We start from the raw sequence: 72,089 nt of genomic DNA, 5'->3' as shown, positions 1-72,089 counted from the left end.
CTAATAGTCGTTCAACTCCCTTTTTGTCCTCTGGTGGGGGCATCTTAGTGATGGCTTCTATCTTCCTGGGATCTGGTTTGACACCTTCACATGATAAAATGTGTCCAATGTATGTGACTTCAGAACTTCGAAATACACATTTGTCTTTGTTAAGAGTCAAATTTATCTCTTTACACTTTTCTAGCACTGTTCTTAATCTCTGGTCGTGTTCTTCTCTAGAAGTTCCCCAGACCAAAATATCATCTATGTCCACTTCCACTCCAGGAATGTGGCTGAAATGTTGTGAGATGCGCTTCTGGAAAAGTTCTTGAGCACTTTTTATTCCAAATGGCATCCTTCGGAAACAATAACGACCAAAAGGTGTGTTAAATGTTGTTAGTTTTTGGCTTTCCGAATCAAGTGGTATCTGGCAATAACCGCTGTTGGCGTCCAGTTTGCTGAAAACTTTGGCACCTGCAAGACGAGTAGTGATCTCCTCAATCGTGGGTAGTTGATAGTACTCTCGCTTGATTGCCTTATTTAAATCCCGTGGGTCCAGACATATCCTCAGTTTACCATTGGATTTTTCTGCACAAACGATGGAACTAACCCATTCCGTTGGCTCGTCCACTTTTCCAATGACGCCCTGGGACTCCATTCCATCTAGTGAGGCTTTCAAATCATCTCTAAGTGCTGCTGGAAATGTTCTAGGTGGGTGTACAACCGGTTTCATTGTTGAATCAATCTGTATGTGGTACGGTTCCTGCAAACACCCTAATCCTTGGAAAACTGATGAGAACTCATCGTATAGTTCCGCGTCCTCTTCCTTTTTCTGAGTCGCCATTGTGAGCTTTACCAGTCCTAGATCTACACAACATTTGAGTCCAAGCAATGGTATAGTGTCTGTTTTAGTCACATAGAACTCTAAGTTGTGATTCTTGTGTCTAAGAAAACACTTTCCGATAATAGGTATGTGGTTGCCAGTATAACTCGTCAACTTCACAGAGGTTTTTGTGATCTGTTTTTTCACTGGTAGTTTACTCAACAATTCTCTAGATATAATGTTCACTTGTGAGCCTGTGTCAATCTTCAGTTTGACAGTCATTTTGTTGAACTCGAGATTCACATATGCTTCATCCTTAACAACAGTACTTGGGGTCTTGCTCACTGCATCTATAAAGAATTCTTCATCTGTCGGTACTTCATCATGCTCAACAGTATTCACATTTTTAGTTCTGCACATTTTCGCAAAATGATTCGGCTTGTTGCACTTTAGGCAGCTTTTCCCGTACGCTGGACATTTTCTAACATCATGACTAGTCCCACACTTTCCACATGTTTTCCCTTTACTTTTTTGTTCATGTGTGCTTACCGGTCTTGTGCTTTGTTTCTTTCTGTTGTTTCTGTTAGCTGACTGCCTGTGATGGTCTCGGTCCTTTGATTTCTTGAACACTGCGGCTGCTGTAGCTTCCTCGCTGTGTAGGTCTTTAAGGTGAATAGCAGACTCCTCATTTGCTCTGCAAACACTTAGTGCGCTCTCTAATGTCAGTTTGTTGTCACGAAGTAGCCTCTCTTTCACTTTCTCAGAGTTTACGCCACAAACAATACGATCGCGCAACATATCCTCCTCTAATGCTCCAAATTTACAGTTTTAGCTATCACACGCAAATCTGTAACATACTGATCGATTGTCTCTGTTTTACCTTGTTGCCGTGTGTGGAATCTGTGTCTCCATACCGTTATGTTTTCCCGGGGTGCACAGTACTCCTTGAACTTCTTAAACAAGGGCTCTATCTTATCCTTGTCGTCATCCGGAATTGTCATCGTGTTGAAAATTTCACGCCCATCTTGCCCGATTATGTAGAGGAATGCACTGCAAAGATCCTTTTCGTCCCGCCCGTGCATGGCTATATTTAGATATAACAGCATGGTTTGTTCCCATTTCCTCCATCGTTCGGGGAGATTTCCATCTGAAGAGGAAAAATCCAATTCCGGTAGTGGTCTTATGTGCTCCATCTGACACCATGTAATGTTATGCGTGATAGGGGAGAGAGGATGGCTTGGATATGTCAAGCACAAAAACACAATACATGTGCAGCCACCATTTATTATCTAGTTCCCTAAACTGGTTACAAAACGAAAGTTGATAGTAAAAGTAAACTTGGTACAGTAAATAAAATAAATCCGGAATAAAGTTATGAATATTACAACTGTAGTCTACTTGTGTGCCAAGTTATATTGAAATCAGACCAAAACTGTAGGAGGTGTACTATTTCAAAAGTATATTACACAAATTTCTATTTTTAGTAACCATGGCAACATCGTTCATCGAAATTATAAACTTATACAAAGAATTATATATCTTAGTGTAGTCTATTTGTGTGTGAAGTTATTTTGAAATCAGACCAACACATGCATTTTGGGTCAAAAAAGGTGGGGAATAAAGATTGTTCTATCGCTTGTAGCTGTGTCGGATGTATTGAATGACATTCAATCCAATCCCGATGCTCGAGGTATTTGATAAATCCTTTCCGTGAATAATTTTTAAACAATTAAATTAAAAAAAAAAACCTTAAACCACTTTATAGATAGTATATTTTTTCGAGGAAACGATATGGCTGTACACAGCATTGCATATTTTGAATTTGAAAAATGACCATATTCTATATTTCCCATTGAATTGGTCTCTCTCTCTTTCCCTCTCTCTCTCTCTCTCTGTTAATACCACCCCACACTCTTTTTCCAAACATAACCTTTTACTGCTGAAAATGTTAACCGAAAGATAAGAAATAAAATTCTTATGAAGTGGAAAACACAAGTCCAGAATTATGTATCTTAGTATAGTCACCTAGTGTGCCAAATTTTATTTAAATCGGACCAAAAAGTTTTTAGAGGAGTATCGTTTTAAAAGAATTACACAAAAATTTATATTTTAAGTCACCATCGAAATCAAAAACAGATGCAGTAGTTTATATATCTTAGTGAACTTTTGTGCCAAGTTATATTAAAATCAGACCATATTTGTAGGAGAAGCAAGAGAATTTCACAGAAATTTCTATTCTTAGTAACCATGACAATATCGTTCAGCAAAATCAAGAACTGATGCACTAGTTTATGTATCTTACGGTAGTCTACTTGTTTGCTAAGATGTATTAAAATCTGACCAAAACTGTAGGAGGAGAAGCATTTTAAAGGAATTTCACAGAAATTTCTATTTTAAGTAACAATGGCAACACCGTTTATCAAATCAAAAACAGATGCACTAGCTTAATATGTATCTTAGTGTAGTTTTATTGTGTACCAAGTTATATTGAAATCAGACCAGAACTGTAGGAGGAGTAGCGTTTTAAAGGGATTTCTCAAAAAAATCTATTTTTAGTAATCTTGGCAACACCGTTCATTATAGTGCATTAGGTATCCATATTATGCCCCCCCATCCCCCTCAACCAAGACGCTGTGCATTTTTTAAAAAAATGATCAACAACAACACTTCACTAATAATTTTGTCAAAAGTAAGGGAGTAGATCCTAATGTTGCGGGTTTGAATCCCTTTGTGAGACTAGGAGACTGGTCATTCAAAAGAGACCGTGTAAACTAAGGGGCCATGTCCCAATAGATGCTGGCACAAAAAGATCCCTCACTTTTCAATGGTTGTCAGTTCCTATTATAGGAATTAATGTGGTGCTTTACGCCGGCAAGCTTACATATTAACAAAAAATTCCTGAGATGGACATCAAACAAAATGCATTCTACTATCAATCTTTAACATGTTTATTGTCCCTTGAGAAAATTGATCTCTTATGAGATATTGCCACTACCACTGAAGTTCCTCTCGCGAGGGGATGCTCCGCTAAGCGGTGCCCTTGTTTACATGGAGACAAGATAAAGCTCCACTGTGAATTCTACATTTTCTTGCGTCAGCTCCCCCTCGACAGAAACTACAGGCTCCAGGAACCCCCGAGAATTGACTAGTACCTGTTCAACAGGGAATTCCCAGTCGACCGTCTCGGGAAATCCCGTGATGCCGGATTACTCCCGACCATCAACAAGCTCTTTGGGGAATCCCCGGCCATCGACCTCGTCTTCAAGGAATCGTCCTGAATGCAATTTGAATGATGAGGGCACAGAAGAGGACACGGATGAACAAGATGAAGACATACGGCTCAAATGGGCTTGCGAAGATGCAGTGATCGAAATGTGAGAGAGTTAGAAAACGAAAGAGGTCAAAACAGAAGAAATCTTGTTCTACCAAGGAATTAATCTGAGAAAACGAAAAGCTGAAAAACAAACTTTTAACTTGTTTATGTAAGAATAAGAACAAGCTCGAAGGTGTGAATTCTGAATCATCCTAATCTTCAGAATCTGATTAGACTACACTGTGACTTGCTTCTATGTAGGACATCCTGAATTAAAGTCTACTTAATTAAACGTGTTTTATTTGGAAAAAAGGGTGGGGGCATTTTAGAAAGAAAATTATTAGTTAACAGAGTTTTGATTTCAACGCAGTAATAGTTTTCACAGGTAAGAGTGATCTGCCCTTTGATGTAGAATATTTAATAATTGACAAAATTTTCAATAAAATAAGGCAAGCAATAAAACATAAAATAAACAATGATGTGGCTTTGTTTCTTGATGCTTCATTTTTAACTGAGCATTTAACATGAAGCATGGAAAGTATTTAATCTTGAAAGTGAATGAGATAAGCTCGAATAATCCGACTTAACTCATTATGAGTTAAGTCATGTTATTAAGAGGAAAACTACATCACCTTATGCAAGACCAGGAACCAGGTCCGCCAGGACATATCAATCACAGGACCCTCCCCCTACGACCTCATCAACGGGACATGCCTCCTCTACAGAATCCAGCCACGCTGCCACTGCTAGTCTTGGCTCCATTGCTCCACCGTCAACAGCTACGCAGGCAGCTCAGCTGCTCTTCCTACAGCGGCATCAACATCTAGTACTTCAGGTGCTGTATTTAGCGTTCCTACATGCATACCAGTTCCCTCATACAATAGCCCAAAACCTCTAATTAGTGTCTCTGATGTGTTGGGGCTACATGTCCCAATCATTGAAGGAAAAAATTTGGGGGAAAGAATACATATAGTTAGCTAAAGTCTTAGAGTCTGAGTCAGATTCGGAAAAGGCCCAAAAGTTCTCAATAGTTGGAGGCCAGTTAGTTATGCAACCGAAGTCTGTTACTAAAAAAATTACATCTATTGAGTCCTGGACTGATGCGTTCTTAGTGTTTTCTAGTATTTATTTGGCTAGACACTCAGCAGACATGCATGGCATTTTAAAGTACATGCAGACCATTCGTCTAGGAGCTAGTCGAAACCCATCTGCTTCGTGGTTGGAATATGACAAACAGTTCAGGCTTAAAATGTCTAAGCACACTAGTATATCTTGGGGGTCGGTCGATGCAGAATTGTGGTTATTGTACATGGCAAATCAGACACTCCCACAACCAACTCAGTCAACACTCAAATATTATGATTATAATTATAAAGGTTCGTGCGTAAAAAAATCCCTGCTCATATATGCACTTGTGCATGTACTGTCACAAAAACCATCCAATCATACACTGCTGGTCAAATCCAACCAAAACTCCATCTAACAACAGACAAAATATCCCCCAATCAGCCCAGTATAATTTTCGGCCCCATTCCTTCCCCCAATCTACAACGCGACCCAGACATTTCTCCCAAACACCCAGACAAAGATATATGGGACCTAGGTTTAACCCCAATTAAGCTGGCCCCCCTACAAAAGCACCTGTCTCAATACCCTGATAAGGAAACTGCTCAGTATAAATTAAATGGTATCCAAAATGGTTTTGCTTGTTTTATACAGGATTGAGGCTTCCCATGCAACCAAGAAATATGTCCTCAGCTAAGAATCAACTATCTGAACTCCAAAGTATAATTGACAAAGAAATTCATCTTGGTAGGATGGCCGGGCCCTTTGATAACTCTCCAATATCTAATCTAAGGAGTAATCCCGTAGGTGTACTTCCCAAAAAAGATGGCAGTTGGAGATTAATAACAAAGAATCTTTATCTGGCCCCATTGGTAAAAGTGTCATTGACTTCATTGACCCATCTTTGTGTCCAGTGTCCTATGATTCTTTTGACCATGCCATCTCAATGAATAGGGGGCCCTATTTTGTAAGATGGATTTGTCAAGTGCTTTTAGGTTAATACCAATCCATCCATCAGACTTCTGTTTATAAGGTATATGCATTGATGATATATACTTTATAGACAAGTGTATGCCTTTTGGTTGCTCAATAGCGTGCTCAACCTTTGAAAAATTTTCATTCTTCCTTCATTGGTTAGTTTCAAAGAGAGCTCATAGTTCAAATATTATACATTATTTAGATGATTTCTTGTTTGCGGGAAAGGCGGATACCCCTAATTGTTCACAGTTATCAGAAATATTTCAATCTACCTGTGAGGAACTAGATGTCCCAATTAACGCTAAAAAAACAGAGGGGCCGACAACTATGCTCTCATTTCTTGGTCTGGGTATTGATACTATAAAACAAACTATTTTTATTCCATCAGACAAATGCGTTGAACTTGGGTCCAAACTTACCACCCTGATCTATTCTAACAAAATCTCATTAAAAGAAATGCAGTCCTTGTGCGGGTCATTAAATTTCTTTGCCAAAGCTATACCAGGAAGTAGAGCTTTTAACCGTAGGTTTTATAACACAATAATAGGCATTAGAAAGTCCCATTCCCTGATAAGAGTTACTTCTCAGTTGAAAGAAGATGCAAAGGTCTGGTTGGAATTTCTCGCAAGCTATAATGGCCAAACACCATTCCCATTCCTAGACTGGTCTACTAATGAAATCCTCAACCTCTTCACCGACAGTTGTGGTTCCTGCGGTGGAGGGGCCTTTTTCAATAATCACTGGGCAGTCATTTCATGGCCTACCGCATGGTGTCCTGAAATACGTCGCGACATCACATTACTAGAGTTAGTGCCCATATTGGCTGCTATTTGGATTTGGTCTGATCATTTTATCTCTCATAAATTACTCATCAATACCGACAATATATATGGCGTTGGTTCACATTATCAATTCACAATCAAGCAAATCTCAAAGAGTCATGTACCTTTTAAGACCTCTAGTTCTGTTGTGTATCAAAAATAACATTCAGATAAAATGTGTCCATATCCCAGGTTATAAGAACTCTATAGCTGATTCAATTTCTTGTTTTCAGTGGTCAAGATTCAGAACCCTAGCCCCCAATGCGGACAAGTTTTCGGCACAAATCCCTCCTACATTATTGAATCTCTTAAGCCTGAGGTAGAGGACATTCTTTCAGCAGCAGTGTCACAAAATACCGCCACTACATACCAAAGGGGCTTTGCTTCTTTTGCCTGGTTCAGGAAAAAAATATAATCTCCCCTTATTGCTATTTGCATCAGCATTTAAATTGGCTTTTTTTGGCTTACTCAGAGTTAGCGAATTTACAGTTTCTAGCAGTAAGGCAACAACACTATCATTTTGCGATTTCAGAGTATCCGACACAGAAATTCAGTTCTTCTTAAAGAGTTCCAAAACTGATCAACTTTGTAAAGGTGCAACAGTACAAATAGCATTCAGTTGCGAAACATCTGCTTTATTTTTTACATGCAACAATATCTAGCTATAAGGCCCCATGGTGAAGGTCCATTCTTCTGTCATCTCAATGGTAAACCACTCACTTCATATCAGTTTACCGCAATTTTAACTAGATCAATCAAGTTCATTGGTCTTGACACTTCAGTATTTAAATCACATTCATTTAGAATAGGTGGGGCTACTCATTTGTACCAAAGGGGGGTTCCTGAAGAAGAAATTAAGTTAAAAGGCAGATGGAAATCAAATGCTATGTACTCTTACATTCGGATATAGATATTGTTTTTTAATGCACCTTTCAACGTTCAAGTACTTTGTGCTAACGAGTATACTAAGTTTGCAGGTGCACTTAAAGTATGGATAATCGGATCATCACTAATTCATTATGCCTATCGTCATGCATTTATCAACTATTCGGACCAGCATTTGCACCTACAGACCCACAACATATAAATAAGTTTGGCAAAAGAGGCATGATTCGGGAGGACTTCGAACCCAAGATATATGAACTTATTGGTCAGTTTGGACATCCTGATGTTTTTATGATACATTGTGTGGGAACAGTATTGGGACTATGTCATTACGCCATCTGCAAAAGTTCATGAATCTAACAATTGTTAATTTTCTAAACAAGTTACCTTATTGTAAAATAATTTGGTCTCAAATCCTCCCCAGAAATTATTATAGGCAAATGTTTTCACAACAAGATGCATAAAAAAAGCACGGATTAGAATAAACAGTTCAGTCAAATTTCATTTTGAAAAGAAACGGAGGTTCGCAGTACAGTTAAGGTGCGCAATGGAAATATCGACTAAATTTTGTATTTAAAAATGTATTTGTAATCGGGATGGCGATTATTTTTAGTACATTATTTATATCGGATAATTGTAATTATGATTAATAACTACATATTGAGGACGATTAAATTTTATATTTAGACTAGTCACGTGATGCGGCAGTCACGCGATTTTAGCACATGGACTTGAAGTATTGATGTTACATATAAATATCACTAGTGCAAGGGCATAACCAAGTTACATTTCAAAGTTTAGTATATAAATATTTTCAACACGCATTGTAGTTTCTAAAAAGTGCTGCGATCCTGTCTAAATTCTGCAATTTCATTGTTAAAATTATACTTGTATGACCGAATGCCATATTTTTTGCTGGTCAGCGGCATGAAATATTGATATAATCAAATTGTTTTTAAGATTTCATCAGGGTCGCAGCACTTTTCAGATACCTAAAAGTTCTATAGTTGAAATGTAAAAGCTTACTTTGATCCATGGAGTGTATGCCCTTGCACTAGATCGATTTATTAAGACCCCCCGCATAACCCTCCGATGTACTTGCATACAAATATACAGCAGTGTCAATTAAATACGTGATGTACAGAAAATATATGAATAAAATAATGAAGAAAACATTAAATTCAAGTTATTGACCCATAGAATATCTGTAAATAATATTTTATTTAATGAGAGAATACATATTTTGTTTAGAAAATATTACTTGATCTGTCTCTTACTGCATACAAACTACGTCACGTTGTAAGAAATGACGTCATATTGACAAGTGTTTTGCGATCAGCGACTTGTTTATAACTTAATTTGTTATATGGGATTTAACTAACGACAAAGCAACACGCTGTAGAAAGTTTTTATGTAGTTTGATGATTTCTTACTGGTTAAATTAGCAGATAAACTCATTTTGTGGTATTTTAAAAAAATGTTGTATGACGTATATTATGAATGATGTCATAGTCAAGTTTTCCCGTACAAATTAGGCTCCGCCTCCTTTTTGAAACCTTAAAGCAATATGAGCTGCATGTTTGACCTGAAAAAAAAAATGTTGCAAATTTGTAATTAACTATTTCAATGACAGAAAAATAGAACATTTATAAACTTCTGTTGTTCATATTTGCTATGAAAGAACTTTTTATACACTTTGATTGAAGCAAAATTGAATTATTATCGTCCTGTACAATAATGATTTCTTATATAATACTGTATATTCGGTTGTACAGAAATATTTCTTCTGCAACATTTTTGATCTTTATTTTGGTTTTATTGATTATAAGGGGTTAGATTACATACAGGTTACAGACTACTAATTTTACCCCTATTTCATTGACCACTCAAGTAGTTCCAGTTTAAAAATAGAGGTTTTTTCTTCAAAATTCTTTGGGGTGTTTATGGAGTAGAAAGCGGTTATTTTTGGGCATAAATGGAAAGGAGAGGGTCTGAAAAAAATTATAAAAATGATAATAATGGGAAATTTTGTTTTTAAGTGCGTAGTAGGAAGGGTGTAAAGAGGCCCATATTTACCCTTTCCCCGAAGAGAAAGTGAAAAAAGCAGGGTAGGGGTTATTTGCGATGCCATAAAAGGACTTGCAGACTATGAATGTTCCTGAGAACTTGGTAAATTTTTGGATTTGAAATGGTCTTACTCTGTGCCAAGTTTCAGGTAAGTTGAGCAGGTGTAATTTTTTAAAATATTTTTTATGTTATAAAGGAATGTATAGCAAAATAATTGGTAGTCTGTGTCCTATCAGGTCAAAGGTCAAAACTCGTGTTAATCAGTTTATTGGCACTTTTTGGAAAATTTGGAACTAATTATGCTAATTTTTGAAAAAATAAATGTATAAAATTATATTTTACAGAAGTTAAATGGATTTAAATAATTAAAAAGGGGGAGGGGGCACCTGCTCAGATTGTCAAAGGGTATGACATAATGTGTGCAATTGATGTGTGTCAAGAATTTATGCAATATGAATTTTGATTCTTTATATAATGTTGTAGGTAACATAGAACCCATTCCCCGCCTATCCTGTTTTCTTAAATGTCAAATGTAGTTCAAAAACCAAGGTATGTTTTTAACATTTGATTGTTCAGATTACACTGTTGTTAGTAGGAAAGAAATGCCTAATTTCTCAAAACTTAAGCTACTTGGTGTTTGTAATTATTGTTGTCCAAATTACTTATTAATTTGACACAATATTTTATTAATTATGAATGTGAACTGAAGTTAAAATGCTTTTAAATTCATTTTTTAGTGGCTCATATTAAGCGGATTGTGGGGATGCATGCAGTTGTAGCCTGGATGGGTGACTTAAAAAATTCAGGCCAGTTGCCAGTCACAAGTGAACAATTTTTGTACCAGAAGCAGAGAAAGTGAGCATTCAGAAAACAAGATACAGCTGTCATCAATATTGCAGTCAAAAGCAGCCAAGTTAAAGGTATACAATCAACTGATTCATAGTTTTTATTATTTTTTGTTTGTTTTCTTTTTTATATACTGTTTTCATCTGTTCATTATCATCTGTTGCTTATTAATGTATACTCTCTAAAACTTTCTTTTTTTTCCTTTAGCTTTTGGAAATGAACATCTGCTGTCTGGTTGCTGGCATTGATCTGTGATTGACCAAGACAGGGGAGGTCAGTAAGGTGCTCAACATTTCATATGGGATGTTTGGTCCTACTGCCTTTTTCTACTCTTGTGGAATCTTGGACATCATTGTCGGTGGTCGCATATCAGACAAAATCATCATTTTTGACAAAAAAAGGTGTTTTAGAGAATTTGGATAAACTTTGTGCAGAAATAGTGCTCCACAAGACAGACAGAACTTATGTACTCCAGTTTAATAGAACCTTCTCTACCCCCCCCCCCCTCCTTCCTGTTCTTAATAGTGAACTTCCAAGCAACTCCAGGACTAATTATATGTGACACAGGCATGGTATGTATTTTCTGTGTTAAACAATTGAATGTATGTATAAATGCGTTTTAATTGTTTTGTTCTATGGTACCTTTACAGTGCAGAGTTACCTCCCCTTTTTTACAGCAGCCTGAAGAATGTATGTAGGTAAAATGTATATTTAAGTTCCTTTTTTTGTAAATTCAGAATTATAAAATCCAAATTTTCATAGAATTTATGGTATTTGTTGTCTAATCATGCATATTGTTACAAGAAATATCCATCAAAGAAGTCTAAATATGACCAGGGATAATCCAATTAGAGTTGTAAGTACCACTTCCTGACAGAGGCTGAATTGATCAGGTTGGATAATCTGCTTACATGTATAACAAAGGTATTAATCTCTTTTCCTTAGCTTTTATACTGATTTTTCATAGCCTAAACATTGTAAAATTTTTTAATATTAGTTTTACTAAAATTTAAATTTGCTAAATATTTTTATTTTTAATATTTTAAAGAATTTTATGCTTTTTGAAAGTATTTTTTGAATTTTTTTAAAAAAAATATTTACTAAAGTAATAGGTTAAGTTTTTTTCTTGAAATTTGTGTAGGACATATTTATCTAGTTGACAAAAATATAAGAAAAGAAAATTACTGTAATATATGTGAGTTGTGAGCATTTCAAATCTGAGAACTGTATGTCTAATGCTTATTTTACCCTCTGCTTTAAGGTGTTCCAGCACATTATTTAAAGGGCCATAACTCTCTTAAGGGATCATCAATTTCAATGAAACTTCATCGGCCACTTTGTATAAACCAAAGACACCAGCATGTCAAATTTCAGCAAAATCAGACAAGGTCTGTGTCCTTATTAGGTTACAGACTACTAATTTTACCCCTCTTTCATTGACCACTCAAGTAGTTCCAGTTTAAAAATAGAGGTTTTTTCTTCAAAATTCTTTGGGGTGTTTATGGAGTAGAAAGCGGTTATTTTTGGGCATAAATGGAAAGGAGAGGGTCTGAAAAAAATTATAAAAATGATAATAATGGGAAATTTTGCTTTTAAGTGCGTAGTAGGAAGGGTGTAAAGAGGCCCATATTTACCCTTTCCTCGAAGAGAAAGTGAAAAAAGCAGGGTAGGGGTTATTTGCGATGCCATAAAAGGACTTGCAGACTATGAATGTTCCTGAGAACTTGGTAAATTTTTGGACTTGAAATGGTCTTACTCTGTGCCAAGTTTCAGGTAAGTTGAGCAGGTGTAATTTTTTAAAATATTTTTTATGTTAAAAAGGAATGTATAGCAAACTAATTGGTAGTCTGTGTCCTACAGATTAATCTTAATAACACATTTTACCAGCAAAATAAAATTCTCAAAAATGCAGCTCATATTGCTTTAACTGTGCTGCGTTATATTTTACTACCCAGATTTAATGCAATGCACACCAAATTTGTTTCCTGACGGTACTCATTTGTCTGATGTAGCCCAAACCTTATTTTTGAATGGTATACAAGGTGGCCTGTACAGTATTATTTGTAAACAGGTTCTGGTCTACCCCCTTCTTTATTATTGTGATGCAAGTTAAACAAGGGCACCGCTAAGCGGAGCATCCCCTCGCGGCAGGAACATCACTGGTAATGGCAATATGTCATAAGAGATAAATTCTCTAAAGGAACGTAAAACATGTTAAAGATTGATAATACAACGTATCTTCTTTAATGTCCCTATCATGAATATTTTGCTCATATGAAGGCTTGCCCGTGAAGAGCTGCACATTTTTCCTATATAATAGGCACTGAGGGCGATTGAGCAGTGAGGGATCTTATTGTACCAGCATCTATTGGGACATTGGCCCTTTGTTTACACGGTCTAATTCGAAGGACCAGTCTTCACGTCGCACAGTGGGATTCAAACCCGCAACATTAGGATCAACTCCCTTATTTTTAACAAAATTATTAGTGGATTGTTGTTGTTGATCCAATTTTTTTTTTACAAAATGCAAAGTGGAAAGCGTCTTGGTTGGGGGGGGGGGGATAACATTGACACCTAATTTTGGGTAGTAAAGTTTAATGTAATTTATTAGATTGTTTTTCAGCTCTATTTACATGTATTTCTTTAACAAAATTATAAGGGGTTGGGGTGTCTATTTTTAACAAAAATCAAATTGCATAGGATTTCAGTTGGGGGGATGGGGGCATAATATGTATACGTAATTGGGCAATTTCCCTTATATGTAGAAACATATAACGTATGCTACAAGTACAAGTTTCAGTAATTTTAATTATTTACCTACCTAATTAGTATATTTCACAGTTCCATGTAATATGCATTTTTTGTAATGAAAAATAACAATGTACATCGAGAGTTTATTTGAACTTGTGGCATAGGCGTCGGAACCGACAGGAGGGGGGGGGGGGGGGCTTACCCTCCAACTTTTTTTGCAAATATAGACAATTTTTATGCATTGAAAATTGGGGTTTATCTTTTTTGCTTATTAAGCCCCCCCCCCCCCACACACACACTTTCAATTAAACGTGCACTCCAAATTCCCAGACACCTGTTGGAATTTGGTAATAAAACAGTTCATCGAATTCTTTTAATCTCGTTCCCACAGACTCGACACGGCTTTTAACTGGTTCCCAAACGGAAATGATTATTGTCAACTCGTACATAAAATGTCAGGGTTTCGAGACAGGAAAAAACGCGATATCTGTAGAAATATTTCATCAATGGATTTGAAAATTAATAGGCTTCCTCCTTTTATACTGCCACACAAGTATGTAAACGCTGAGAAAGGTTAAAGCAAAGGTTCTCTGTCAATCTTGCCCACAAGGTAACGAACACACTAACACACACACACATACGCACATTCGCGATGCTATATCCCCTCCGCAACTAGTTGCGCGAGGGGATAATAACGCAGTTTTTGTCATGGTATGGGCAAAATTGCCCGCTTGTGGCAGTTGTCTACATGCATCCTTTGGAACTGCTGCAGTTGCATGTCGACATATAGCCGAATTTTGCTTGAAGCACGCTGCAGGTTCTGTTATCTTCCAGGATCTGCGGCCAATAATTGTGCTTCCGTGATTGTGCCATTGCTATTGATTCTACGTCATATACTATTGATAAAGTCGTTGTAGACCATCGTTTGTGAACGCATTGCTTATTATTGATCTATTGAACTATTGAACAGTTATTGATCATTACATATAATATTGATCTACTCATCTATTGAACAGTTATTGATCATTACATGTATTATTGAACTATTGAACTATTGAACAGTTATTGACCATTGTATATATTCATTGTCTGATTATGCATTTCTCAATTTATCTAAAATTAAAGCCATGATAAAAAACTGCCAAACCATAGCTGCTTTATTCTACAGAAAAATACACTGCCCACCATATATAAGTATACCATCATGAAATTTGATGTGTTTTCAATATAAAGTAATAAAAACAGAACTAAACATTAAAATATCATTTATTTTATAAAAACAACCTGTAAATGCTTTTAAACAATAATTGAAATTTACAATTTTTTAATCTCTTTCAAATTGTAAACACATCTCAAAATTTAGTGTCCACCACGGGTTGCAATTACTGCCTGTATTCTACGTGGCATACCTTTTATCAAGTCTTGGCGTCTTTTGACTGGAATATTGTCCCATGCATCACTGAAAACTTGAAAGAGCTCACTGCAATTTTGAGTCCGAATGCGTTTCTTTGCAATGCCTAAATCGCGCCACAGGTTTTAAATTGGATTCAAATCAGGACTTTGTGGTGGCCAGATCAGTGATAGCAGGTTGTTATTTGCCATCCAATCCTTTACTATTTTGGATGTATGACATGGTGCATTGTCATCCATATAAAAGTAATTGTCACCAAAGCCAAGAAAATGTGCAGAAGGTACTGCATAGTTCTCAAGGATGTCAATGTAGCCATGAGAATTGAGGTTTCCTTGAATTCTTTTCATGAAACCTGTCACTCTGTACGACATAGCGCCCCAGACTGTAACTCCACCACCACCAAACTTCACAGTTGGCACTATACAACAGTTCTTGAACTCCTCATGTAACCTTCGTCTTACATAGATCCTACCATCTGATTCAAACAAAGTGAAGCGAGATTTATCGGTCCACAAAACAGTGGACCAGTCCACCCATGTCCAGTTTAAGTGAGCTCTGGCAAAATCCAGTCTCTTCTGGCGATGTACGTTGGTTAAAAGAGGTTTTTTATTTCTTTGCTACCTGAGCAGAAAGTCCAGCTTCAAGCAGTCTTCGGCGAGTAGTGCTATCAGAGGCATATACCCCACTTTGATTCCAAGATGTTTTCAGGATAAGCATGGTGTCTTTCCTGTTTGCAAGGCTCTGGCGGATCAGAATTCTATCTTGTCTTGTTGTAGACAATCTTGGCCTCTTGTACCGCTGAATGGTCCTGTAGACTGTCCTCCTGTAATGGAGAATTTCAATTAACAAACTACATGTACAGAACTTGAACGTAAATTAAGAATTCATTTGATTCAAAATATTTTTTTAAAACTGCAAAAATGTTTACCTTGTTACTCCTAGATCCCTGGCCGTCTCAGTGATTGGAACTCCAAGTTGATGGTAAACACTGCACAGGGTCCTCTGCTCTAAAGATGATCTTCCCGGCATCCTTACATTCACATAGCCTTTAAGTCTTCTTTATTGAATTATTGGGATATCTTAATTGAAGTTTTTTGTACAAAGGAGTGTACATTAAAGAAGATCGTTGTTTTTATTTAATTTTTGAGATGTTTTAAGATAAGAGACAGGTAATATCTGTTTTGTAGTTAATTAAGAATTTCCGGAAAATTAGAACATTTTTAACTTTTGAACATTAATAGGGAAGAGAAATTCATGTAATTTTTGTATGAATTATTTCTCTTTTTTGTACATTTTCAATTAGGAGATTTATGTACATTTTAAATACAGCAAACCTATGTCTTCATGTCAAAATCAGTATATTTGAGACTGTATACTTATTTATGGTGGGCAGTGTATGTCCAACAATTTTGTCAATATGTAAAAAACATTTATAACAATGTAACAAACATTTATAACTTCATTTATACTGCAAATATAAGACTAATTCTTGCACCGTTAGAAAGAGAAAATAATTACGATAAAATAAAATTCAGAACAATGTTTTATTGGTTGTACTATTTTGCTAGCTCGAATAAACTTTGTGCACTATTCGAGCGATTTTGCGAGTATTAAAATCTTGCGGGTGTAATACGTAATTTGTTAAAATGCTAAATTCTGGTGATTACCCCCCAGCCCAGACCTACCCCCACGTATAATACTTAAAATCGATTCTTAAAAAATGTTCAACATGCCCATAATTTTCAACACTTTTTCATTCATTCTATCTATATTTCCTCATGTAGGAGATTGCATGAATAAAAACACGTCAAATTATATAAACATCACAAAAGAGAAAAAAAAATAGCAAAACAAATACAGATCAAATTAGCAAGGACAAATATGTACATTGGATTACATTAGGAAAGAACAAGGTGTTGACTAGAGCGATATACAAGGTAAAAGAAAGAACAAAGTTGCAAATAGAATGCATGTATAGGTCATTCTGTTCTCCTACGCAACTGGCTGTTAAACCATGCTGCCACGTCCTTGAGGACACGAAAATTTAAGATTTGTGGACCGGGCCCATCAAAGTGAGACAAGGTACTTGAGAATGATCTAGCACCGAGCAGAAAAAGGTACAGGTCATGTAGACCGAGACCGGAAAGTTCGGCATTTAATATAATGTCAAAGTCTTCGATCATTGTATCCCACCATATTTCGCGGATGGCGGTTGTGCCTAGACAGGTTGTAGATATGTGTTCAAAAATGTTCCTGAAGTTCCCTTCGCAGAGGGGACAAGGTTCTGGAGGAGAATCTTAAAGAATCCATAGCTTGGCTATAAATTTAAAAATTTTAATTTCATGGATGTTGCTTGGAATTTTCCAGATAGTTTGCGGAGATCTCCCTGTGGTTACTGTATTGAAAAGAAAGGAAGGATGTACATCCGTTGACGTCTTGATTCCAGATGTACGTTTGTGACAGCTGCTTTAACACATCTTTTCGACAGATATTTTGGAGGAAAGTAACCATCTTGTAAGTATATATAAGCAGGTACTGATGGAGGTCATACTTATACAAGAGAGTCACTTATGACGTCATTGATAATGCCATAATGTTTAAGTTCTAGAGATGTGGTGTATTTTGTTGCCATGGCAACTACACAATAATTACTTTCAGGAAATATAAACATTGGAATATACAAATAAAAAAGATAGAAATACCCGATAAAATGCATAGAAATCTTAACTTCAATTTGTCTATAAAAGCTTAAAATCTTGGCTATTTTTTTTTTTATAATCAGGAGTAGAAAAAGTTGAACTTTTTGAATTCTGACGTGAACTTTTCCTTCTCCTATCTGATTTTCTCCAACTCCCTTTTCAGCTCTTCTTTTTCTTTTTTCTCGGCCTTAAGTTCTTTTTTCAAGCTCTTGAAATAGTGTATAAGTGTCAAACAGAAAGAAGACAAAATTAATTGTGATGACCTCCTGTCTTTCACTCTTTGATTTAGAATGAACTAAAAATTTGTAAGCAACTCAAGGGTCAACTAGTCTAAAAAAATCATTTTTACAATTGCTCCAAAACTATGTGTGGTATAAAGTCAAAACGTCTACAGTTTTTAAATATATCAATGATTAATAGAAAGTATCACTTGATAACAAATATTTTTAAAATATATATATTTTTCGGAAGAAATGTATCAGAAAATGTGCATATTTAAAGAAAAATGCACCTACTTAATTCTGTGCTTTTTGTGAAAACAAACATTGTAGAAATAATATATGTTTATCATTGAAGGGCAAGTTGGACGTGAATGGTCTCTGAAAGGCTGTTATTGAAAGCATGACGTGTATAAAGACAAGACCCCTATAGAATCCGCCATTTGCACTGTACTTTTAGCAACCAGTACTTTTGGTTTTGTTTTCCTGATTATCTCCCCTTGTTTAAGGGTCCCAACCCTTATTTTAGTATAAAGAAGGGTAGCCCTTGGGCCAAGGATACCCTGTTACAAATTTGACACTGATTGGCCAAGGGGTTCTTGAGTTATGGCCCATATTCTAAAAAGTTAACGCACACCGCACAAATGGCCATAGCATTAGCTCTTTGAGCCTTTGGCTCAGAAGAGCTAATAAAAGATAAGGATGACAATAAAAGATAGGCTAATCACACAGCGTGAGTTACCTTGCTTATTTTGAAGAGAAGGCCTGTCACTTCCATTCAACCATTGTAAACCATTTGTGTTCCACGTGGGTTTGTTGACAGTAATTTCACGCTGAATCGTCTTGTGTTAGATTAAATATTACGCTAGTACATACATATAAATAAACAATTGATAAAAAGAGTTACATGCCTCTTTTCATCTTTTTTTATACAAGATTATTGAAAAGATATGTTCCTCAGTAGCTATGTACCTGTCATTAATTCTGAAACATAATTACCTACTTGAACTATTTTGTCCCTCGTAGTATTTCTACAGATGGCGTCAGGACCCCGTGCTAATCAAATGTTGAACCCGATTTGTTTAACGTACAGTGCATGTGTTGTCTTTCGTTCTTCTCAGGAGTTCTTCTCAGGAGTATTAAAATAACTATTCGTTCAATTATTAGCTATTATTTTTATTGGACTTTTTTACATTAATCAAAATAAAATTGTTAAAATAAATTCGCCATAACACACGCTTTTTGATAAGGTGAGTTGAATTTGATTTAGCGGGTTGTCTGCCCTTAGTTTAAGCTACATCCGTTTGGAGTACCATGAAACGGAGCAAACATTATGAGAGGTCGAAAGGTCAACAAAGCAAATGTAATGGCGGGTTCCGACATATTTATTGAGGTTTCGTCAAAGGTCAGCATGTCCAAATATTTATTTTTACAATAGCCCCAAAACTATGTAAGGTATATAAAGTTGAAGCAGTTAATAAATTTTTTATTGATTAACAGATAGAAAGCATCACTTGATAAAAAATTACTTGGAATAATATTAATTGAGAAAAATTCTTCTTAAAAATGCATATATTTTCAAAAAAAAAATACACCTAATTAATTCCGTGCTTTAAGTGAAAACCATTATTGCAGAAACAAAATATGTTTATCAATGAAGGGCAAATTGGACTTGGATAGCCTCTGGAAAGTTGTTTTCCCTGTTTGTTTTGTCTCTTGGCAGAATTATGACCCAGGTAGAACAAATCACAAGTCTCGAATGCTGATGACAGGTGAACCCTGTGTCATGATGTCCACAATAAATGGAATATTTAATTATCGCTTACTGTGACGTTTCCCAATTGAACACAGTTACACGGTAAAATGTAGATAAAAGTTTGATCTTGAACCTGTTAGATTAAGCTCTGTTAACACACAAAGCCGATTTTATCATGTTTATCAATGTAATACATGTACACAGAAATATCAATTCCATTGGAAATAATTTTGGGTACTAAAATTAGTTATCAAATAAAACACAAATGCACAATACATCCAAGGTTAAAATGTTCAAATTGCTATTGACGTCACTTATTCTCATGTCTCCGCCAATCGCAACTCCTCGGAGAATTTCCGACTAGGGAAAAACGACCTCGAATGTATATGGAAGAAGACATGACAACCCTCGTTTTTCACGATCTTTGAAATAAATGCATGGAGACCTTTCATCTGTAGAATAAGGAGTTTAACTTTTTTCAATGTAATGATATTACCTAAAATATACTATAGATGGGACTTTTAACTCCGTCTATCCGATATTTGAATAAACAGGAACTGTATACATTTTTAACATCCGGTGATGTTAATACATTTGAGCTTGTTTTTCCGAACTCTGACGGAAGGACCCGAGATGATGCGATTGATGTCTCCGCTTCAATAGGGAGACAGATTGTTTATTCTTGTTCCTTGGTTTCAATACTACAATCCATCAAAAAATATTTATCACCCTCCCCCTTTTAAAACAGCTTATGCTTCAAATATGTGTCATTAAAGTTTTGCACATAAGAACTTGCAATCATGCTTCCGCCCATCAGTACTCTCAGTACTTTGATCTTTCTTCTGAATTTCTGTCTTTCCTTACATGCTGGTCCTTTTTTTTTTGTTCGACCACCATTTCTGAGTTATTTGGACTTTCAACTACCGGTACTAGTACTTCTAATACTTCCCTTGCTTGTTTTTCAAGTTTCTATCTTCTTCAGGAAAACAACAATACAGAAGTAATACAACCTGGCGTCATAAAAGGCACAGTATTAGCGTGGTGAAGCATGAAGCAGAGGAAAGCATTTATAAACAACAGACAATACGTTAATGTTAAATCGGTGGAGTAGATTCGTTACATGGGTTTTTAGTGACTCGGCTCCGCGTCGCCAGGTATGAAATTTATTAACCAGGTATCACCCCGTACCCTGTCACTATAACACTATGTAACTAATAGTCTATGCAGTGCAAGATATGACTTTTTATAACATGATGATAAGAAATGATATTTTCATTGTGAAAAAGACATGATCAAAAGCTGTGTGATCAATTTAGTCTTGCAAAATTAAATAGTTTTGTGACCGATTTGTTATTTGAACCGGAATCAAGAAGGAAAACAAAGTATGAGTAAAAATGTCCCACCTATTCAACTATTTGGGTCTTCTGGGAATTTACGGCCTCAAAAGTTCCGTACAATTTGGTACACAAAAATATTGTGGCATTTGAATTATTAATATTATGGACAGAGATTATATTTAACCATGCAATTTACTTTCACGTCTTTTAGTAAGCCGTTGGAGGTATTCCGAAATCATAACCTCTAGTACACGAGCGCCATCTATGCGCAGGAAATTGAAAACCATTATAACGAAGTCAGGCCAATTTAGGTGGAGTAGCATTTTGACACTATACTATCGCAGTAAAGCTAACCGGGAATGTTCTTGTCAACAGAGATTACTACTTGTTTTGTCTGTTAGCATTTTTAAAAAGAGCTAAATACTTTACTAGGGAAAATCCCCCTGTTTCGAAAATAAAAAAACCCACAATTACCATGTGTACTTTAAGAACACATAAACATTTCTAATCTACCTTTTAGAGGTAAGAGGATATAACCCCTTGACGTAAGAGTGTATTAATGTTGCATTTCATCTTATTTCAGCAAAATATGACGTCATTACTTACATCAATTTTTAATAGTCTCTCCATTATTTTCAGATTTTGTAGAAAGCAATATATATTTTTTAACAATGTATTTTTTTTACAGGTGTAAAATTATGCAAATAAATAAAAACATTACATGTATTTCACTTTTCTGCAAAAAATGCATTTTCCCACAAGAATTCTCTTAATGTTAGATCAACCATGTCCTTTCATCAGTCATTCTTTGGTGACCTCTGTCTCACTGTCACTCTCTGTCTCACTGTCACTCTCATCAATGGAGTGACCTCTGTCTCACTGTCACTCTCATCAATGGCCTCTGGGACGTAAGCTGCATCTTCAACCAAGTCTTACCAGCGAAATCCAACCAGTTTTTGCCAATTTGTTCGTATTTGGCTTGATAAGGCAAATACCAGGTGGCACTTGTTATATGGGCGGAGGCACCTACTCATTCTAATCTTGCACCTGACCTGTATCGACAATACCACGAGGTCACTGTGCCATCAGAATATCTTATCCAGTATTATATCTGCAGTCTGATATGTGCCTGCTCTGAAGTTTAGCAACCAGAAGGCCCGGTAGATGTTTGTCAGTTCAGATTTCATATGTCCTATCCAGGTTAGTGTTCTTGAGAGTGATTTTTTTGCCAGTTTCACCTGGTATACTCCAAGGGTTAGTTCTCGGTTTTGCCTGCGATTAACCTAGAAAAGTCTTCTTGATCTTATTGTTTCATCTAACTTCATCTATCTGTGAGACTTTATATCCAGGCCATGGGATTCGAATTCCTGTTTCAAGAGATTGGTTTTTGATAGCAAATGTCGCATTTTTGAACCCACATTAAGACAAGCAAATGTCGCATTTCTGCACCCACATTAAGACCAGTCTCTTCGATCCCAGTGCTAAAGGAGATCTGTTCAACAGTGGAAAAGTTGACAGCTGAGCAAATAATACATCTTATTTCATTCTTTGTGTGTTTGTATGTGTGTGTTGTTTTTCATTAAAAATGACTAAATGTCTTTCAGAATTCTCATTATACTATTAATTAGTCTTTTTGACAGGTTTTGCACATTGCCAGATTTTTTAAAAATGTTTAATAAGACTAATAAACATGCACAAGCATATAATTATACCTTTGTACTAGAAACATTATATTTACCTATATGTATCATAATATATTAATTACATATGGCGCTGTCTATTTTGACGGAGTCTCCCATGCAATCCACGGAATTTTGGTGAATTCGGGAGCTGTTTTCCAAGGTATCTCACAGCCTCAATTACATAATGTACCCATCAGTTCTGTTTCTGAAAACATAGAATACCGAATGATCCCTATTTAATACCTCCCCAGGCGCTTAGAAAATTGCAAAAAGGGCGGTTATTTTGGTATTCTCTACATTATATTTAATGTCATATAACTTCAAAAAATCTTTTGAAACAAAAAATAAATTGAAAGGAAGATTTTTTGTGTTATTTACCCAAGTTATCAGTGTTCCTAGGAGCTAATGCGACTTCTCCATGTCGCCCGATACTCGTGTCAGCCGATCAAGACCAGAAAAATTTAGTCGCCCGACCATCGGCTTAATTGTGACCTAGGCATTACCCCCGTTCCTTAAACAAGTTCTGGCCACACTAAGATTTCTCACCACCGGAGATTTTAATTCCTTCATCTCTAATGCTTTTGATGAAGCTACTAATTGGGAATGTCTAATTACAGCGCTGAATCGATTGATACGGCTACCGAAAATTAAACAGCTGCATTCTTAGACAGCGTTAGAGAATGCCTTCCTGAGAAGTCGGTTATGATTATACCCAAATACAAACCTTGGTTTGATTCGGAATTGAGAAGTACACTTCGAAACAAAAAAGAAGATTAAAAAAAAGACACTAAAAGCCGCTTGATTTGGCAAATTTTAAGCAAATTAAAAACAAAGAAGATGGGGGGATAAGGCGGGCAGAATGCTTATAGTCCGACAGATATTAAGTGTGCTGCCTCTAGGTAGGGTTGCAGACAGCTAACATGACGAATAGAAGAGTTTTACAGTAGTAATTATTCCTTTATTCAATCAGGTGAAAAAACTGTTGTCTGATAGAGAAAAAATAGCCAAATTCCATCGGTAAAGTAAACAACTTGATCTCACGCGGGAAATATGAAAGCGAGCGTAAAATTAGAACAGTAACAAATAAAATTCCGGATTGAGTTTTTCGGCACACTCTCAACATATTTATTTTGATCAAGTTCCAAAAGGAAAAATTAATACACTATACATGTTTATCGAACACTTAAGTAAGCAACTAAATACAACAAAAACATGACTACAGTCTCTCAGTGTCTTTAACCTTACATCATGAGTTACAAGATTCACATTTGATTTTCTAGTAATAAAATCACTTCACTTATAGACGCAAAAATGTCTTTGGTTTGCCTTCAACAGAAATTCTGATTTGAATTTTGCGCACGAGGTCTTAACTTTCGAACTTGGGATGATGTTGGTAACGATTCCCATAGGCCAACAATTGCGTGGTAATTCTGAAATCTTTCAATAGCACAATGTCACCAACAGAAACGTTTCTTTCAGTCCCAGTCCATTTTTTTTGTAGGGTGTTTAAGTATTCAACCTTGTAACGCTTCCAAAATATGGCGGCAAGATTTGTCTTTTCCAGTGCTTAATGTCATATATGGAATTTGTACATCCAATAAAATACGGTTTTCAAATAATTTTTGCGTATGAATTAAAGTGAGGATCATTGGAATGTTTGTGTTTTACACTAATTTTTATTATATGTGACTGACTTCAGCAAGGAATGTTGAGAGCACCTCGTGAGTAAGACAGGATTTGTGTTGTAAATAGCTTCTAATATACGGCGGGTTGCTCCAATCATCCTTTCCCACACTCCTCCCATGTGTGAGGAATGTGGGGGGTTGATTTTTTGATGCTGAAGTAAGAAATCATGAATTGGACCATCTATACATTGACAACATTAATCTTCAACTCATTTGCTGTCCCTACAAAGTTAGTTCCTCTATCAGAGCGGAACAAGAGTACATCCCCCCGAATTGCTATAAAGCGTCGCATAGCATTTATGAACGAGGAAGTGGACATTTCTTCCACTGTTTCAATATGCACTGCCCTTGTCACAAGACACGTGAAGAGAGCGCCCCAACGTTTGCTGTTTGCAGAGCCTCCACGAGTTCTCCTAGTAACAACTTCAAATGGACCAAACATATCAACGCCGACGGATGTAAATGGCGGTTGCCCTAATAAACGATCAACAGGTAAGCTCGACATCTTTTGTGTTTCGGTTGATTTTCGAAGCTTTCTACAAATGACGCATTTGTGGATAAAAACAAGTCTTTTGGCGCCTACAACCCAAAACCCAGCAGAACGAATATGGCCTTCTGTGAGATGCCTGCCCTGATGACGAACCTCTTCATGACATTTACGAGCAATGAGCAAGGTGATATGATGCTTGGCAGGTAAGATGATAGGAGTTGTGAGGGGGAGGTCGGAACCTAGATTTGTTAATCGTCCTCCAACTCTGAGAAGACCCTGGTCATCAATGAATGGATCGAGGCTCGCGATAGGGCTACACCTATTCAGAGGTTTCGAGTTCTTGAGCAAGCGTATCTCGTCCGAGTATGTTACTGACTGGACTTCTCTGATGACATGATGTTCCATTTCAAGTAGCAATTCAACAGCACTCATACATCTTGAACTATTTTGACGTTTCAAACCAAGGAAATGCTGAATCTTTCGACGAATTGCGACCAACGCAGTAATCAGTCTATTCCAATCAGAAAATTTCTCGAACACTTTTGAACCAAGACCTTCACTTGGTACAAATTCTTTAACTTCAGTTTTGTGAGAAAATCTCCACATCCTCTTCTGGTTGCACTAGGTTATAATCACATGTACTTGGAAAATGATGCAAATCACCATCATCTGCTGGACCAGTAACCAAGCACTTGCTTGAAGGTCGCTATTTTCCCCCTGGTTCCAATATCTGCCGGATTCATCTCTGAACGGATGTATTTCCACTGAGAAGGCTCTGTATAGCTGCGGATCTTTGCAACGCGATTGGCGACATATACATAAAATCTCTTTGTGTTGTTGTGGATATAACCCAAGGTAACTTTGCTGTCACTGAAGAACTGAATGTTGTCTAAGCTAATCTGGAGATGGTCGACTACATTCTGTGATATTTCTACTGCTAACACTGCAGAGCAAAGTTCTAAAAATGGTAACAACTTGATGGAGCGATTGGCCTTCCCCAATACGAATCCAGTAGAACATGAACTATCCGGGTATGTTACATGTAGAAAGCATACAGCAGCGATGGCGCGTTCAGAAGCATCGCAATAGATTCTTAGTTCCTTGGAAACAGCTGTACTGAGATTTGGTACAATGACATGGGGTAGACGCAAATCCTCTAGTTCAGATAGTGTACGACTCCAAGCGTTCCATTCGGTGAGCAAATCATCAGGCAAAGGATCATCCCAGTCGCATGTGGAAGCTACGATCTTTCGGAGAATACGTACTGGGACAATCCTTGCACAAGATTTACCTGTAAAATTAGGTATTCCACAGATGTCTGTACATCGCGCCCTGACAACCTCCTCGCCATGCTTTCTCTCAGAATTGTTAGCATCCTCATTTTGGTAGCTATGGTTTTCAACGTGAAGAGCTGAGCTGTGTGTGGTTGATTTGCATAAGTCACATTCAATCTTTGCATGACAATTTTTTGCAAAATGATCCGATGTATCACAACACCGTAAACAGAAATTATGATCACGTAATATCTTCTTCCGCTCTTGTAAGTTCTTGTGTTGAAACGCTTTACACTGATTGATGGTATGTTTAGAGCCTTTGTGAATCAGACATGTACGTTTGGTATCGTTCAAACTGCCAGGGCTGATTTCCGTTTTGTGTGTAGAGATGATATGCTGGCCTCTCAGTCTATGATTGTTCATCACATTTTGTGGTTTGCCTGTGCTAGGCTTTCGACCTTGATTCCAGTTGGTTGCAGTTTCATATATCAGACCTGGGTCGTTTCGAATGGTGCTGATTTCGCCTATAAACTTCACAAACTCTGTGAAGGGAGGGAAAATAATTTTACGGTCCTTTTTGCAGCTAACCACTCTGTTGATCCATTTGTCCTGGATACCTTTTGGTAGTTTCTCGACAATGGGCTTGATACCTAAAGAGGAATCCAAATAGGAGAATATTGAGGAATACTCAACGGTTGCTTTCACAGCTTGAATCTCGCACAGAATGTCATGGAGTTCATAAAGACCTTTACGGTCAATCATGTTCGGCAAGTTGAACAATTTTGTTTTCAAGGTTGACTCTAGTAACTCGGCACTACCAAAACGTTGATCCAAGCGTTCCCAAATATTTGATAAACACTGTAGTGGATCATCCGCACATGCTGCTCTCGAGCTCATTATCAGACGGAAAGCTTCGGATCCTGTCCGCACACAGTTGGTTATCAAGGTTAACTCCTCTAAAGGTGTGCACTTGATGTCTGAGGTGATGACTTTAAATTGTTTCTTCCAAACAATGTAACAGTCTGGCTTATCATCAAACTTTTGTTGCTGAAAGGTTTCTAAGAGTAGGTTTTTCTTCATGACAAAGTTTCCTGGCGATAGATGATTCAAGACTGTAGCTTCATCGTCAAATGTTTCCAGTACACCCATTCTGTCACTGTGTCTTTTCTGTACAATATGTGAAGGCACTTGAGGAGTCGAGGAGACTTCATGCAAAGTTGATTTTGGAACAAAAGGTTCAGAATCGGGCGAAAGAGGCTTGTCTTGTGGGACGTCAGTTGTAAGCGGAGGCTGGGTATCATTGGTACCTGTGTTTATTTCATCTAAAAATTGCAAAGTTTTCTCCAAAGGACTCAATTCCTCCTCGGGTAACTTGACTGCTTCATTGTCATCAGCGGCTGATTGTTTTTCGAGGAAAGTGGCTTCGGCGTCCGCTGCTGCGATTCGTTGAAGCAATTCGATCTGTAACGTTTTGTCAAACTGTTCTTTTTTCAGTGTAGCTTCTTGTTCTGCGAATTTGAGTTTCACTTTCTCAGCCTCGGCCTTTGCTCTCTTAAGTGCAGCTTCTGAAGCATTTGACTTCTGACTTCTATAAGAATAATCTGTTTTATGTGATTTTGTCATGGATCTTGTGTAAACAGAGTCCCGTTGAAGTGTGATTTTGTCCATTAGAGAGTTGTATTTCTTTTTAAGGTCATTCATGATTTCCCAGTATGCATTGATGTCCTCCTGAGCTTCTGTTTCACGTGATCTCGCGAGAAAGTCTAAATAACTGTTCGCATCTTTGTCATATCTCTTGTATGCTGTGTGTAGGTCTGCTTGTGCCATTTCTAGTCCAGTTATTGATTTTGGTAGAGTTTGTTCATAGGTTTCTATAGTGCTACTGAGCATAAAACCAGATGATTTCAATCTTTTTTCAAACATTTCTTTCTGTTCTTTGTAGTACTCTTGACCCTTTTCTGATTTTGATGCCATTCAATGGTAATCTTCTCTATCTACTGTATCAAAACCATCTGTGTACATCGTAGAAGTAGCATGTAACAGTGCGTTGTGAGATAAATGTCCAAGTTTTTTCACTGTGCTGCCTCTAGATAGGGTTGCAGACAGCTAACATGACGAATAGAAGAGTTTTACAGTAGTAATTATTCCTTTATTCAATCAGGTGAAAAAACTGTTGTCTGATAGAGAAAAATAGCCAAATTCCATCGGTAAAGTAAACAACTTGATCTCACGCGGGAAATATGAAAGCGAGCGTAAAATTAGAACAGTAACAAATAAAATTCCGGATTGAGTTCCGGCACATTAAGTGTAAAATTTAATCTAAATTATATCCAAATTTTCTGTCATATTTCATCTAATATTAAAGTAGACTTATGAAAAATATCTATGATTTAAAAAGACTCAGACTGAAAATATTTACCTATGAAAAAGTATACACAGATTTTAAGGAACATGAACGACATTTTTCATACCTCAACAATTTTTTTTCAATACCCACTAGACCTTAAAAGTACATTTTTATGACAAAACATTTGCATCTTTCCGAGAAGTCAATTAAGTCAAGGGTCTTAACACAGACATGATTTAAAGGTCCCCAACAGTGGCGTAGCATCGTTTTTGAAAGTGGGGGGCCAGGCAGAGAAAAATTTTTTTTACTTACCTGAAAAAAGTTGACAAGCAAAAAAAAAAAAAAAAAAAAAGGTAAAAGTTGCCAAAGTCGAAAATCCTATTTCGTAGGGGAGGGGGGGGGGGGGGGGGGGTTGGGTGTTAAGGTAAACTTTTTTCTCAGTGTCAACTACTTTTAGTACCAATTCTTATACTACATTTTCGGTACATTTCTAAAAGTGGAGGGGCCAACCAGGCTTTCAATTAACATTTCCTATAGTGTAAGTAAGGTTGGGAAAAAAAGTGGGGGGGGGGGGGGCAGGCCCCCCTGCCCCCCTCCCCCCCCCCCCCCGGATACTACGCCCCTGCCCAATCATCATGAGCCAAGACAATAGCTTACAGTATGCTTCTAAAAGAATGTAATTTGTACAATGATCTTAACTTTCAAGAAGAGTGGTAAAAAGAAAGTGGTTAATTAAATTTAAGGTCATACGCAACGTAGATTGAACTTTTTGGGGTTCTTCCCTGGAGATGAAGAGTTCCACTAAATGAAGGACCTGTGTGCAATAGTTTATTGTCTATATATGGATTTGTACACCTCTTTTAAAATAATTTTTGATGAATTAAATTCTAGAATTTGTGTTTTATTATTTTTATTTATTTTTATTTGAATTATGCAAAAATTTTCAAAATTCAATATCTTTTAAAAACCTCTGGTAAGGCATGCTGATTTTTTGTCTATGAACATGTAATTATATTATAAGTTTAAATTTGGAATATCTTTGAAATCTGTCAGTAGGTAAGGTACGTTGCGTATGTCCTTAATGCCAGTAAGTAAAGCATTGTTTTTAAGACCAAAGAAATTTAGAACCCCTACGATTCTTTTTCCAAGGTAACCATTTAAAATACGCTCAAACCCACAAAAATTTTATAAACTTAAACTGGTCGTCCAATATTGAAACCTCACAATCAAGTGCATAAAAAATAGGTCTTTAAAAAAACTCAAACTAAATAGAAAAACTATTTCACTTATGTATACGTCATTTATACGCCTCAGCTTGAAAATGCTTCAGTTGATAGGGAGGTTGTTCAACGACAAATTCTGAAAAATTACAAGCAGCCCGTTTTGTTACTGGTCTGACTCTGTTAGCTTCTAGAGAGTCTTTATATTTTGAAACTGGCTGGGAGCCGATAAGGGATAGACACAAGCTATACATATTGATTAAATATTATGTATAAGATTCACAATGATTTAGTTCCTGATTATTTCTGCGATATTATACCTGATATACGTTTCAACGCGCTCACTTATAAAACTAGAGGTACTGTGAGCAATGAGCTCACTAAATGATACCCCCGCCTCCCATAATGTCTATGTGTTGATATATATTGTTTAACAGTAATGTGTAAAAGGGAATAACTCATCCTTCAAATGTTATCCAGAAGCTTCTATATGTGACGTCATAGGTAAACATATTATGGCAATGTTCATGTTTGCCTATGGGAAACCTAAAATGCGTGTCGAATAAAAAGGTAAAATAGGAGGTGCACAATGACAATTTGTAATTAAGATTATGTGAAAGTTTCATTGAATTTCACTCAGTAGTATAAAAGGAGTTGCGGATAAGAGATAAAGCGTAACAGACGGACGGACGGACGGAAATCCCGATAACTATATACCCTCCCACTCTTCAAGCAGGGGGTATAACAAGTTAAACAAGAGGCCCAGGGGCCACATCGCTCACCTGAGCATTTGGCTAGAAAAAAAACACAGATCAGATCAGAACTGAAAGTAAACTGGGGAGGGGGAGGCTTGAATTTTACACCCCCCCCCCCCGGAGGGTCATGATTTGAACAAACTTGAATCTACACTACCTGAGGATGATTCCCTATAAATATAACGAAGCCTGGCTTTGAAGTACTTGAAAAGAAGATTTTAAAAGGTTTCCCTATATGTTCCTATGTAAAACTTTGATCCGCCATTTTGTCCCCACCCTACCCCCGGGGACATGATTTGAACAAACTTGAATCTACACTACCTGAGGATGATTCTACATGAGTTTAATCTTTCCTGGCCCAGTGGTTATTGAGAAGAAGATTTTTAAAGATTTTTCCTATATATTCCTATGTAAAACTTTGATCGGCCATTTTGGCCCAACCCTACCCCCGGGGGTCATGATTTGAACAAACTTGAATCTGCACTACCTGGGGATGATTCCACATGCGTTTCATCTTTCCTGGCCCAGTGGTTCTTGAGAAGAAGATTTTCAAAGATTTTTCCTATATATTCCTTTGTAAAACTTTGATCGGCCATTTTGGCCCAACCCTTCCCCGGGGGTCATGATTTGAACAAACTTGAATCTACACTACCTGAGGATGATCCCACATGAGTTTCATCTTTCCTGGCCCAGTGGTACTAGAGAAGATTTTTAAAGATTTTTCCTATATATTCCTATGTAAAACTTTGATCGGCCATTTTGGCCCCACCCTTCCCCCAGGGGGTCATGATTTGAACAAATATGAATCTACACTACCTGAGGATGATTCCACATGAGTTTCATCTTTCCTGGCCCAGTGGTTCTTGAGAAGATTTTTAAAAAATGCCATTAATTTTTCTTTAATTCATAATTATCTCCCCTTGGAAAAGGGCCTGACCCTTCATTTGAACAAACTTGAATCCCCTTCACCCAAGGATACTTTGTACCAAGTTTGGTTGAAATTGGCCCAGTCGATGAAAATATGAAAAGTTTACGATGACAACAACGACAACAACAACGACGACGGACAACGGACAAATTTTGATCAGAAAAGCTCACTTGAGCCATCGGCTCAGGTGAACTAAAAAGTTAAAAAAAAAACTTGATGTTCCAGAATTCTCAGGAAATATCAGAGACTATCCGAGCTTTTAGCGTGACTATGAAAACCACATGAAGCCCACCTTTGGTAAGAAATGCCTAAAAGGAGAAGCGTTAGCAGTTGTTAAGGGAGTTGATGATGACTTTAATGAAATGTTTCATAGGTTGGATTTGAAATATGGAAGGCCTGAAAAGCTATCTGATGCAGTTTTGTGTGAGTTAAGAGGTCTGGGCGTCATAAAGGATGGAGACCTTCGTGGATTTATTTGTATGGTAGACACTGTAGAAAACTGTTGGTTGGATTTAAAGAAGGTTGAGTTGGAGTCCGAGATGGACACATCAACAATGGTCAGTGAAGTAGAGAAACTGTTGCCTGGGGTTCAGAAGAGAAAATGGGTCATCTTCAGACAAGCAATCAAAACATTAGATTATATCAGATTATAAAAATATATTTGGAAAATTCCTCGAATTCCTACTGAGAGAAAAATACACTCTTGAATACATGGAAAATGAACTTCGAAATGAGGATACCAAAGATAAACACCATCAAGTAAAAGCCCATTCGACCAATTCTAATGCACCATACAAAGATGAACTTAAGGAGAAACTTGATCAACAGCAGGTTGTCCAAGGACTAACACAAGTTGCGGCAGCCATAGGTGGTAGAAGCATTGAAGATATACAACAGAGGGGCAACAATCGCAAATGGAAGTGTTGGTATCATGGCGTTGACACCCATGAAATAGGAAAATGTTCTGGATTCACACAGCTTGAGTTAAAGGAGAAGATTGAACTCCTACGAAAAAATGGTGGATGCTTCAGTTGTCTGAAGTTGGGTCATGTGTAGTGATTCAGCGATAGTCGCCGACGATCGAAAAATCGTCGTTGGAAGCTTGGCGATGCCGACAATCGATAGCTTAACAGCAAAATCGATTGTCGCTATATTTATAAATACTTTAAACATAATGCTTAATCTTTATATATATTGTATTTTTTTCGTGTTGTGGACCTTTTTTCTCTTGTACAAGTCAAAGATGGTACTTTGATTGTTTTTATGCATCGTCCATGTGCACACAAGTTCCTGACCGTCGCCTGTACTGTACGGTGCTTGTAACCACCGTTACTGAATCAGCGAATAATAACATGCTTAGAAAATAATAATTATGGCTAAATCTAATTAATATTCCCTTCCATTCTAGACATAATTCATATAGGCAGCAGAAGATGACGAAATATAGCTATTAAGAGCAACACTTAAAAAAATCGTCTTTTAACCTGAATTTCCTCTGCTCTCACATGAAACGATATTTTCTACTTTCCACTCACATTTTATGTATTATTTTTATAGTTTAAATATTAAGTGGCCGGTCAGAAATTAAATACTATGCTACTATTTTTTTTTATTATAATTATATATAAGGAATTCAAAAGAAGTAATGTTATTTTTATTGTGCATACCCATTCAAATGTGAACATTTATGAAGGTAGACAACTTGTTGAACTTTTACTTTATTTTTTTCTCAATAGATAAGAATAAAATGTTAATGAAAATTATCATCTTTTAAAAATCAGAACCTTAAATCAAAATTTTCAACATGTTAAACTGATCAATATTATAAGTTTAATCATAAACATGTTAGATGTTATAAAAAAAAACTAGAACTGTCCAAACGGGACAAAATACCCCCGCTGGGTTTTTCAGAAGTAAGTTTTTCCATAATAAAGATATGTATCAGACACAAATTATGAAATTTTTTCTTCCAGTGACCTTGAGCTTCCCAAAATGACCTTGGGTCAAGGTCATGACACACCCTTGGGTCATGGGCAATCTTTGAGTGAAATGAGAACCTACCAAGTTTATCCATAAGAAAGATATGAACCGGACACAAATTATGAAATTTTTTTTTCCAGTGACCTTGAACTTCCCAAAAATGACCTTGGGTCAAGGTCATGACACACCATTCGGTCATGGGCAATCTTTGTGTGAAATGAGAACCTACCAAGTTTATTCATAAGAAAGATATGGACCGGACACGAATTATGAAATTTTTCTTCCAGTGACCTTGGACTTCCCCAAATGACCTTGGGTCAAGGTCATGACATATTTACGCATCATGGGCAACCTTTGTGTGAAATATGAACATACCAAGTTTATCCATAAGAAAGATATGGACCGGACACGAATTATGAAATTTTTTCTTCCAGTGACCTTGAACTTCCCCAAATGACCTTGGGTCAAGGGCATGACACACTCTTGGGTCATGGGCAATCTTTGTGTGAAATGAGAACCTACCAAGTTTATCCATAAAAGATATGTCCCAAACATGAATTTTGAAATTTTTCTTCCAGTGACCTTGAACTTCCCCAAATGACCTTGGGTCAAGGTCATGACACACCCTTGGGTCGTGGGCAATCTTTGTGTGAAATGAGAACCTACCAAGTTTATCCATAAGAAAGATATGGACCGGACACGAATTATGAAATTTTTCTTCCAGTGACCTTGAACTTCCCCAAATGACCTTGGGTCAAGGTCATGACACACCCTTAGGTCATGGGCAATTTTAATGTGGAGTAGTAGATTCTAATGTCCCTCTGTAGGAATGATATGGACCGGACACGATTGCACAGACAGACGGACAGACGGACAGACAGACAGACGGACAAGGTGATTCCTATATACCCCCCCAAACTTCGTTTGCGGGGGGGTATAAAGACACATTATCAGATTAATAATTTTATACTATTAAAATTATTTTTCTTTGATATTTAAACAGGTGTAATCCTTTCCTTTAATAATAGCAGAAAATCACCAGATTAATTAAAACTGAAATATTGGTCAACGTACGTGTTCTTATACAAAATTCAGGCCTTTCATAATGTAAAAACAGAAACATGAGAAATGTCCGATTATTTTCGATTATGAATCGAAACGGTGTCTCCGATTCGATTCGATAATCGATTGTATTTTTCCTCCGATTCTGTAACACTAGTCATGTGTCAAGTAGATGTGCTGACAGAAAGCTATGCAGCACACATGGATGTGGACGCATCATCCAACTCTACACAATGAAAACAGAAATGATCATTCACTGCATACGAATTCATGGATTGTGAATGGGGACCAAGTTCATGGAAATGATAGAACATTATTGATGGTCAGCAGAGTCAGAGCCAAATCAGATGAAATTACAACACTTTGGGACCCTAGAGCAAACATGTCCCTTATAACACATAGTGCAGCAAAGCGACTTGGACAAGTGGGAAGGGATATTACCCTATCACTGACAACAGTAGAAAATTGCTGTAAAACTATACAGAGCAAGAAGTACATTGTACCTTTATACGACAATACAGAACGAGAATGGAATGTCAGAGCATATGTTTTGAGGAAGTGACCGCATGCGTAGATTATGTTGAGGTTTAACAAGTTGCACACTTATTTTCTGGAATAACAGGAAAAGATATCCGAAGATCAACAGGTAGAGTGGATTACTAATAGGAACAGACTGCTGTATTTTGCTCCTTACTTATGAAGAATCAATTTGGATTTTGTCTGCGGGGCAAACATGAACTCTTAAAGGGATCAACGTCTCAAGCATATGATTCAATTCAGATTCTCTTTACATCTGGTATTACAGCTGACGTAAAAGGAAATGATATTTCTGTTATAAACTGTACCTCTGTTAAAATGGAATTGGACAGATTTTTTTAGCATTGAAAATCTTGGAACCGAATGAACTTAAATGTGGCGGTTGTAAGTGTGGCAAATGTCCGGTTGGAGGAAAGGAATTCACTATTCAGGAACAAAGAGAGATGGCCCTCATACAGGATGGACTAGATTATGATCACAATTAGAAGTGTTGGACTGCATCGTACCCTTGGATAAGAAATCCTCATGAGTTACCAAACAATTTTCACTCTGCAAAAGCAAGACTCGAATCAACAGAAAGAAGATTAATGCGGAATGGCAGTGAATATGCAAAACTATATGACCAACAAATCCATGACATGGTCACACGTAATTGGCGAAAAAGCTAGATCAAGACACTCTTGAAGAACATGAAGCTTCATGGTGAATGTTCTCAATGACTATTGGGCAAAAGGACCAAATGTTCTGAATGATCTACTGTCAGTATTACTTCGAATTTGAGAAGATCATTTAGCAGTAGCAGGAGATATTTCAAAGATGTACAATGCTGCCAGGATCAGTGAGTTGGATCAACATACCCACAGATTTCTTTGGAGAAATATGAACACTTCCCTAAAACCTGGCCATTATGTACTTCAAACTGTGACATTTGGGGATAGACCAAGTGGTTGTATTGCAACTTTTGCCCTAAGGAAGACAGCTCAGATGTTTTATGGCGGCAATGAAGAAGCTACTTATGGACAGCAGTTATGTTGATGATATCTTGTTTGCCGTTGATAGTAGATCTCATGCGGAACAGATTACAGAGGAAATTTACTCGATACTTGAAAAGGGGGGATTTCGTGTCAAACAGTGGAGTATATCTGGGTCAAAGCCTACAAATCCACCGGTCAGGGAAATAGAATACATGAAGAGAAGGTACTTGGAATGATTTGGGAACCGGAAGCAGATGTTTTCAAATTCAAAGCAAAACTGAATTTTTCTCCCCGAACAGAAGGAATACGCATTGAGAATGACTTAAGCGAAAATGAAATACTAGTACCTTCCAAAATACCAAAAGACGCTTACCCACAGAATGGTATTGAGTCAAGTTTCCATCATATTTGATCCATTAGGACTTATTTCACCCTTTGTTTTGAAATCCAAATTATTGTTAAGGTCCTTATGAGATAGACGTGGTTGCAAGGATGATTCATATGGAGGTGGAAGGTAGAGCAGTTGGGATGCACCAATAGATGAAAAGGGAAGAGGAGAATGGATTCACTTCTTCAGGGAACTGTTCATTTCAGAAAATCTGGAATTTCCGAGGTGTATAAAACCCAAGAGGCAGTAGTAAACCACATTCTAGTGGTATTTTCTGATGGAAGCAAATATGCTTTTGGGACGTGTGCATATGTGAGGTGGAAGGTTGATGAAGGGATCTATCAATCACGTCTTATTGCAGCTAAGAACAGCATAGCTCCTACTCGCCAGCTCTCAATCCCTAGATTGGAACTTTGTGGAGCACTACTTGGAGCTAGACTACGTGAAAAAGATAACCAGTGACTTACAGTATGAATTTGATGAAGTTTTTCACGTTGTTAATTTAATGATAGTCAGGGCTAAGATACAGAAAGAAAGTTATGTCTTCGGCACATTTAGTGCGACAAGAGTTGCCGAAATACAAGATAGAACCAAGAAAGAAGACTGGTGGTAGATACCAGGAGATATAAATCCAGCTGATATGACAACTCGGACAAAGGATGCACAGTCGTTGGGACCATAATCAGTATGGCAGGAAGGACCTGAATTCTTGGAGAAGCCAGTTGAGGAATGGCCAAGAAGCCAGGAGTGCAATTTGGAAAGCACCGATCTGCCAGATGTCATAAGAAGTATGCAACACACTGTACAGAATGAGTTAAAGGAACATCCCAACTTTGATGATGTTAACCTTAAGAACTACAAGGATTTGACAAAACTTTTGTGCGTCACTGTTATTCTTATGCGTGTAGCTAAAAGAAACCTTTAAGACAAAATAGTGCTGACATTTCTGCTAATGAACAGGCAGAAAAGGAATGGATTCGTTATGTCCAAAGGGATTTTGGATCTCAATGGAAAACTTCCTTTAAACGCCTTGGAGTGGAGATGAATGATGATGGCATCAAGATGGTTGGAAACAGGATGGCAAAATGGTTGAAATCAACATGGAATGTCAATACCTTTGTACTATAACTCCAAAATCGGAGTTTACTAGACTTTACTTACAGTCAGTTCACAACAAAGACCATTGTGGGATAGAGGCAATTCTTGCAAAGACCAGGAGTATATATTGGATACCTGGTGCTCGAAGAATCCTGAAGACGATAAAAAAAAGGGATGCGTATTATGTCGCCTGAAAGAGAAAAAGACAAATGAACAGATTATGGGAACATTGTCTTTGGATATATTGAAACCATCTCCTGCATTCTTTTATACTGCAGTGGATCTGTTTGGACCACTCACTATTTGGGACTCAGTCAAAAAGAGAACACATGGAAAAGCTTATGGGGTCATAATTACTTGTCAGACATCAAGAGGTGTTTATATGGACTTGGCAGATAGTTATAATATGGACAGCTTTCTGATAGTCCTTCGTAGATTTGTATCTATCCATGGATATCCACGTAAGATGTGGTCCGATGTGGGTTCCCAGCTTACTACTGCCTCAAAGGAAATCAGTGAGATGAATGAAAATTGGGATTGGCAGAGAATAAAATCTTTTGGAGTTCACTCTGGCATGGAATGGGAATTTTGTAAATCAGCTGATGCACCATGGGAAAACGGATGTTGCGAGCCTCTTATCAAAACAGTCAAATCCTGTCTTTCCAGTGCTGTAGGGAATGCTGTGATGTCCTTTTCAAAGTTACAGACTGTTCTGTTTGAGGTTGCTAACTGTATGAATGAGCGGCCCATAGGAATGAAGAGCAACGATCCAAATGAAGGAACTTACTTATGTCCCAATGACCTACTTCTGGGAAGAGCATCTTCAAGAGTTCCACCCGGGTCATGGACACAAAAAGAGTGTTTTAAATACCGATGGAAATTTCTTCAACAGGTAACCGATTCCTTTTGGAGAAGGTGGATACGCAACTTCTTTCCAACTCTCATAATTCGTCAAAAGTGGCACACAAAGACCAAAAATGTCCAAGAAGAGGATAATGTTCTAGTATATGATAGCAACGCAGTGAGAGGACAATGGAGAATGGCTCAAGTATCCTGTGCCAAACCTGGCAGTGATGACAGAGTAAGAGACGTTGAACTTCGTTACAAAGTCCAGGATGCAGGAACAAGTTATCAGGGACTGATAGTTACAAAGGTTCGTCGGTAAGTACATCGTATTTTGGTAATATTGCCAGTTGAAGAACAGGTTTAACAATTGGGGGGGGGGGGGGTTATCGGGATCAATATTCTGTTTGTGTTCGGATTGGTTTTGTTTTTAGTTTGCGTACATGATATCCGGTCATGATACGGATTTAGCGGATTTAAGAGATTGTCAACATGTGTGACTGATTTTTGTATATTTGATCGATTATAACCTGTCAGCGTGTAAGTTTATTTGTACTGCATCAATTATCAAACTGTTCTATTTCATTTTCTGGGAATTTATTTCACTGTGTAATTTTTTTTCTCATAATTTGTTTATAGGTTGAAACTAAATAAATGTTGCAACACTGACCTAGAGTTATAAAAGACTGCCTGTGCCGGACTTGCGATTTGCACAAAACAATTACAAATGTGTTGAATTTAAGTTCAAATTATGAATGTGTGTATATGTTTGATGTTGTAAACTCGCTCTGAATAAAACACAAAGACAATTAACAACTCTACAAATGTAAAGTCTACATGTTTGTCGAATTTTGATTACGAAAAACTATGGAAGGCCATCAGTGCCACAATTCCTTTTTAGATATTCTTTAAAATTTTATTATAACTTATTGTTTTCCAAATTAAATACATGTAAATTCTAACGACTTCATTTTTCATTTCTTATTTTAGTTCTAACTTCTTGCTTATTTTTTGCAGATTTATTTTATTTCCTTCATAGCTGTAGGGGCAGAGGGGCGATTTTGCTGATATACATACCGGTATATGTAAAGAATACTATAGAAAATATAGCTATTATATGCTTGTGCCCCTCAATTTGAAAAGTCTGATGACTTTTTTTTGTGGGGAGGTGTGAGGGAGAAGGTTTAGTTGATACTTAAAACAATTCAACTCTGAACTTCTCGGCCATGGCTTACGAGGCTAACGCCAAACCATTAGTGCCCCATTTTAGATCTTAATTATAATTGCAATAATATCATATTAAAAAAAAAACATTCAGTAGCTGCAGTTACGTATCAATATTCCTCGGGGAAATGGGGGTGTCCCCCAAAAAGAAATGACAAACAAATATTAATTAAATAACCTGGTACATGTAAAACTTGGAACCTCTGTAAAAGCAATGTTTGGGATCTTTCATTATCACTTTTCATAAACTTTTTTTTCAACGCAAGAATTAGCCAAAGTGTCGTGAATGAGGGGGAATGCAGCCAATAGATGCATTTTCATATGAAAACATCTGCTTATGATTATTTTCCACACAAAAATGGAGAACCCAACATTTTGCCCCCTTTTCTACTTCGGTCCTTAGACTTGTTGAAGTGGAAAAACAAATTCTCAGTCCTAAATTAAAATCATGTTATATCAATATCAACTGAAATATACTTGATATTTATATACAATATAAGCATGCAATCAGGAATGGGGCCATATTTATCATATTTGAAACATCATGCACAAGGGCCAATAAACTTAGACGAGCTCACTGTTGATCACAGTCTCACTTTCACCAAAGGATTGATTGTTGTTTAACGTCCCTCACGAGAATTTTTACTCATATGGAGACGCCACCATTTGCCGGTGGAGAGCTGTAAATTTTGTCCTATTCTCGGCACTTAAGGCCATACAGCAGCGAGGGATCTTTTTCGTGTCACGTCCCAAACTTGGTTTACTACAGGAATTAGTAATAGAGAGACTGAAATCAAAAGTGAGCTTATCTAAGTTTCATGGTCCCGGGCCGGACAGGGGGTGGGGAGCCAGTGTATTCTATTCCAATTACATGTAAATGAAAGTAATTTCGTATTTTGCCCAATTGTATGTATATTCATAACAAAAGAAATCAAGGCTAATTCATTCTTATATCCCCTAACAGTAATGCCTTTGGGGGTCAAGAAAGTTTTGCTTTGTGCCCAACCCCCATGCGCACTGTAGTTCTACACTCCTATTAAATCTTTCGATTCTTCTTATAGTTTTTCCCCAAAAAGTAATAAGTTAGGAATAGTGAAACATAATTTAAAATAACAGATAAAATGAGAATATGAAATGAAGCAAAAAAATAAATAAATAAAGAGTTAGTTCCGTAGGAAGCAACTTCAGTTGGGGGGGGGGGGGGGGGCAAAGCCATAGATTTTCAGTTTGGGCCACTATATATCAACTACGCACCCTCCCATTAAAAAGAAGTCATCAGTTTTTTATTGATGGGGCACAAGCATATGTTAGCTATGCTACGAGATTAAATTCATCTTAAAGCCCTTTAGGCTTCATGGAATTTAATCTCGTGACCAATCTGTATTTATATCCCGATAGATGTTTAAAAATGATACCTTATTTTTTAAATAAATGTTTGTTAACTAAAGAAAGCAATTTAAATGAATTACGTATACTTAAACTTCACTTCACCATGGGCTAAAAATAACAAGGGCACCGCCAAGCGGAGCATCCCCTCGCGACAGGAACTTCAGTGGTAATGGCAGTACCTCATATGAGATAAATTCTCTCGAGGGACTTTAAACATGTTAAGTATTGATAGTACAATGTATTTTGTTTAAAGTCCTTCTCAGGAATTTGTTGCTCATATGAAGGCTTGCCGGCGGAAGGCTGCACATTCTTTCCTATAATAGGAACTGACGACCATTGAGCAGTGAGGGATCTTTTTGTGCTAGCATGTATTGGGACATGGGCCCTTGGTTTACACGGTCTCCACGTCCCACAAAGGGATTCAGACCAGCAACATTAGGATCAACTCCCTCACTTTTGACAAAATTATTAGCGAGATGTTGTTGATGATTTATTTTTTTTTTTTTAAAAACGCAGAGAGCAAAGAGTATTGGATACATGGATACCTAATTTGAGGTAGTAAAGTTTATATATTTAATTGTTTTTCAGCAATATTTATTTTTAAACATAATTGTCGGAGGTGGAGGATGTCTATTTAACAAAAATCAAATTGCATAGCATTTTAGTGGGAAGGGGGGGCATAATGTGCATACGTAATTGTGCAGTTTCCCTAGTTGCGCGAGGGGATAATAAAAGAGATTCCAAACCAGAAGTCTCTGTCGAGACTGAAGCTCTACTGGTTTGTACTTATAGCAAAGGAAGAGGAAAGTACTTAAGCAGTTGGGAATTGAAACTTTACACTGGCAAAAAAGAGAATAATATCCTTGGTTAAGTCTCTTTATGTTCTTAGTGTAATCTACATGCATGCCACATTATATTATAATCAGACGAAAACTGTATTTGAAGTAGCATTTCGAGAGTAACAGAAATTGCTATTTTTATTAACCAAGGTAATAATGTTCATTGAAGTCAAAAACGGATATAAAGAACCATGTACCTTAGTGTAGTCTACTTGTGTGCCAAGTTATATTGAAATCAGACTAAAACTGTAGGAGGAGTAGCATTTTGAAAGAATTTCACAGAAATTTCTATTTTTAGTAACAACGCCAACACCGTTCGTCGAAATCAAAAACCGATAAACAGAATTATGTATCTTAGTGTAGTCTACTTATATGCCAAGTTATATTGAAATCAGACCAAAACTGTAGGAGGAGTAGCATTTTGAAAGAATTTTACAGAAATTTCTATTTTTAGTAACAACGCCAACACCGTTCGTCGAAATCAAAAACCGATACACAGAATTATGTATCTTAGAGTAGTCTACTTATATGCCAAGTTATATTGAAATCAGACTAAATCTGTAGGAGGAGTAGCATTTTGAAAGAATTTTACAGAAATTTCTATTTTTAGTAACAACGCCAACACCGTTCGTCGAAATCAAAAACCGATACACAGAATTATGTATCTTAGTGTAGTCTACTTGTGTGCCAAGTTATATTGAAATCAGACCAAAACTATAGGAGGAGTAGCATTTTGAAAGAATTTTACAGAAATTTCTATTTTTAGTAACAACGCCAACACCGTTCATCGAAATCAAAGACCGATATATAGAATTATGTATCTTAGTGTATTCTACTTGTGTGCCAAGTTATATTAAAATCAGACCAAATCTATAGGAGGAATAGCATTTTGAAAGAATTTCACAGAAATTTCTATTTTTAGTAAGAACGCCAACACAGCTTGTCGAAATCAAAAACCGATACTATACAATTATTGCTGTGTTTTGAGGTCAATACAATGATTTAGCCATCTGAGGAGTACAATATTCACTGAGCCCGAAGGGCGAGGTGAATATTGTACTTCGAAGATGGCTAAATCATTGTATTGACCGAAAAAAACAGCAATAACTGTTTTATTATATGATTTACTGATAAAATGATAGAGCTCATTACTTGTTTGCATTTCATTAAGTCCTACCCAAATTCAAGAGAGAAGCAGAATTAAAATGTTAGAAAACCTTACCAGTCATATCAATTTGAAATGCTTTTTTAAAATCAATTTTAGTTGCCATGAAAGAAATAATTATATAATGTCAGTCTTTTTTAAAGGATATATTTTGAAAGGAAGGAGTATTATCATGGAAAACTGACTACAAAAAAGTAAAAAAAAAAATTGCTGTTCAGTAAAAGTATTGGAGGGGGGTCCCTGCATCCCCTCTTACCACCCTCACCCTAAAATATATATTCTCTTTATATGTTTTGTTCACAAAAAAAATCTTAGTCATTTAAATAGCTTTCCAAAACAATTTGTATCAATTTGGAATTTCCCAATCTATTTTTAGATCAATGTAGAGGAAATAAATCCTTGTATTGACCTGGAACGTCACGTGCAGGTCAAGACAACGTAGTATTTTTCTAACATAGTTGGATCTCAGCCAATCAGAGAGATGGAAATTATTCAATCATATAATAAACAGAATTATGTATCTTAGTGTAGTCTACTTATATGCCAAGTTATATTGAAATCATATCAAAACTGTAGGAGGAGTAGCATTTTGAAAAATTGTTTACAGACAGACAGACGGACGGACACCGGACGCATTACTATCGCATAAGCTCTTCTGGTCTCTGACCAGTAGAGCTAAAAACAGTACCGACCGGACACAACCTAACACCAGAGCGAACTCGGAGCGGACCCCGGGTTCGCTCGGGGTCCGTTTCAGGTTCGCTTTCAGAAATTTTGGGACCGCTCCGGGTGCGCTTTGGGTGCGCTCCGGGTTCGCTCGGGGTCAGCTCTGGGTCCGCTAGAGCGAACCCGGCGTTCGCTTCCTGGGACCGCTTTATGCACTGATGCGGACCCCGCTTTAATCTCACCGCCAGTAAGCCCCGCCCCTTGTATATTCCAATACAGTAATGGTATTGTGGATCGATCATTGTTGTTTATGCGACGATACGGACATGTACACTGTACATGTAAACAGTGATATAATGGAGAATATTGATAAATTTTCTAAAATTCAACTGTACATTCGACGTAGATTTACATGTACAAATGTACATGAATAATTGATTTCCTTGATTTCTCGATCCCGAGAAATTCAAACTAATTTAACAGCGGGTTATAAGGCATTTTTTTGTCCCCCTTGAAAAGGGGGGATATTAATTTGGGTTTGTCCGTCTGTCCGTCCGTCTTTCTGTCTGTCTGTAACGCTTTCGTTTCCACTCGATATCTCAAGAACCCTTTGGGATTTTGCAATGAAATTTTGCACAGCAACTCCCTATGGACTTATGGACTAAAGAAGACCCCTATTGATTTTGAGGTCAAAAGGTCAAAGGTCAAGGTCATAAATAAGGAAATTCTGTCTGTTATAACACTTTCGTTTCCACACGATATCTCGAGAACCCTTCGAGATTTTGCTATGATATTTTACATAACAACTCCCTGTGGTCTAAGGAAGACCCCTATTGATTTTGAGGTCAAAAGGTCAAAGTTCAAGGTCGTAAATTTATACATTCTGTTTGGATGAAACACAATCATTTTCTGGCGATATTTCAAGAAGATTTTGTGCTTTTGCTATGTAATCTTATACCAAAACTGCCTAGGACCTCTCTCACTCCTCTCAAAGTGCCTCGCCCCGTTTGTTTTATTAGTATTTATTGTATTACGTCGCTATTTTTAGCACGGGGCTAGAAAAGAATTATTACGTATAAAACAGGTTCTCGGTGGACTTTATATTCTTATTACATCTATTAGAACCGTTTAATAAAGGTTAAATTAGACATCATGCACTGTGTAAAATTTTGACAATATCGAACGTGAATATATACATGTATGTCACTTCATGTTTATATACAATTTTAGCAATCTTACAGCGGCTCCGTTGTCTAGTGGTAATGTTTCTCGCTTCACATACGAGAGGGCCCGGGATCGGTTCTCGGGCGATCCATTTTTTTTCGAAATACTTTTCTTTTTTTTACTAAACGATAGTATTCAGCATGTGAAATGAAAAATTTATGAGGTCTGGCTTGTACAAACTCATAATATCATCATTACAGTGTGATAAATATTCCAAATAAAAAAGAATCTTCTTCACACATAATAAAGAATAATCCATCAAACCTTTATATCCATTTTGACATATTTAATTTGATTCAGTATATACATTTAATAATTCTACAAATTCAGTGAAGGGGATCCGAACCCCCTACTCCCCCCCTCCCCCGACCCCGAACTGCGCATGGTTTACTTTTCCCTAAGCGGGGGACACAAATTCTCTGAATTAGCTTGTTTCTTAAGTTATAACGAGAAAACAAAAAAAGAAGAGGAAGAAAAGAGTGTTGAATTGATTTTCAGTGTATCGAATGGTGTACAAGTGAAACTGACAAAAGAAATCTAAACTAAATACCTTTTAAATTCATGCTTTATATGTGAAGATACCATTTCTACTAATGTGTACCTTTACAGTTTTACCACAATGTTAAACCTTTTCAACACAATTACACAATTTTTGTGTTGTTTTATTCACAAAAGTGTACGGTATATTACTATTCACGTTATCTCTATGTACATATTCGCTTTTCATTTGTTTTACCTGTTTATTTTGTGTTTACGTTACACGTATCCTTTCTATTATTTTTTTGTTAACTTTTTGAACTATGCATTATATCCAAACTTTCTTAGTCATGCAAACAAATATGTGTATTCAACTACTGTAGTTTTTGAATGTGTCATAAATTTAGCAGCTACCGATTGCAGCTTTTTGTTTAAAATATACTTTTGTCACAGGGTAGATAATGGGTAACTCCATTGAACAATATCGTGCTGCAATCGGTCTTTTTTATTTATCTGGCAGATGTACATCAAAAACCTGTTTGTGGTCGTTTTTTCCATGCGCATGTTTTTTGCAGCTAATGAAAAATGTTTTTAGAATACTTGCTCATTGTAACATAGAGGATTCAAGCAAAAATAACAACAAACTTTATTGGAAGTTAATGAAAGACACATTCAACATGAAAATGTCCAACGAAATCCCACCAGTCCAAATACATAATGATAACGGCGAAAAATACTTTGCTTATTCTTATATCGATAAGATTGAAGCAATAAATTCATATTTTTCTTCCATTTCGACAATTTACGACTCAAATGAAACATTGCCAAACATGTACAGTTTAATATTGTCATTGAGGAAAAAGAAGTAATTGATATTATGTCAATTCTTAATGTGAACAAAGCCATAGGTCCTGACTGTATTAGTCACAAAATGTTAAAATCCACTATTTATACTGTTGCTAAACCACTTACACTGCTGTTTAATAGGTCCCTATCAGAAAAAAAAAGTTTCCGGTTTTTTGGAAAACTGCTCATGTTATTCCTTTGTTTAAAAACGATGACCCCTCCTTAGTTTCTAATTATAGACCTGTGTAGTTACTATCTTGTGTTAGAAAAATTATGGAGAGAATTATTTCAAACATATGTACAATTATTTCCATTGTAACAATTTGTTTTATCGATATCAGGCGGGTTTTTTACCAGGTCATTCAACTGTTTACCAATTACTAGAAACGTATCATAGTATTGTTCAAAGTATTGATGAAGGTAAATCATGTTGTATGGTCTTCTGCGATCTTTCAAAAGCTTTTGACAGAGTTTGGCATAAAGGACTTCTTTTTAAATTACAAACGCACGGTATATCGGGTGATCTTCTGCAGTGGTTTTCTAGTTATTTGTGTAAAAGGTCACAAAAGGTTATGTATAAAGATCTGTTATCATCAAAACTAGATATTTTTGCAGGTGTACCCCAAGGTTCTGTTTTAGGACCCCTTTTATTTCTGTAATATGTAAATGATGTTGCTGTAAATATGTTGACATTGTGTAGACTTTTTGCTGATGACAATTCACTTCAACATTCTTCATACAACATACATGTACTTGATACTGAATATAATTTAAATCATGATTTACATATACTGGAACTTTAGTCAAATCAGTGGCTTCTGAAATTCAGCCCTTCCAAAACGACAGTTGTTTTTTTTTTCAATAAGAAAAATATTTCTGTTATGCCTAAATTATTTTTTAAAGGTGACAGATTGGAGTGTGTCCTTGTTCATCGTCATTTAGGTCTATTGTTATCACAAAACCTTAGCTGGACAGAATACATAGATAGCATTGTAAACAATGCTAATAAGAAACTTGGGCTTCTGGAAAAAACTTAAATTTAAAATCGGCAGGACACATCTTTCAAAATTGTATGTCACATTTATCAGACCCTCGCTCGAATACGCTTCAATTGTTTGGGATGGCTGCTCTAATAATGATGTCGAAAAGCTTGAAAGAGTACAATTATCTGCAGCTAGAATTGTTACAGGACTTCAAAATTTTTGTGTCAAGAGAAATACTTTACTCTGAAACTGGCTGGGAAACATTGAAAGTTAGGCGCTATAATGCAAAAATGACCATGATGTACAAAATTCATAATGGTAATGTACCTGAATATTTGAATGACATTGTTCCAAGCAAGCGCAAAAACATTGCAAAATATAAAACCCGTAATAGGGAACAATACGCTGCCCCAAGATGCAGATTAGAATTATATAAAAGATCTTTTATTCCTGACGCTGTGAAACATTGGAATTTATTAAAGACAGAAACAAGGGAAGCTATCTCACTCAATGCGTTTCGAAAAAACTTAACTACAGAAGTAAAAAATCCCCCAATCTATTTTTCATTTGGCAAACGTTATACAAATATAATCCATACTAAACTTAGACACAACTGTATACTTAATTATGATTTACACAAAAGAAATATTATTAATAACCCTTTATGTTCATGTTGAAAGTATGAAGATGTTTATCATTTCTTTTTTGCCTGCAGAAATTATCCAAACGCTAGGAATAATCTTTTTAATCGCCTATTTTTACTTGACGAATTGGTCAATATTGACACAAATTTGTTATTATGTGGTGATGTAAATTTGCCTGTAGAAACAAACACATATATTTTTGCTGCTGTGCATAAATTTATTGACGAATCTTGTAGATTTTAAATTGTTATATTTCTGAACAAATATTTCACTTGTATCTCTTTTGTATTTATATCTCAATGTACTACATGTATTTTAATTGCATGACATATAGTTATATTTAAGGAGAGGAACTCGTAAGTTGAAAGAACTTGTTTCAAATCCATTTGTTTATACAATAAAATATGTTCAAAACAAAACAAGCTTTATATAGTTTAGAAATGCATTTGTTATTCCTTACGTTTTGTTAAATCGTAGTTTAAATGTTTTCTTAACACGTGAATTATGATATCGCATCTATAAATTAAATGTAACATTTTGTACATCTGATATATTTAGATTTCATTTATAGTAGTTACACATTAAAAGTTCGTAATAAATATTGACCGGACATTTTCTAAAAAAAAAAAAAAAATACACCGTATATTAGATCTTTTTCACGGTCAGAATTTAGGAGCGAGTATGATTTTTATCAGAATAAAGAAAAAAGCAAATAATAATTGTTCTCCTGATCCGATAAGAATATGCCCCCTATTACACACACATTGTCTTTAAAAAATTCTAATTATTTAATTATTTTATTTATGATTTCTCAATTTACGTGTTACATTAAAATATTCAAAATTTACATCAAAATTATTGATCTTCTTAATCTTCTTGGGCATGAAAAAAATGCATGTATATGAAAATCTTCCTTCTGGATGCACAGATTGAAGTAACTCCGCCCTAATGGTAATAACAAATTGAATGACTTCACCAGAATGAACGTGAATTAGACCCAATTCCTGATGATACTTAACAAGATTATTCTTTCAATTTAGTTGCCAGTTGGTATTGCAAACCAACTCTCGTACAACCCACATAACTATGTATTGCTTACGCCTTTGTTAATTATTTCTTCCCAATAATTAGTCCTAAAACATTTCAAAATTAATAAAAGATCATAATTCATATGTTAAAATATCCCTTCTACATTAAATTTCTCTGATTATTCTTTGTCAAGTATAGTTACGCCATTTTGAGAGAATGAAACAATGTACGATTTACTCGCTGCATTTCATTTCCGGAAATATGCATAGCATTTCCGACATTTTTTAATTTCATTTCCGACGTTGTTTTGTTTTCATTTCCGACATAATTTTCTTTTCATTTCCGGAATTTACCTGTGCGGCAATTCAATGATTTCTAAGTAAAGGGAAATTGAATTTTAAAAGTATTTATACCAAAATATTAATGAAAATTCAAAAGAATATGTATACATATATGCATATATGTAACACTAAGTCTAGGTAAAAAAGTTCAATGAGCATAAAACTTGTTTCAAGACATTTAATGTGCACTAAATTAAATGTCATGACAGCACCATACTTATATGTCCAAGTCACTGATAGATTTACAAAATTGGATTTCAATGCTTTATTTATGATTTATTCCTTTATATTTTTTATAAGTAAAGTTATCAAATCTGTTACTATAGGTACTACTTATGTATTTGAAAAATGTCGGAAATGAAAACAAAATGTCTGAAATGAAAAGTTGATAATTACCAAAAATTCCGGAAATGAAATGCAGCCGATTTACTAAATGTGTTTAATTAGCGTAATTAATTCGTTCAATTATGTAAATCTCACTTCACTTGAGTATACCTCGATAGACCAGACGTATTTCATAGCGGTCCAGATTTCTTTAATACTGTTTATATAAATTTCCAATTCAACATGTAACTATATAAATATATAGTGTTTAGTAGTAGTGCTAGTTGTTTTTGGTTTCTCTTTTTCCTTTGTTCTTAAGACTTTTTAACTTTTTTCTTTGTTTTACGGGAGTTTTTCTTCCGTCTATTACTGAATCTGGGTCAACCGTGAGCTTTCCTCTTATTGTTGAACCCAGATTCTTTTAAACCTCAAGACACAAACACGAGTTACAAATTTGGTACTTTTATATAGAAACAGCAAGGAATAAACTTTTACATGAGCTTGGGAACTATCAGCACCGATGGTCTGATTCCAACTGACTATAATTTTTCACAACAAAACATACATACTGAACAAAGACAGAGTAAAATAAAAGGATTAACAAAAGGTATATAGAAATCAAGTATCAAACAATTATTGAGCGAATGGTGACATTTTAGCAGTATGTATATAATAGAATTAAAGATGCAAGATTAAGTGTCAATAAATATAAACAGATGTCAAATAAACAGATGTCAATTAAGGAATTAACTGTCCAATCTCTGACTATGCCTCAGGTGGGATTAAGGCAGTGCGGAATTTATATAATTGATCACATTTGCCGAAATATAAAAAAAGTTTTGAAAATAATTTACACAAAGTCCGAAAAGTTAATTTATACTGTAATTTAAAAAAGTCCAAAAATGTTGTATTTTACACCGTAACACATGCTCCGCCTTCGCGTAAAACACGTCCTCGTGTTTTGATTTTTTTTTTCTCAATAAAACCGGCCTCTTCTTGGTTTTCCTTGACATCTCCGGGATTGAAAAGGACGTTGTTTTGTCCCCTCAATTGTTTGGCTGTTTTCTCAGCGTCCTCTTGAATTTTCATAATGTACTGACTATAGTCCTTTCCGAAGTCGTTCAATTTCTTCTGCATTAAGTCCATAAAGACTTTGTCAGCTTGGGCGTCTTCTTTTAATTTTTGAATTGTCTTTAGATATAACTTTTCTTTGGAGTTATTTGTTGTTTTAATTTGTTTTTCATTTCTCTGTTGTCGTTTTGCAACTTTTCGATTTCTGACTCGGATGTTTTTAACTTTACTGCCATACTTCTCCCCTGTTCTTTACACATGTGGAGTTGCTTTTTCAGATGTTTTAGCCCAGTTTGCAAAGTAGAAGAAGTATCACAATATAATCGAAACTGGCTCTCTCTAACAGAATTTAATTGTAGTTCTCGCAAAATTCGCTTGTTTTCTAGATACTTGCTCAGACGTTTCATGTCGCGCAATTTCCTTTTGCTTGGGACTGGTCCGTTATTCACAGGTTTTGGCTCTTTTTTCTTAATCTGTGTAAAACACATCCTTGAATAATGTCCAGATCTGTGGCATCGGTAGCACTTCTGGTGAATTGCAAAACATGAAACGTTTGGATGCACATTTCCACACCTTCCGCACACTGGATGCTGACATGAAGGGAAGTTGAACTTTGTCTGTCTCCACTGCGGTCGGAAAGAATAATCCATTGCTGCCTAATACGTCTGCTTCATCTGTATCTATACTGTCAATTCTGGGGAAACTCGCTATTAAGCTCTTGTAGAGGTCCAGGATCTTGACTACTACAAAGTATATGTAGCAGCCCCGGGTGTCGTTACCCTTAGGTTTCTCGCACCAAGTTTTACGGGAGTTTTTCTAACGTCTATTTCTGAATCTTGGTCAACTGTTAGCTTTCCTCTTATTGTTGAACCCAGATTCTTTTAAACCTCAAGACACAAACACGAGTTACAAATTTGTTACTTTTATATAGAAACAGCAAGGAATAAACTTTTGCATGAGCTTGGGAACTATCAGCACCGATGGTCTGATTCCAACTGACTATAATTTTTCACAACAAAACATACATACTGAACAAAGACAGAGTAAAATAAAAGGATTAACAAAAGGTATATATAGAAATCAAGTATCAAACAATTATTGAGCGAATGGTGACATTTTAGCAGTATGTATATAATAGAATTAAAGATGCAAGATTAAGTGTCAATAAATATAAACAGATGTCAATTAAGGAATTAACTGTCCAATCTCTGACTATGCCTCAGATGGGATTAAGGCTGTGCGGAATTTATATAATTGATCACATTTGCCGAAATATAAGAAAAGTTTTGACAACAATTTACACAAAGTCCGAAAAGTTAATTTACACTGTAATATAAAAAAGTCCAAAAATGTTGTATTTTACACCGTAACATTTGTACTGAGGAAGGGAAAGAGCGCCCCGAAAACTGTTGGTCATTTTTAGTGCTTTATATACATATTCCTGTACATGTATATTTTTTGAAAAAAAATAGCTGCAGCAGGCTTATAGAAAACAATTTGAGTACAGTATTTGGAGGACGACTCATAGAAAATTAATTAAAAGTCATCAGGCTTTATTATTAAAATCAAGTCTAATGATGAGAGTTTACAGTACTGTTACATGTATGATCTCTCTCTATCTCTCTTTCGTCTTGATGTTTCCTGTATCTATTTATATTTAAATACATGTATTGGGCACGTTAATATTCCTGACCTGTTAGTATTTTGAGATGATGAAATTTTACAATAATTGTCGAAGACCAACTATATTTCTTTTCTCTTTTTGTCAGTAAAAATTGTAATATCAATTGATTTCCATTTTTATGCAATGACTGATGTATATACCCAATTTATTTACCACATGGACTTTAAATACTGGTATTAAAAACTTAAGAAAATAAAAACGTTAATATTCATGTATAATTCTACGTGGAAAATTAAAACATATAATTAATAAATTGCTTTTATAAAAAAAGAAAATAAATATATAAATATAAAATACAACCCGGAGAATTAAAATGAATAAATATTAAAAAATATTTTAATTATCATAATAGATTTATACAGTACATTCACACGTTTTTCTTGTATGTACAGTGTTTGGATTTATATCGAATTAAATCAACACGTTCGATCTTATATCCCAATCGACAGATCAATATGCTATTTTGATTGGTTGATGCGATGATTGGTTAATCGCAAATCCTGATTGACAGATCTGTAAAGAAATACCGAACCCGCGTTCGCTCTCTGGGACTGCTACTGAATTTTTGGTTCGCTCTCTGGGCCCGCTTCGGGTTCGCTGGGGGTCCGCTACGGGTTCGCTTTGGGTCCGCCCCGGGTTCGCTCTGGGTCAGCCCTAGCGGACTCCGAGCGAACCCGGGGTCTGTTAGGTTGTGTCCGGTCGGTACTGTATATTAATACATTTATTCATTAGACAATATTTTTCAGAAATATAAAAATCATATTTTAACTACCTTAACAATAATGTTGACATTTTTCTGTAATTTGATGCAAAATACCAGATCTTCTTAAATTCTAAAAACATGGACATACAAGTACATGCAAAAGAAATGAACAAAAATTGCAAATAATTGGGATTTTTTTTGGTTCAAAGGGCAATCGCATAGTTCTGTCAAAAAAGTTCTTTTCTCATTCGTACCAAAACAGAATCTGACCTAGACCTTCTTATGATAAGTCTGAATATCAATTTTCATTTCATTATGAGCAGAAACTGCTAATACATGTAACTGAAATTTTCTTAGTACAAGATGCATAACTCTGTCAAAAATTGCTCGATCTTACCCAATACAGAATCTGACCTAGATATCTTTATAATATAAAATCAAAATACCACACTGAGCAACCTCTGTGAAAAAACATAGGTAATCAAAGATTACGAAGCTCACCTCGACGAATGTTATCAGTTAAAGTAATGCAAATCTCACATCATATTTTTTTAATATTTAGTATTCATCCCAATAACAATATTCTTGCAAGTTGTGTTTAACCCTTTACATGGCATACACACATTTCTATGCGTGTAGCGTGAACATGTATAGTGTAAACAAATATTCATAACTGTTAAAACTGCAGATATCAAGGACTTCAAGTTCTTTTGGATTGATCTGTTCCCAAAACTTAAACCTGGTCTCTTGTATGGAAAATATAGGTCAAATCCAGCATCTGAAGCAAGTCTGATAGTGTCCATCCTTAGATGCATTATCCATGCAAGTTTGGTTTAGCTAGGGCTTATAGTTACTTGGGAATGAAAATGTAGGTCATAGCATCCAGCATCCAAAGCAAGTTTGGTTTAGCTGTTATAAATACCATATCCAGCATCCAAAGTAAGTCAGTCATCCATACATCATCCATGAAAGTTTGGTTTAGCTAGGGCTTATAGTTACTTGGGTATGAAAAAGTAGGTCAGATCCAGCATCCGAAGCAAGTCTGGTTGTGTCCATCCCTAAATACATCATCCATGCAAGTTTGGTCCAAAAAGGGCTTATAGATACTTGGAAATGGAAATGAAGGTCAGATCCAGCATCCGAAGCTATGCTGGAAGTGTCCATCCCTAGATAAATCATCCATGCAAGTTTGGTTCAGGTAGGGGCTTATAGTTACTTTGGAATGAAAATGTAGATCAGATCCAGCATCCGAAGCAAGTCTGATAGTGTCCATTCTTAGATGCATTATCCATGCAAGTTTGGTTTAGCTAGGACTTATGGTTACTTGGGATTGAAAATGTAGGTCAGATCCAGCATCCGAAGCTAGTCTGGTAGTGTACATCCCTAGATACATCATCCATGCAAGTTTGGTTTAGCTAGGGCTTATAGTTACTTGGGAATGAAAATGTAGGTCAGATCCAGCATCCGAAGCAAGTCTGGTAGCAATCCCTAGTGCATCATCCATGCAAGTTTGGTCCAGGTTGGACTTATAGTTCCTTGGGAATAGACCTGCTCCAAAAACTTTAACCTGGTCATGGAAAATGTAGGTCATCATCCAAGCAAGTTTTGTAGTGTCCTTTCCTAGATGCATCATCAATGCAAGTTTGGTCCAGCTTGGGCTTATAATTCCTTGGGAATAACCTGCTCCAAAAACTTTAACCTGGTCACTCATCTGGAAAATGTTGGTCAGATCCAGCATCCGAAGAAAGTCTGGTAGTGTACACCCCTAGATGCATCATCCATGCAAATTTGGTCCCGGTAGGGCTTATAGTTCCTTGGGAATGGACCTGCTCCAAAAACTTTAAGCTGCTCCAAAAACTTTAACCTGGTTACTCATCTAGAAAATGTAGGTCAGATCCAGCATCCAAAGCAGGTCTGGTAGTGTACATCATCCATCCATGCAAGTTTGGTTTAGGTAGGCCTTATAGTTACTTGGGAATGGACTTGCTCCTAAAACTTTAACCTGGGACGCCGACGCCAACGCCGGGGGTATAGCATAAGCTCATCTCGACTTCGTCGAGGTGAGCTAAAAATTAACAGAAACTTTTGGTGAGCCACCAGATTGACAGACCAACTAATAGACTGTGAGCAGCGAAGTAATATGCCCTCCCTTCTGAAAAAGGGACACAAAAATAAAAGAAAGTATATAATGTTCAAAGAACTCTTGTATCAAATTTACAGATGGAATCCTCATATCATCAAGGCACACAGAATTGTGTAACATAAAATTATCAAAATACAATTACAATTATCAATTTAAGATAGAAAAGATATCAAAGATAAATGGAGTAGTATTTTATGGAGGGTAATCGTGTTTAAAAATCCAGACTTGTAAGTTTGTAAATGCAATCTTGTGAGTTTGTAAATCCAAACTTTTAATCGTATCAGTTTCTATGTAAATAGGTAATTCAGACTTCCAAGCATGTAGTTCTGAAATTACAACTATGTTTTGGTAAACAATTACTAGAATTGTGTGCTGTAGAGGGTATCCATTTTGTAAATGGTATGACCAATAGTGATTTATCAGGAAACTTCACATTTGTTTCTAACAGAGGTTGTAGTACAATTGATTACTGTATAGCTGATTCTGCAATGTTCGAATATATTAATGACTTTAAAGTGTTAGATGTAGATATTTCCCTCAATTTACCCATACTGTGTACATTAAGTGTTGTTAAATATAGCACTGAGGTCATGGAGGTTGATGTACAACTAGAGCATTTATCTAAATTCAAGTGGGATATGAACAAATCTGTTAAATTTTTCACAAAATATCTGTAGTACAGATGTGGTATTAGAAATCAATAGTATAATTGAGTTAGATGACTTAAGTACAGAGGAAACTGTCTGTAAATTGAAGGGTGTCTTAGAGAGGTGTGGTAGGCACATGGAAGTAAAAGAAAAAATCACTGAGAAAAACACATAAAAAACTAACCAAAAGTGGTTCGACAAAGAGTGTGATCTACTTAAGAAAAAAAAGTGTGCACTTCTAAATAAATACAGAACAACACGCGCATCAGAACAGTTAGATGAATACCTTGAATACAAGAAACGATATAAGGATCTATGTGTAAAAAATAAAAAGACTACAGAGAACTTATGAAAAACATATTGTGTGAAGCAACTAAAGATTCTACCGAGAACTGGAAAACTATAAAGTTGCTGAAGTCAAGCCAAACAATAGTAAAAAAAAAACAATCAGTTATTTCGGTATACTTCAGCAACTTATTCCACAATAGATGACTGTACCGAACATGTCAACAACAGACTAAAACGACACGAGGAGAGTTGTGATTTATGTTCTTGTAACATTGATGAGATTCTTAATGCAGAAATTTCAGAAGAAGAAATTCAGGAAGTGATCAAGGGATTACGAAATATCAAAATAACAAGATGGAATACCAAATGAATTTTACAAATATTCCAACAAAAACGTGAGACACCTCCTACGGAAACTTTTTTACCCAGTTTTCAACTCTGGTCAGTTTCGAGAATCTTGGAATAAAAGTGTGATAATTCCTCTTTTCAATAAAGGAGACAGAGAAGATCCCAATAACTACAGGGGAATCTCACTACTTGATTCCAGCAGTAAAATATTCAAATCAGTTCTAAATAAAAGACTTAACTTATGGTCAGAGACCCTGGGATTTATCCCTGATGAACAAGCTGGATTCCGTCAAGGATATTCTACAATTGATAATGTCTTTACACTACAATCTATAGTGCAGAAATCCTCACAAATAAACGTGGGAAAGTGTATTGTGTTTTTTTTCAACTTCTCAAAAGCATTTGACTAAATTATTTTATTGCCTTATCAATAAAGGTGTACATGGAAAGATGATTACAACATTGCAGTCGATTTACCAGCGTGTATTGAGCTGCGTTAAGATTGGAAACAGAATCACTGAATACTTTACATGTAATGCCGGTGTTCGTCAAGGTTGCATATTAAGCCCATGGCTATTTTTGATGTATATAAATGAATTCATAGAGATGTTACGTGATTCGCAGTGTCAAGGGATATACATTACAGAAAAAATATTGGACATAATTGCCCTCCTGTTTGCGGACGATCTTCTTATGATATCAGGTACAGTTAACGGTCTACAGAGAAAACTATATATACTTCAAAAGTTTTGCTCAAAATGGAACTTAACAATAAATATGGACAAATCAAAAGTAGTGGTTTTCAACAGAGGCGGGGAAGTTGCAGGTACAGAAAAATGGGTGTTTAACGGACAACCTATGGAAGTGGAATCTTACTACAAGTATCTTGGCATCACATTCTCATGTAGACTGAAATGGTCCCAATCTGCAAGTCACTGGCACTACAGGCACGAAAAGCGTTAAATGTATTGAAGTACACCTTGAAAAATTTGAATAATCGTGAACCTAGTTTGTGTTTCAAGCTCTTTGATAGTATTATTTTTCCGATCCTAACATACGGGGCAGAAGTCTGGGGAACAGATGTCATCGAAGAGATTGAAGCTGTACAGAACGACTTCTTCAAGTGGATATTGGGAATAAACAGAAAAGCCACCAATATAATGGCCAGAGGAGAATGTGTAAGACTTCCATTGTGTTACGTACATGATGAAACCAGTGAAATACTGGTTAAAACTACAGGAAATGGAAACTTCGAGATATCCAAGGCAGTGTTTTCAGATGCTTTGCAATTTGGATTCGTGCAGTAATCGTTTGACACCAAACTGGGTATCTAAATTGAAATAAGTTTTAAATCATTACGGCTTCGGGGATGTCTGGCTAAGTGGTGGACCTGGATATCCAAAGGCCTTTCTCTCATAATTAAAACAAAGGATGCGAGATTGTGCCCTACAAGACTGGAATTCACAATTAACAGATTCAACAAAATGTGCGTTCTAAACTATGTTTAAAAAAAACAGCTTACCTGTGAGAGCTACCTCTCCTCTCTAAGCTACCCCCTAAAACAGGTATTAGCTTCTTTTAGGTGTTCTTTACACAAACTACATATGGAAGAGGGTAGATTTAAGGGCATTGACTGTGTAGATAGACTATGTCAACTATGTAACCTGAGACAAATTGAAAATGAATTGCACTTTCTTTTATATTGTCCAATGTTGGGAGATTTGAGAAGAATTTTTTTGTCTCAATATTGTCCATCACAAACAAAAGATGTATGAGTTTGTATTGATCAGCTTTTTAATAGCAAAGACAAAAATGTTCTCAAAAGTACAGCTGTTTTCATAAAAAAAATGTTTGTCCATGAGACAAGAAATGTTAACCTTACGATCTATGATGAACTTTGGTAACACAACATAGTATTATTCCTTTTTTCTTTGTTTTTTTTTTCCTGCGATGCACTTTGTATTAAATGTTTATGTCACATATGTATATGATGCCTATATATGTACAGTGGGCAACGGCCTGTAAGTACCGAATAAACGTTTTATCTTATCTTACAACTGTGTTGACTTTTAAGTTCATATTATGAATGTGTGTATGTTTGATGTTAAAAACTTTGTTTTCTGAAATTTATATTCCCGCGCTCTGATTAAAACACAAAGACAATTCACAACTCTACAAAATGTAAAGTCTACATGGCCCCCATTCCTGATTGTAGGTATATATTGTAAATAAATATCAGGTATATTTCAGTTCATATTGATATAACATAATTTTAAATTAGGATTAAGAATTTTTTTTCTCTTCAACAAGTCTAAGGACCGACGTAGAAAAGGAAGCAAAATGTTGGGTTTTCCACTTTTTGTGTGTAAAAAAAATCATGAGCAGATGTTTTGATATGACAATACATCTGTTGGCTTCATTCTCCCTCCCAAACACTTTTTCTTGCATATTCAAACTCTGGCTAATTCTTGCGTTGAAAAAAAGTTTCTGAAAAGTTATAATGAAAGATCCCAAACACCGCTTGTACTGAGGTTCCAAGTTTTACATGTACCAGTTTATTTAATCAATATTTGTTTGCCATTTCTTTTTTGGGACCCCCCCCTTTTCCCCCGTGGAATATTGATATGTAACTGCATCTACTGAATGTTTTTGAAATATGATATTATTGCAATTATAATTAAGATCTAAATTTGGGCACTGATCATAGTTACCTAGTTGTTGGGCGTTAGCCTCGTAAGCAATGTCCGGGAAGTTCGGAGTTTGATTGTTTTAAGTATCAACTAAACCCTCTCCCCCACATCTCCCCAATAAAAATTATTTTTTCCCGATAATAAGTCCTTAAATATTTCTACATTAATAATAGATCATAATTCATATCCCTGCTATATTATTTTTCTTTGATTATTCTTTATTAAGTATAGTTACGCCATTTTGAGAGAATGAAACAATGTACGATTTACTGATTGTCGTAACTAATTAGCATAATTAATTCGTTCAATTATGTAAATCGCACTTCACTCGAGTATACCCGATAGACCGGACGCATTTCATAGCGATCCGGATTTCTTTCTTTTATAGTGTGCTTAAAAATTTCTTATTCAACATGTAACTAAGTATGTAAATATCTAGTGTTTAGTAGTTGTTTTTGTTTCTCTTTTTCCTTTGTTCTTATGACTTTTTAACTTTTTTCTTTGTCCTGAGGAAGGGACAGGGCGTCCCGAAAATTTGACAATTTTCATTGTAATGTCGTTGGTCATTTTTAGTGCTTTATATAATTTTCAATCCGTGACCTTGTATCTACTTGGTAGATCCGACATTTAGGATATACAGTGTTGTTGGTTTTTCAGTGCGTAATATATATATCTCGACAAAACCCCCTCCCCCCGCGGCCATGAAGGAAATAAAATAAAACTAGGAAATATATACAAGAAGTTATAGAACTAAAACAAGAAATAAAAAATGAAGTCGTTAGAATTTACATGTATTTAATTTGGAAAACAAGGAGTTATAATAAAAATATAAGAAATATGAAAAAAAGAAATTGTGGCACTGATGGCATTCCATAGTTTCTTGTAATCGTAATTCGACAAACATCTTGAATTACATTTGTAGAGTTGTGAATTGTCTTTGTGTTTTAATCAGAGCGCGGAAATATAAATTCCGGAAAACAAAGTTAACAGCATCAAACATACACACATTCATAAAGTCAACACAGTTGTAATTTCAGAACTACATGCTTGGAAGTCTAAATTACCTATTTACATATGAAAACTATGAAACTGATACGATTAAAAGTTTGGATTTACAAACTTACAAGATTGCATTTACAAATTTACAAGATTGTATTTACAAATTTACAAGATTGCATTTACAAACTTACAAGTCTGGATTTTTGAACACGATTACCCACCATAGTATTTGCCTGAACTCTTGTTAATAAAGAATCACTTAATAATCTCACTGAGACAGCTGACTTCTCCAATTACATTTAAACAGCCTGGTTTTAACTGATCTCTGCAACTAAATGAAATAGTAAAACTGCTATTAATGTACACATAAAAATAAAATGTTGGCTTGTTTTGCAGTGCTGCTTGTCTACTACTTTAAACACCATTGCCTTGCATGGTCATTGATTTTGAAGAAACAATATTCCAAAAGTTATTGAACTACAATAATATGTACTCTGACAAGTAACTTAGATATTGATATAGCCTCGTATATTTATAGCATCAACAAATCAGATTCTTATTGGAAATTAGTGAAACAACTGTTAGTACTTATTTTCCAGGTCTTACATGTCAGTTGTTGATAACTCTTTGATTTTTTTTCTTTTTCCTGTAATTATTTTCCTCTTGGCTAAAGTTTATAACTTCAATTTGGTTTGTACCTACAAAAGAATGTTTATGTGAAAATATACTGTGAGTATAAGAATTAAAATTCACAAATTTATGTCATGGGTGAAACTATAAAAGGAATAAAATGACAAATCTAAGCTTAAATGAATATATCTTAAAAAAGATTAAACAAGACAAATTCATGCTATGGATTATGGATGCAAAAAACAAAGCGATGAACCTTGATCTTCTCTGACCAGTCTCCGTGACGACAAAATACACCATAAACATCGCGCATAGACCAAACTTTCTCCTGGTGAAATCTGTAAACTGAAAACAAAGTACAATTGTAGAATATTTAACGTATAAACTTTCTAAAACAAAGTACAATATTTAACCATGAACTAAAATCAAAGTAGAATATTTAAAGTATATACAAGACTGCAAACATTGAAAAAGAGCTAGATTCAATTTAAATATGCATTTCATTTTTAGGTCACCTGAGTAAACCCAGGTGACCTATTGCCATCTGTTTTCGTCCGTCGTCGTGCGTCGTTCGTCGTGCGTCGTGTCACACAGATGCTGAGGGTGGACCTTACTTTGGTCAGAAACGTCCAGTTCCATCAGGCATATCCAGGGGTCTCTAGAAAAGAAACAAAATATGGGTGAGGAACACATATCCCCACACTTAAACAATACTTACCGGTAGTAACTCTATTATTAGGTCACCTGAGTTAACTCAGGTGACCTATTGCTATCTGTTTTCGTCCGTCGTCGTGTGTCTGTGCGTCGTCCGTTAACATTTGAACATTTTCAGCTTCTTCTCTGCAACCACTGAACCAGTTTCTAACCAAATTTGGCACAAAGCATCTATAGGTGAAGGGGAACAAAAATTGTGAATTTCATCATCCCTGCACCCCTGGGGCCAAGGAGTGTGGCCAAAACCACTAAAATTAATGCAATCTTTAAAGATATTCTTCTTTACTCCTGGACATCAAGCAGTCAAATTGTATATATATATATATAATATATATATATATATATATATATATATATATATATATATATATATATATATATATGGGGAACTTGTGCTAGGGTGGGGCTAAATAATTATATAGTGAAAATGCATTATTTCTTTGAAAATCTTCTTCTCTGCTCCTGGGTATTAAATAAACTAACTAAGTACATAGTTATGATGAGCAAGAGTGCCTCTACCAAAATTGTGAATTTTATGGCCCCAGGGTCAGGGGTTCTGGTGTTAGGGCGGGGCTCTATTGATTATATGGAGAAAATACATGAATTCTTTGAAAATCTTCTTCTCTGCTCCTGGATATTAAATAAACTAACTAAGTACATAGTTATGATAATCAAGAGTGCCTCTACCAAAATTGTGAATTTTATGGCCCCAGGGTCAGGGGTTCTGGTGTTAGGACTATATTGATTATATAGTGAAAATACATGAATTCTTTAAAATCTTCTCTCCTCCTGGGTATTAAATAAACTAACTAAGTACATAGTCATGATGAGCAAGAGTGCCTCTACCAAAATTGTGAATTTTATGGTCCCAGGTCAGGGGTGCTGGTGTTAGGGCGGGGCTCTATTGATTATATGGTGAAAATACATGAATTCTTTGAAAATCTTCTTCTCTGCTCCTAGATTTTATATAACTAACTAAGTACATGTACATAGCTATGATGATCAAGAGTGCCTCTACCAAAATTATGAATATTATGGCCCCAGCGTCAGGGGTTCTGGTGTTGGGGGTGGGCTATATTGATTATACATGTATAGTGAAAAAAAATTAAATCTTTGAATATTTTCTTCTTTGCACTTAGGTTTTAAGCAGATGAACTACCTATATAGTTATGAGCAAGGGCCCTAATCTTCAAGAATTGTAAATTTCAAGGCCCCAGGGTCAGTTGTACCATAGAGGGGGGTGGGGGGGGGGCTGTACTTATATACTGAAAATGAATGAATTGTTTGAAATATGCTCCAGGACTTGGTATTAATCAAATATTTTTGAAAAGCATGAATGGCTTTCCAAAAATTGTTCAATGTGTGGATCTAGGCCTAAGAGTCAAGGGTTCATGTGTGGTAGCGGCACTACTCATTATTGCTGAATATTACTGATTTGTTGAAATGCATTTTTTTGTTCCCCTACCCTGCCTATGGGTAATAAGTAACCAAACTAAGGAACTGCTAAGTGTATACTTATGATGACCAAATTGTAAATGCTATAGCATCTGGCTTAAAACATGGATCAAATTCAATCGCTGGAAAGTTGTTGAATAATGCTCAGGTGACCTATAAGGCCCATGGGCCTCTTGTTTTTATTATAATCTATGTCTTAATTTTAGTTTACATGTAAGCAGCCCACGGTCTGATACGGTTGCCAAATGCCTCGTCACTTAATTAGTGACGCTGTCCCATGCTTTATCGGGTACTCAGAAAGCTGACTCATGGTTTGAAGCCTTAGACGATGAGTCCTCATAGAGTTCCTGCGTCATGGTATACGGAGATTAAGGTTTCGTCAAAGGTCAACTTGTCCAAAAATTTATTTTTGCAATAACCCCAATACTATGTAAGGTATAAAGTTAAAACTTTTACAGTTTACAAATTTTTTATTGATTAACAGATAGAAAGTATCACTTGATAAAAATAATACTTGGAATAATATTAATTGAGAAAAAATCCTCTTAAAAATGCATATATTTTCCAAAAAAATACACCTAATTAATTCTGTGCTTTTAGTGAAAACCATCATTGCAGTAACTAAATATGTGTATCAATGAAATTTAGTTAAGTCTTTTTAAAAATATTTGTTATTAAGTGAGAGTTTCTATCTATTAATCAGTGACATATTTGAAAAACTATAAACGTTTTGACTTTATGCAACACATAGTTTTGGAGCAATTGTAAAAATAATATTTGAGGCATGCTGACCTTTGACGAAACCTTAAAGAATGCAAGGACAAGCAAGCCATATATGGTTGTGTAGATAAAATCTCGTAGATGACATAGGTATAAACAGTTTACACGTGCATTTCCCCTGAAAGTGTAAATGAGTGCGATGCAAAGGGAGGGGGATACTCGGTGTAGATAACTTGTGTTTTTATTTTACTATGGGTCGAAAATTTATTACAGAACCAGAAGGTTCTGTTCTTAAAAAAATTCTAATTAAACATGTAACTAAGTATGTAAATATATAGTGTTTAGTAGTAGTGTTAGTTGTTTTTGTTTCTCTTTTTCCTTTGTTCTTATGACTTTTTAACTTTTTTCTTTGTTCTGAGGAAGGGACAGGGCGTCCCAAAAATTTGTTCGTGTCGTTGGTCATTTTTAGTGCTTTATATAAATTTCCAATTTCCATTCCCCCTGCACCCCCATGGCCATGAAGGAAATAAAATAAAACGGAAATATATACAAGAAGTTATAGAACTAAAACAAGAAATAAAAAATGAAGTCGTTATAATTTACATGTATTTAGTTTGGAAAACAAGGAGTTATAATAAAAATATGTGAAAAAGGAATTGTGGCACTGATGGCACTCCATCGTTTCTTGTAATCGAAATTCGACAAACATCTAGAATTACATTTGTAGAGTTGTGAATTGTCTTAAGTTGACTTCCACGTCAGTTGTTAACACTTTGATTTTTTTTTCCTGTAATTATTTTCCTCTTTGCTAAAGTCTATAACTTCAATGTGGTTTGTACCAACAAAAGAATGTTTATGTGAAAATATATAAGGATTAAAATTCACAAATTCATGTCATGGATGAAACAAGGAATAAAATTACAAATCTAAGCTTAAATGAATATATCTTAAAAAGATTAAACAAGACGAATTCATGCTATGGATCATGGATGCAAAAAACAAAGCGATGAACCTTGATCTTCACTGACAAGTCTCCGTGACGACAAAATACACCATAAACCTCGGGCATAGATCAAACTTTCTCCTGGTGAAATCTGTAAACTGAAAACAAAGTACAATTGTAGAATATTTAACGTATAAACTTTCTAAAACAAAGTACAATATTTAACCTTGAACTAAAATCAAAGTAGAAAATTTTAAGTATCTTTATATATATATATATATATATATATATATATATATATATATATATATATATATATATATATATATATATATATGTATATTTTAAGTTGAAAAAGAGCTAGATTCAATTGAAATATGCATTTAATTTATTTAATTATGTCTTAATTTTAGTTTACATGTTAGCAGACAACGGTCTGATACGGATGCCAAATGCCTCGTCACTTAATTATAGGGCCCACGTGCCGCAGCTGGGTACTGGCATACATATGCCAGATACTTCTCAACTCTCTTTCGGTTGCAAATGTGAAAGCTTACAATGTCTCTCTCTTAGTTGCCAAATGCCTCCCATGTCCCATGGTTTATCGGTTACTCATAGAGCTGACTCATGGTTTGAAGCCTTAGACGATGAGTCCTCATAGAGTTTCTGCGTCATGTTTTACAGAGATTAAAGAATACTAGGACAAGCAAGCCATATATGGTTGTGTAGATAAATTCTCGTAGATGACATAGGTATAAACAGTTTACACGTGCATTTCCCCTGAAAGTGTAAATGAGCGTGATGCAAAGGGAGGGGGATACTCGGCGTATATAGATCGGAGTTAGAAACCTTGTGTTATTATTATACTATGGGTCGAAAATTTATTACAGAAACAAGTGCCTGTGCAGAGAATTAAACATCGCTCGGAAATGATAGTGTTTCACACAGACAGAATGTATAAATTTACGACCTTAAACTTTGACCTATGACCTCAAAATCAATAGGGTCTTCATTAGGCCACAGGGAGTTTTGTAAAATATCATTATATTAGCTCAAATTGTTCTAGAGATATCGTGTGGAAACGAAAGTGTTATAAAGACAGAATTTGCTTATTTATGACATTGACCTTTGACCGTTTGACTTCAAAATCAATAAGGTTCTTCTTTAGTCCATAGGGAGTGGCCGTGCTAAATTTCATAGCAAAAGCTCAAAGGGTTCTAGAGACATCGTGTGGAAACGAAAGCGTTACAGAGAGACAGAAAGACGGACAGACTGAAGGACGGTCAAACCCAAATTAATATCCCCCACTTTTCAAGCGGGGTACAACAATATGAAGTTCACTTCAATAAACTATCATTTATATCCCCAACCCTTTTATTCCTGACATCGAATAGAAATTCGCCTTAGGATTTATTTTATATCGCAGATGTGGAAGGGGTTGAGTTCAAGGCAAGATTTGCACCCTCTTGATATGAAATTTCTGGATCCGCCACTAAAGTACTTGATTTAGTCAGAGGCCATACGGTTCTTAGCTGATTCTACTGTTCTTTATAAGATTGGACACTAGTTCTAATAAAAACGTACATGTATGCCAAAGGCGGAACCAAGGCCGGCGTGTTGGGCGTGTCCCCCCTCCCCCGTTTGAATTTTTAGGTCACCTGAGTAAACTCAGGTGACCTATTGCTATTGTGACAATTCCAGAATCTTGAGGTATGACCATACAGAGTTTCAATTAGTCATTGTTAACATCACGTGACTTTGATTGTGTATATGTACGGAGACTCCGCAGTCATCTGTTGTTGTTCCTCAGATGCAACCAAGGAGAGAAGACGATAGACAGTGTTCAAAGACTGCATATTAAATTAAGTTTGCTATTGTTAATTCCTTGCCTGTTCATTCAGTTAGAGAGAGAATTTGGAAGGCCATTGAGGTTTACTAAACCAGTTGTAAGGCCTGCCATAGAGGTTAACCTCAAGCGAAGAGGCTAGCCATAAAATTCGTCTGCATTGGCTGACCAGTCCGTCCAGGCCGCTATACTCATTGTCCGTCCTGAATAAGGCATCCTACAGTGAGTGTAGTGGTTGAAGGGCTATCACATATACTGTCCGTCCTGAATAAGGCATCCTACAGTATATGCGGTAGTCCGAGGGCGACTGGGCTTTCGATTTAGTATTATTAGGTCTACCAAATTATTTGTTGTTACTTGCCTCCGATTGTTGTATTGATTCACCATTTGATTATTGTTTACCTAGACAAGGTTAGGACGTATTTGTATATTTCGGCAGTCCTTTTATATCATACCAATCACTTTTAAATCAGTTTATGTTGAACACCCCAAACCCTGGAAATGACCAGGTACGATCCCAGTGATTAATTGTAAATACGTTACACTATCCGTTTTCGTCCGGCGTCTGTGCCGTGTGTTAACATTTGAACATTTTCAGCTTCTTCTCTGCAACCACTGAACCAATTTCAACCAAATTTGGCACAAAGCATCTATGGGTAAAGGGGAACAAAAATTGTAAATTTCATGATCCCTGCCCCCCTGGGGCCTGAGGGGTGAGGCCAAAACCACTAAAATTAATGCAATCTTTAAAAATCTTCTCCTTTACTCCTGGACATCAAGCTGTCAAACTGTTTCCATGATTGTAATCAGCATAGAGTCCTCTAACAAAACTGTGAAATTCATGGCCCTGGGGTCAGGGGTTCTAGTGCTAGGACGGGGCTAAATAAGTATATAGTGATAATGCATTAATTCTTTGAAAATCTTCTTCTCTGCTCCTGAGTATTAAATAAACCAACTTAGTACATAGTTATGATGAACAAGAATGCCTCTTCTAAAATTGTGAATATTATGACCCCAGGGTCAGGGGTTCTGGTGTTAGGGTTGGGCTCCATTGATTATATATAGTGAAAATACATGATTTCTTTGAAAATCTTCTTCTCTGCCCCTTTGTATTAAATAAACTAACCAAGTGCATAGTTATGATGAGCAAGAGTGCTTTTACCCAAATTGTGAATTTTATAGCCCCAGGGTCAAGGGTTCTGGTGTTGGGGGGGGGGGGCTCTATTGATTATATATAGTGAAAATTCTTTGAAAATCTTCTTCTCTGCTCCTAGGTATCAAATAAACTAACTAAGTGCATAGTTATGATGAGCAAGAGTGCCTCAACCAAAATTGTGAATTTTATGGCCCCAGGGTCCAGGGTTCTGGTGTGTGTGTGGGGGGGGGGGGGGGCTCTATTGATTATATAGTGAAAATGCATGAATTCTTTGAAAATCTTCTTCTCTGCTCCTAGGTATTAAATAAACTAAGTAAGTACATAGTTATGATGAGCAAGAATGCCTCTTCTAAAATTATGAATTTTATGGCCCCAGGGTCAGGGGCTCTGGTGTTAGGGCGGGGCTCTATTGATTATATAGTGAAAATACATTAAATCTTTGAAAATTTTCTTCTCAGTCTCTGGGTATGAAGCAGATGAAATACCTAAATAGTTATAATGAGCAAGGGCCCTAATCTTGCAGAATTGTGAATTCAAGGCCCCAGGGTCAGGGGTGGGGGCTCTACTTATATACTGAAAATGAATTAATTGTTTGAAATTAATCTGCTCCTTTATATTTATAAAACATTTATTTATTTTTTGATAAGCGATTTTAAGGGTGCCTTTTTAAAATTTGTGCAATGTGTGAACCTAGGGTCAGGGGTTCATGTCACAGTGTTAGGGGCACTACTGATTATTGCTGAATATTACTGATTAGTTGGAATGCAATATTGTTCCCTGCATATGGGTATTCAGTAACCAAGCTAAGCAACTGTTAAGTGTATTGTTATGATGATCAATGGTCCCTCTTTCAAAATTGTGAATGCCATATAGCATCTGGATTACAACATGAATCAAATCAATAACTGGAAAGTTGTTGCATAATGCTCAGGTGACCTTTAAAGCCCGTGGGCCTCTTGTTGTATATAAAACTTAATATACATTGTATGTCCGTTATGCTAATATCAGGGGAAAATATTTAAGTTTGTCAGCCCCTAGACCCCCACCAGGGCCTTGCCCTACAACCCTTGAAGACTTCAGTGCAGCCCCAGAGCAGTTCATTTGCATAAACTAATAATGAGGTTAGGAAGTTTAAATACAATTAAGGTCGATTTTTCTTATTACAGCTATGATTAACGCTGGTATAAGTTAACAACAGGCCAATAACATATTGGCAGAACTCAATCTTCCTACGATCCATCACATTACACTTAAAGAGAGAGAAAGGGAGGTCAGTCATATAAAGGAGGACATTGCAGAACAATTTTGTAATTCTGCCATACGAGCCGAGATTTTGTGTTTAAAGATGTGTAAAAAATTAAATGATATTGGTGTTTCAAGTGACGGCTGATGGCAAAAATGGAGAACTGGTCGTAATTACAGTAGCTTGTCAGGTATATACATTCTCCTTATAACCATTTTATTACCGATTCCTAAATTTTATTTTTTATAGAAATTATACAGGTGCATGGATATATATATATATTTTATTACACGTAATGGTTAAGGGATTCTAGCCCAGATGCCATTTGTTGAACCGGAGGAGCAGGGTCTCGTTTAAGTGTTAAACCTTATCTGCCAGTAAAAGCAACCTGACTGTACCAGAAGATGCGGCCAAATATTCTCGACCAAACAACTGTTTTAATAATTTACAACACATCTTAAACATTCAAATGACCTCCACAAATATACAAATTGTCAGGACCAACCTATGGGGCGACTCACTTACAGACTGTTTCTATACTAATGACCAATGAATCGAATACTCTATCGGAACTCCTCTAGATTTTACACTTCTTGGTATGAAAAAGTCCATCGTTACACGTTATACACAACAAGACGCAAAACAGCTGGATCTGTGGTGATGCATGTGTCTGGTTTCAGTTTAAATTTTATGCAGCTAACATTTACTTGAGGAATAAATGTATATTGTTTAACGTCCCTCTCGAGAATTTTCACTCATATGGAGACACCACCACTTGACGGCGGAGAGCTGCAAATTTTGTCCTACACTCGGCACCCGGGGCCAATGAACAGGGATGGATTTTTTTCGTGCCAGCGTCTATTGCGACACAAGACCTCGGTTTATACTGTCTCATCCGAAGGGCTAGCATCCACATATCACAGTGGGATTTGAACCCGCGACGCAAGGATTGACTCCTTACTTCGCGACTCTAGAGCAGACGCACTGACCACTGCGACACGTGGGCGACCTAAAAGAATTGAAAAAAAGTTTCGATGGGTATCATTTTTGTTCGATTTTCAACCGACTTTTAGTTTTTAAATATTCAGGACTACCGTCTCCATCATTTAGACGCATGCCTTTTTACACATATTGAAGTGGTTTAATGACTAAGACTCATCTCCATCGTGTACTATATATTTATTTCCCGGGCGACAATTGATGGATACACAAATGTTTTCTTGTAAAATCGTGTATCAAAATATTCCTTGTATCATACGCTATCAAAATTTCAGATAGATATGATAATGATAGATATAGCGATAACGAACAATATTTAGTATCAAAGTCCATAAAACAAGAGAAAAAAAGGATCAGAGCGAACGCGGACTTTCAAAACATCAGATATGGGATCATGTGCCATGGAGGAGTGAACATCCCTTGCTGACCTATAAAACCAACCATGTACTCCTTGTTCATGATCGGGAAATACCAGTAAAATCGGTCGTCAATTCAATGTATATTTGATGGACTAACAATAAGTATGAAAAACATCAGTCAACGTTTGACTCAATAACCAATTGTATTTGCTGACATGGTCATTGTATCGACCACAGAACTTATGAAATGATTACTTTAATTGAGACTTCTGATATTCTTGTTTCATCAACTTGCTTGTCAATTATTAACCTCGTTTTAGAAAATGTTTATACGTAGATCATGCTCTTGTGGTTCGAATCGTCTGAGATATATACACTCCGTATGCAGGTGATGAAGGTTTATTGCTGCATTAGTAAGCGGAGTTGACGATAGAAAAGTAAAAGTCATCCCGTTTATCATCTACATGTGTAGCTTGTTTGTTAGATAAACGTCTTCTAAAGAAAAATATCCAAGTATGAAACAGATGTGTCAGACTCTGTGGTATCTTTATAAAGAATATATATTTACAGCAGACCAGTTGATCCCAGCCTTAAAACTATTCAACACCGTTATCAAGTCTGAAATTTTCTCTTCAGCCAAGGAAAAAGCATGGCACCATAATCACCTTCTGCAGCCCTTACTTATTGATGAAATCTTAACAATTGTCAAAAATCGTCAATTGTCAATCTTTATCTCAAATAAAACAGCTGAAACTATCATGAAAAAAAACATCACCTTGCTAATCTTCTGTAAAAACAAAAAATGAGCTTATATCCGGAAGGATATGGAGATAACGGAACACAATGCAATATCAAAGTCCATAAAAGAAGAGAGATATAATTGCAAACATTGCAGATTGCAGGCTTTGTTTAAATATTTAGTTCATTTCCTGAAATTGAAAAAAAAATGTATAAAAAAAGTTACTAACAAAGATGGTGCAACTTAACTTAATTGATTTCTGTGAAGTCTAGAGGTGGATTGTCGCAGCCTTCTCAACCTCCAGAGGAAGAAAAATATAGGGAAAACCCGGAGGGAGAGAAAGAGAGGAAAAGACGATAATTTATTGTGGCGAGTTACTCTAATATACTGCTTAAAACTGAAAGTAATTACTGTAAAATATCCCTAATAGTCTGACAGCAGTACATGTCTTTTCATAAAGACCAATATGATCATAATCAGTGCATTGATATACATGTGCAAGCATCATATGGTAGTTTGGATTTTATTTTGTTCATATCATAGAATGTGGGGGTAGCAAATCATAGACTGTGGGGGTAGAGTGAGACGAATGTACTGAAGAACAGATTATTACCGGTGTGAATTAGATGAGCATTGTGGCTCCATGGACCTCTTCTTTTGTTTTTAAATGACATAGAATCTGGAATAATAAGCTGAGCTTAATTTTCAGACCAAAGCAGACACGAATTTTTCTCCCAAGGATATTGCAGAGAAAGTAATAAAGCTACTTCCATCTTTATGCAAACATTTGGATAGTCCAAGTGAATTTTTCAAGGTTATACTTGTAAATGCAGAAGAGAACTGGGGTAATTCAAAACCAGCACTGAAATGTTGAAGTTTTGGGGAAATCCTGATAGTGCACCGTATAAGCAGAAAGGATGACTACACTAAAAGGAACCTTAGAAATTGCGACATAATTAATTTTAAAAATGGGCATATATTTCTTTTAATAATAGAACTGGCCAATGTCTTATCTGCAAATTTGTGTAATTACCTTAATAAAAAGTTCGTATGAACGAAGTTCGAAGTCGTTTTTATTGGGAGGGGTCATTGCATATTCTGGAATCTCCATAGGATAATGAGTACGCCCACCTTTTTACAGGCTTAATACATAGTCAGCGCATGTTTGTCTATTGTTCTCCTTTTTATGGTAGTTGTATATTTATATATATTACCTCATATTTAAAGGAGATCAGTAGACAAACATGCGCTCATGGTTAAAAAGAGAAAAAACTGTTTCTTTGTGTGTTCACTTTCTCTATAGTAAACAGGCCATTTTGACCACGTTGGTACCTGTTGAATATTATAAT

General features: G+C 36.0%; 2 protein-coding genes and 1 long non-coding RNA gene across 3 annotated transcripts in view; 1 reads left to right on the top strand and 2 right to left on the bottom strand.

The window, feature by feature from the left end:
- The window catches only part of LOC134246806 (uncharacterized protein K02A2.6-like), a 3,528-nt gene extending 1,928 nt beyond the window's left edge, over positions 1-1,600 (bottom strand). The window contains exon 1 of the mRNA XM_062729161.1: positions 1-1,600. This exon is cut by the window's left edge and continues 1,928 nt beyond it. Within this exon, the coding sequence (XP_062585145.1) occupies positions 1-1,600 (1,600 nt within the window).
- Positions 1,601-33,302: 31,702 nt separating this feature from the next.
- LOC134246752 (uncharacterized) lies at positions 33,303-34,238 on the bottom strand. The gene is made up of 2 exons (XR_009987706.1): positions 34,039-34,238; positions 33,303-33,454 (listed from the first exon to the last, which is right to left on the bottom strand). It is a non-coding gene; the product is annotated as an uncharacterized LOC134246752 (long non-coding RNA).
- Positions 34,239-37,589: 3,351 nt separating this feature from the next.
- Positions 37,590-38,534, top strand: LOC134246786 (uncharacterized). Its single transcript, XM_062729146.1, has one exon. It carries the CDS (start codon positions 37,590-37,592, stop codon positions 38,532-38,534), a length of 945 nt encoding a protein of 314 aa, XP_062585130.1.
- The last annotated feature ends 33,555 nt before the right edge of the window (positions 38,535-72,089 follow it).

The sequence above is a fragment of the Saccostrea cucullata genome, unplaced genomic scaffold (assembly GCF_032062105.1).
Source record: "Saccostrea cucullata isolate Sc308-1 unplaced genomic scaffold, CSIRO_AGI_Scuc_v1 ctg2846, whole genome shotgun sequence".
Classification (NCBI taxonomy): domain Eukaryota; kingdom Metazoa; phylum Mollusca; class Bivalvia; order Ostreida; family Ostreidae; genus Saccostrea; species Saccostrea cuccullata.
This window is presented reverse-complemented; position numbering and strand designations above follow the sequence as displayed.

Excerpts from the sequence above, each read along its gene's own strand:
- LOC134246786 (XM_062729146.1), top strand. The coding sequence starts at position 37,590 with ATGGGAACATTGTCTTTGGATATATTGAAACCATCTCCTGCATTCTTT.